The sequence below is a fragment of the Triticum aestivum genome, chromosome 1B (genome assembly GCF_018294505.1).
Source record: "Triticum aestivum cultivar Chinese Spring chromosome 1B, IWGSC CS RefSeq v2.1, whole genome shotgun sequence".
NCBI classification, from domain to species: Eukaryota; Viridiplantae; Streptophyta; class Magnoliopsida; order Poales; family Poaceae; genus Triticum; species Triticum aestivum.
The window spans coordinates 453,873,465-453,945,553 of NC_057795.1; positions in this window are offsets into that span (position 1 = coordinate 453,873,465).

Sequence of the window (72,089 nt, forward strand, 5' to 3'; positions counted from 1 at the left end):
GTTCTCCACGGTTCCCTCGATGCTCACCTCGTTTCAACGGTGGCGGTAGGGTTTATGGTAAGCTTCGCACTAACCTAGTCTTCCACCTGCTCATGCTTACAATCAGTGTGACAGCTAATGAAAAATCATGCTTACAATCAGTCTCCGAGTACTACGCCAATCACCCTAAAATAGCTCTGGACCTTTGGGTCAAAGTTGTGACACAGTGTACAAATAAAGAGAAATAGATTGGTGCTTCTTTCAGAAAAGAGTACTCCCTAGAAAATGGCCAATATAAGCTACTAGTATTTGGTTAGAGGATTTGCTGCCGAGAAAGATCCGTCCACAGAGAGCGCCACACATCCCACTGGTGGTGGTGGATGCCAATGCATGCATGCAACATGGTTGGTGTCGGTAATTTTTTACTTGGCACACCTCGTACTCTGCATATATGCCGGTTCCATATGTACGTTTGTGCAGTTCCACCAAAATGCAGCTGAATAACCCTGTTTGCACAGATAATGAAAAAGCGTGATTACATTATAGTGGTACTAGTTGATGAAACACACAACATAAATAGAATAAAATATTGGAATAGTATCATAGTATGCCATGCTGCGAGGGCGAGATGGGCCCTGCGACGCCTCATACGGTACGCCTCATACTGGACATCGTCCCAAGTCTCCCAAATACACCTTCTGCTAGTGATGAACATCATTGTACAACAGTAGTACAAGGAGGTGCCTTGAGACATTCAAATCTCCATTTTTGTACATATCAACTAAAATTAAGCACCCCAGTTTGCAGAAACACTTAAACATTAACAATGGGACTAGTTGATGAAACATACTTTAACAAAGAGAAGCACTTTCTTTATCTACATTGGAAATGAAATGATAGAGATGACACTCACTCTATTTTAACTGTATTATTACTTCATTTTATCAGTGACACTAGGGTCGAGCAGGTGGCAAACGAGGTGTACCGTGCATGGCAAGGATGGAGGCCGGGGGTGCTTAGACTGGGATGCTGAAGCTGGCTCTTTCAGTCACCAACATGGATGATTCAATTCATGGGACCTTTTGGTGCAGTTCACCTAAAATGAAGCAATGTCCCGTGAGCTAGCAGCTTCTTCTTCAAAAAAATTTAAGAAAAGGGCTCCAGCCCTAGTTCCATTTCCATCAGAAAACGAAACCCACAGAGCTTCTTCTTCATTAGTTGCAATAAAATTGAGCAACATCAAGATTGGTTGTGAAGCTCCTGGAATGCTCAACTATAATTTGGATATCATTTGTGCAGTTCAACTAAGATCGAGCGTGAAATGTATATCTCTGTTTGCACAAAAAAGGTGGAAAGGAGGGTGACCAACAAGTGATGAAACATGCATCAAATGAAAAGAAGCATGTTCCTTATCTGAATGGCAATCCTTCAAGGACAGTAGCAATTTCTAAAGTAGTGGCATTGCTAGATATTAGTGTGGGAATTAGGATTAACTATGATAATCGTTAAATACGACATTACTTTGGGCACGGGAGAGTAGGCGGACCAGGACAGTTGCATTTCTAACGAAAAGAACCAACTTATATTAATGGGAAATTTTAGCAGGACATGTAAAGAAGTGCCATTGATTCATATTACTGGAGGCATTAAATTGAAAACAACATTGGTTTAACGTGTCCTTACTTTTAACAGTGCGACTACTACATTTTACCAGTGGCATTACATAAGAGTGGCTCGGGGCAACAAACATCAGAACATGATATCTGGGTTGGTCCCATTTTTGTTCGGTATAGCCACCTTATACTGTGTGAGGCTAGCAAATCTAGTGCTGGACTTACTCTGTTGACTTGTCCCCCAGTCCCCACTTTCTTTCCTTTTTCAACCAATAGATCAGGTTTATATTGAGTTTGTACTGCATTTCCCTTTATTTCCCTATTAGACCTAGAGACCAGTTGGATAGCCAGTCTCTGCTACTTTTCGCCCCCATTATTTCCTCTTTAGACCAAGTCCTAGATTCAGGTAACAAATCCTCCCCCACCCCCACCCCCTTTCTTCCTTGTTTGAACCAAGTAGTACAAGATTTGAGTGCATGAACTAGTTTTACCTCTTAAACATAAAAAAATTAGGTGGTTTTCGAACAGCCGATCGATCCTATCTACGAGGGGGCCTGAGAAATAGTAAAAGTTACAAATGCAGCGACGTCAAGAGCTCGGAAAGTAGAGCAAGGCCGGTTTCGAAGGAAGTTATACCTGATGGTCGCCGGGATGTCGCTAGGTGGGTGGCGGGAGGCCGGATCTGCCCACACTACGGCAGCAAGGAATAAGGGGTCGGAGGGCCTCCCTCGCCAGCGGTGCTTGGGAGAGAACGGCAAAGCAGGCTGATCGGGACGCGCCCAGCAGTGGGTAAGAGCTGTCGCCGAGGACGACTGCATGAACGTTGCACCTTCTCACCTTCCCCGGCGAAGAGGATTCGGTTGGATCTGTGACCAGCGGTGAGCAAAGAAAGAGAGAGAGAGAGAGTGGCCACCGCTGTCGTGGTTAGATCTGGAGAGGCCGAGACAGTGTGAAGAGATCAACACTAGCAAGGAAGCACGGAGGCTCCTGCCTATATAGTGGAGTAGTACTTAGTTTTATTTTGTCTACCAGAGCCGGCTTGACCTCGTCAATGACTGTCGAGAAGTCTTCATGCACGTGGCTCGGAGGCGCAGTTGTCGTCATTTTGATCTAATCGCCGGATTATAACATATAACACAAAAAAATGCCACATGACAAGAAATCATAACCTCACTGCCCAAAGGAGACAACATGAATCCCAACGGACAAACTAGACGAGGAACAAAGCTCAAATTAAAAATAAACTCGTAGAAAAGGGGTCCGTCGATAGATGTCCTAATTAACATAGCCGGCTTGACCTAGATGGCAGCCCAGTAGTCACTGTTCCTGCATGTGCCCCCAATGACTAGCCCGACTCAGAGTTGTCGCTGTTTAACCCTCGCAGTGATCCGAAGCACATGACACATAATTTTGCGAGATGACAAGAAACCTTTTTTTAGATTTCTCACCACAACTACAGCCATGTACAACACAGCTTGCACGATATGTAGACGATAGCCAATCCAGGCGTGTCTACTGGAGTCTGGTCACATGCATGGACGAATTGATCTTCCGTGTCTTGCAGGGATCGTCCAGGCACCAACCTAGTACAACAGTTCTCTAGTACTATCGCTCGTCTCCCTCTTCTATTAAGTCACCCGACTTGCGGGGCCGGGGAGTGTGCCTATGGTCGGTTCTCAATTGCCATCCCACGTGTGTGTGCGAATGCAATATGACGCGCGTTCCATTCGGAGAGCAGCGTGCCAGACCGACCGACCGCCTGGGGTGCGACACGAACGCGAGGGCGTGCTGTATACTCCGTACATGTGTACCGCTATTTTCTAGACGCTTTGCTCCATGGCACGGGCGCAATCCATGGATACAAAATTAGTATTTGTATACTATTTAAAAGTCGAGGGCGGGTCTTTTCCTGCCCGGTAGGCGGCAGGACAGTTCCGCCTAGTCGATTCGACAGAGATGCAAGAAGACGAGGGAGTAGGCTGCTGCAAACGTAGGGCTATGTGATTTGACATCGAGTTACTGTTGGACGGGTGGGGCCCCGTGATTTGACTTGCCATTATCATTTTAACTGCGACGCTACGACTGGCGTGAGTCTCCCGATTCCTGACCACCTCCATACAGGTGCCTCTCCCAATGCTCCACCATGTAGTAGAGGCTGGCTCTTGCATGAGAGCCCACTTCTCCACTTTTTCCTTGCCTCTCTTTCCTCCACATATGCAAAAATGCCATGTAAAGTGCACTATTGTACTTACTTGCTCCTACAGGTGCTTAAGCTTGCCACATAGGCATAAAGTCTGATGTGGCAAGTTAATCAAGAAGAGAGAGACTAGTTTGGTGACCCAAGGAAGAAATGGTGCTAAGCGCGTGTACCTAGGTGAAAAGACAATTTTGAGTCTATATCTAATCAAATTAAGCAAACTTAGCAACACCATTTCATTGGAAGAGGTCACTCCTTGGCAAATGCAATAAATACTAGTACTCCATGTGTCCCATTATATAAGAACGTTTTTGACACTACACTAGCTAGTGTCAAAAACGTTCTTATATTATGGGACGGAGGGAGTACAAAGAAAGAGATAGAGAGGAGTAAAAAAATAAATACACTTATAGCCGACCTTATAGCCAACCTTGTTGTAGTATGAGTGACTAAGTGATGACTATATATGACATGCCAACATCAGATAGCCTAACGCACCGTGTTAAATCTCCAAGGGCGCGACCACGCGAGCGACGCGACGGTCGTGGTAGGCGCGACCATGATACGGGCTGCTGGCAGCCCTTGGATCTGAGATCAAACGGTCGCATCCTAAGTTGCTGAAAATTTGCAGAACAACCCTCCAGGATAGGATATTCACCCATAGGTCTAGAATCACGCCATGCAACCGTTCGATCTCCGATCCAAGGGCTCTCGGAAGCCCGTATCATGGGAGAATGGAAAGCCACTACCCTGTCGTTCGCACGCTGGCAGTTCGCACCTACTCGTCCCCGCACATCCTTTAATATTACGGCGGTTCGCTCCTAGTCGTCCCTTCCATTAACATTAGTACATTGCGGTAGTTCCACTACTCCTAACCCTCCTCCCAAATCCATGGCGTCCCAAATCTCCCCGATCGGCGGTGAGTACAAGGTTAGAACCATCACCGGTGATGAGTTCGACGTCATCTACACCCGTTCTTCCGCGACGGTGAAAGGATGCCTTTCTCGCTTCAGACGCATGTTCGAAGACTCAGATGATGAGTGGGTCACTGGGCTAGATGTTGAGTACACCACAGTCGTGGGACGAGAGAATGATCTAAAGGACGAAGAGAGGAAGAAGCCCGCCGTGATCCAGGTTTGCGTGCATGACTTATGCTTGGTCTACCACATATGCCATGCCGACGTTGAGTGCCAGGATTTTAAGGACTTCCTTGAGAGCAACCTAGTCAAATTCGTTACTGTAGACTTTGGTAATGACAAAGAAGTCCTGTGTCGGATAGGCCTCGTTGTAGGCAACACCCTCGACCTCCAAAAGAATCGGCTGGTGTCCTCTCGCCAGCCTTCAATGCTGACCCTGGCAGGAGCCATGGTTCATCCTTCGTATGGTAAAATGGAGAAACCTCCATACATGTTTCATCATCATGCATGGCAGCGGAATGTACTAGATATAGACCACATCTAGTATGCTGCAATGGATGGCTACCTTTGTTTCAATATCTACAAGGGTTGGATGAAGAGCAACAGCCAAGTTGGCGGTTCAAGCAAAGAAGTATCGGCCAAGAGGAAGAGGGACAAGGACGAAGTCGAGGACGTGGACGAGGACTCCGAGTAAGGTGGCAGTGTCGTTGCTCATGGTGGTTCTAATGCAGTGTCTACCGAAATAGTTGCAAAGTTTAATTTCAGGTGTGCATAACTTAATTTGAGGGGTGTGTTGTGCTGAGCCCCCAGCAGAACTATGTTATGTTTCTTCTTGTTACTTTAACTCTTTAGTAAGTACATACTAGTATTTCTTACATTTCATCTTTTAGTTGGTATAGTACTACCACTCATTTCTTCACATTATATACGTACAATATATATGGCCAACATCATATAGCCAGCAGTTTAGTTGTCAAAGAATTTCAGGGTGCTTAGTTTTGTCAAAGAATTCCAGGGTGCTTAGTTTTATTTGAGGGGTGGGTTGTGCTGGACACCATTATTGTGACTAGCCTTTTTAATAGTACTATATGCATAATTTGGCGACGAACGCTCTCTATATGTACCACCTTTTTTTTTCAAGTTTTGCTCCATGGCGCAATCCATCGATACTACTGTTGTACAAAAGTATACATTTTTTAAAGGCTAGAGGGCGGGGTAGTCTAGCTTGGTCGGTTTCACGAGAGGTGAGGGCCTTTGTGATTTTACGAATCATTACTGCTGGAAGGCGGGGCCTAGTGATTTGACTGCTCGTATAAATGAGCCGATGACCTGATCAAGGAGGAGCAAAGAACCGTGCGGTATACTTAAGTTTTCCACTGGAGTAGTACTGCGACGGAGGAGCACGAAACACAGGAGCCCAGTGCCATATGGCGATAAAAAATGATCTAATTTGCTAGTCATCTCATTGTTAGCATTGTTCTATTCATTCCCTCAAAAAACAAAAACCATTGTTCTATTCATGCCTCGCAGAGAACATGACACGTGCGGCGAAACACCCGAAGCAAAAGATGAAACACAGCAGCAAAATAAGAAGGAAGATTATCACCCCAAATGATCTAATTCGCCGCAGAGTCATAACTGCTTCTTCATCGCCTCCACGACCTCCATCTCCTTGCGTGTCTCCTCCGCCATCTTCTTCATTCTGTCCATGACGCGGGATTTCTCGACGCGAGCCTTCATCATCTGTTCCACGGCCGCATTATGTACCTTGATAGCAGCTGGGTGCTCGATGCAGAGCTTCCCCAACTCCTCCTTTTGTTCCATGACGAGGGCTTGCAGCATCTTCATCGAGGAACTACTATTCTCATGCAACTTCTTCCAGCCGTCGTTCTTCTCCTTCAACAGGTCGATATCGTGGTAGAGCTTCACCTTGTCCTCCTGAAGTCGTAGGATTTCGCCGGTCGCCTTCTTCTCCGAGGCAATGCTCTTCTTCAGCAGCATCACCAAGCCGGCGGTCAACTCCCCCTGCTGACTGAGCTCAGCGGGCATGTCGTTGAGGCCCTCCTTCAGCAACTCCGTCAAGCCTTGGATGACCTCCTTCTGCTTATTGAGGTGCTTATTGAGCTGATCGGGCATGCCGTTGAGGGATAATGACTCCAGCTCTGCCGGCTCGGCATGTTCGCCTCCGCCGCTAGGGCGCTCCTGGGAGCCATCGCCTGCCCGTGAGAGATCTTTCGAGGTCTCTGCGTGGCGGCGAGCCCTCTTTTTTTTCTGCAGCCTTGGTTGTCGCTCCCTTGTTACAAGTAGTTCTCGACCTAGAGCTCTGCTCACCGGCCATGGCAACGACGGACAAAGAAGAAGCACTTATGAGGAGGAAAGGTAGAGTAATTTTCGGTTAGGTAGTTCCCTTTTTTATAACCTAAGTACTAGCACTAGTAGTACCAATACCTGCATAGTGGGAACACGTTCAGGTTTGGTACATACTAGTAGGTGTGAGCAGGCTTTCGAATATGATGGGAACAAGGTAAAGATTAATTGATGGTTTTGGTTTCGAGGCCCGAAACGGCTCTCGATGAGTTTAGCGGAACATAAATTTCAAGTACTACACTGCTCAAATACGTAAATATTATGTTACTGTCAAAAATTGGCACAAAACACGAAGGAGACCAACGGAAGTACTACTAGCAACCCACGATTTAACTACTCGCATGCGCGCAGCGGAGTAATAATGTCTTTCTTCTGCCCTCACGTCCACTCAATTTGCATGCGTTGTATTAATTCACCATCAATGAAGTGAACGACTTTACACGCGTCAAATTATCACATGGGGTGGATCTTGGTACAAAATTGCATCCGCCCGTGTAGCCGCGCGTGCGTGCGAGGGAATGAGTGCGTGCGTGGCGTACGTGCACATCTTCGCTTCATGCATGTACCGCCAGTATGGCTCAGGGAGGACGAGTACATTCTTCTAGAACTAGCAGCACGTCACTGTGATCAATCCACACAAGGAGGTCGCGACAACGCCTCCACATGTGCCACGTGGCTTCATGAACTGTAAGAGAGACATTGTATAGCATGCCATTGGTATTCTATTTACGTGTTTTGCACATACTCGAAGTACTAGTAAGGTACACGTGCATTGCACGCATCAGATTTTGCAACCAAATTATGAATAAATACCACACTATAGCATGTAAGCTCTGAGTCATATATGCGTGATGTAGCCCTTCGTTTAATTCTTATAATTCATCTCATTCAAAATCAATTAGTTTTTATAAAAAAAGCTAAGAATGCGTGAATAGGAAAACATGGGATTATAGTGGAATGTCGTCTTGAATCCTATAGGATTGTACGAGTGTTTGATTGTGCATAGAAAAAATGCTGAATTCTTTCAAAGAGGTTTGAGTGGATGGGATGTTTCCTATGAAATCTAGTGCAAATGAATCATATGGAAAAATTCCTATGGTTTACAATCCTACGAATCAAACAACCAAGATAGGAAAAATTCCTAATGATTAGAATCCTCCAAAATTCCTTTGAGAATCCTTTGAATCAAAGAAGCCCTTAATCTTTTTTATGATTCATGGAATTGTGCATTGTAAAGCATAAAGTAAAAACAAATAATGGCAATTCAACTAGGAAAAAAGTTTGGGCAGTTATGATACGGAAGATTCTAGAACAAAAGAGAACCACTGTTGTTTTGAGGTTTGTGCATTATGCTTAAGTTCAACCATGGAGTATGCTAGATTGTACATGTGGCAAAATCCGGTGGGGGGCTAGAAGATGGTGCGAGGGGCCAAGTGGAGGGAGACTATGAAGGAATGCACAAGTGCGATATCGATATTTAGACAGAGGGGGCGAACACGTGTGCTGTTGCACGCAGTGGCGGAGCCATGAAAAATAAATGAGCTAGGGGGCCAAGCATTCCTAATCCTTTACGAGGAGGGTCAATTCATGAAATTAAACCTTTTTAGCAGCAATTGTCCCATGATCACATTCATATTAGCCTCGATATATAGTGATGTTAGGGGGGCAGGGCCCTTACTGCCCCTTGTCTTCGCCATTGTGCACGCGTCTGAGAGATGAAGCGGAAGGCATGGATGATGAGAGGGAGACGTTGGATATATAATTAATGTGGGTGTATTAGCTATTTATGTTAATCCTATATATAGAGGTATAGATTGATCAATGTGGACGTGGGAAAGAGGGTGAGACCTCACTGGATATATGGATTGATCGGGTTGTGTGGAAAACTATGAAAGACCTAGCTATATACACACATACATAGAGGAACATCGATCATTGCGCATGCACGTGTGAGAGATAAAGAATGCCCAGTATGATGGAGAGGGGGATGTGTGTGGGTGTGTGCCTTCATGGGAGACCGACCTGAAGAAAAAGATTGCATGCGTGCGATAGATAATGCCGACTGGTAGTGTGTGTGCATGCATGCACGAGAGAAAGTTAGTGGTACAATTATAAAGAGAAGACTATTGTGTGGGTGTAAAAGAATAGGTAAGATCATAATCAATGTAAAGTTGAATTCAAATATTTGAATAAGAGATCCTGATGTTTGAAACCCATGCATGCATGAATATAACGGAGATCTGTGCGGTGTGGTTTGGAAACAAGCATGTTGTAATGTATACACGTTGAACAAGGTCAGACTGATTTGAATTTGAGATACCAATGGCAGACATCATTTGCCCACGCCGCATCCGTGCATGGACACTCTATTCTAATTGGATATGATGGGCGGCTTTCGCATCACATATCTATATCTATACCCCTATATATATATATTATATTATATATATTTTTATATTGTGTGCGGGTAACTTCAACTTTGATAGATGGTCATTGGATGAGGCGAATCCGATGGTCCAAAGATTGCAAATTTGAGCACTATTGGCTGTTGGATATCATCTAGATTCCACCAGATTTCGCCACATGTATAATCTAGAAGACTCCATGGTTGAACTTAAGCATAATGCACAAACATCAAAACACAAGCACTTCTTATTTCTTCTAGAATCTTCCGTATCAAAATTGCCCAAATGTTTTTCTACATGATTTGCCATTATTTGTTTTTACTTTATGTCTTACAACGCACAATTCCATGAATCTTAAAATAGATTAGCTTTCTTATAAAAACTAGATGATTTTGAATGAAATGAACTATAAGAATTAAACGAACATCTACATCATGCATATATGATTCAAAGCTTGCATGCTATAATGTGGTATTTATTCATAATTTGGTTGCCAAATCTCATACGTGCAATGCACGTGTACCTTACTCTAGTCTAAATGGTGTTTGTGTGTGTGTTGTGCGTGTTGAGGTGCAAATTGTCTTTTTTTTTGGGTACACGTTAAGCTTGTTCTTCCGAAATTTCAAGCCGCGCCTTGTTATGCCGAAAATTGAAGCTAGCGTCTCTGTCTATTGTGTTGCGAAACTCCCGCCTCTTCAACCCGTGCCTTGTTAGCCCGAAATATTTAAGATATATCTTTGTCTGGTTGTGCTCCGACAACTCTCTCCATCTCAACCCGCGCCTTGCTACTCCGAAATTACAACGCGCACGAAAACTCCCTCCTCCTGTGAAATCCCGACACGTGAAATGCCCGTGGTACACCTGAACCGAAAGAACCGCCTCAAATCGGTGGGGGGTACTTTCGTAACTTACCCCACATTTCAGACAAGCGCATCTCTAAGCCATGGTTCCCCACTGCCATCCCATCCGCCCACCCATTCATACACCGAGGCCGCGAAAACCCGCGACGAAACCCCACACCCTGCTCTGTCCGCCACCCACCCGGAGCCTCTTCCCCGACGACATCGTCCACAGCAACACCTCGACGTCCCTCATCCACCATACCAGATGAGGATCCGCCATCGATCTCATTGTCCCGCCGGTTCAGCCACCCCATCCTCCACCTCCAAGGAGCTGCCCCGACGTTCCCCTCGTCTTTTGCGCCACCTCCATTCCCACACCGCCGTCTTCACCTGCACCATCGGAAGAGCATCATCATCACCGTTTCCTCGGATGAAGCTGCGGCCTAATCGTCGCCACCAAAGAGGTTGTACACTAATCGGCGCATTTTCTTCTTGATTCGATCTCATGGTGATGCTGGCGCTCGGTCCCGAGCCGACACGGCGCGGCTCCATCCACGGTGGCGTCGCCGGCCACTTCCTCCATGGCGTCGCTCCCTCGGCAGCGACGTCCAAATCAGTAGGAGCTGCTGCTGCTTTAGCTCTCACTCGCACTGCCGCTCTGCTCTTGCTCTCGGTCCCCAACCTGGTCTGCTCTTTCTATTGCTCTTGCTTGCACTGCTGCTCTCGCTCTTGCTCTTGCTTGCGATGCTGCTCCGATTTGGCTACACTTCAGTCGACTGAATCGACTTTTGGGTCAGTCGATTTTCAAGGGGTGGGCTCGCTGGAGAGGTACCCCACTATCTATCTTAGGGTTCAGGATGGGGGCGGTGGTCACCGGCGGTGGCGGGGCGTTGGCGGGGCGGTAGCGTGGGGATCGCCGGAGAAAAAGCTCGGCACAGGGGGGCCTAGAGGGATGGCCGAGGCAGCGGTGAACCGGCGGTGGGGAGTGTTTTCGGGGTGGGCGGGGCGGTGCACCGCCGGCCGCGGGCAGCGGGGGGCTGCTGTTTGGCCGGTGGTGGCTGGCGGCTCAAGGGGGTGGAGGTTGAAGATGAACCGCAGGCCCTTGATTTCGTATCCAACGGCTGCAAATTCGACTGACCAGAGATGAAAAAGACTGTCAACCGACGTGTAGCCTCACCTTGCTAGTGCGTTCAGTTTCGACAACAAAATTCAGTTTCAATAGTTAGGTTCAGTTTCGACAGTTAAGTTCAGTTTTGACAGTTAAGTTCAGTTTCGACAGTTAAGTTCAGAGATGAGCAGCTGATGTATTTTACATCTAGCACTTTGTGGTTATGTATTTTACGTCATGTATTGGAGATGCTATTAGAATTCCACTCAGCTTAACGTTGTTCGTTGTCTCTCTTGTCCTACTTCAGCCTCGACGTCGTACAACTCACCGGAGCTGCTCCAACGACGAAACCCTCCATCACAGCGGAGCAGTACCTCGGGCTCCATCTCTAGACGCCTAAGATCTTCTTCCCCTCCTCCGACAGCAAAGTCAGCCGGAGCATCCTCACCGGCCAACCCAATCACACTGAGATCGACATGGCTTCGCCAAAGAGGTTGTACACTTGTTGCATCTCTTTTTGACTCTGCATGTTGTATATATTGTCCACTGAGTACTCATAGTAACGGGAAATACGATTATTTTATCCTACTATATGACAAGCAGTGAGGTATTGGGAAACTTAGCTATCCGTGATGGACTCTCTTGAACGCCATCATTATTTATCTCTGTGCGTTTGAGCTGTGCATTTGTCGATGGGCTTGGGAGTTGAGCTAGTATGGCAGTGGCCTGGGTCCAGCACAAAAACATTTTTTTAGTGTAGGATTTTCCTTGCTCAAGCCTGCCTACTAGAATCGCCAGTGCTTGAAAGGAAAACTGAATGAAAAACATAGGAATTGGAAAGTTTCCTATGGTACTACTTTTCATGAATTTGGTGCAAAGGAATGGAGCAAAGGAAAACTGTAGGATTTGTTACTTTAGTGTCTCCTTAAAAGAAAAACCGTAGGAATTCTAATTTCCACTTCTCCTCCTTTTCATATTCCTATTCATCAAGCACAAGACTAAGAGATAGTAGCATAATAGCATTATAACCGTACATTTTCTTGTGGTTTGACTTAATCTCACCATGCTTTTTTGCATCCTGTGATCTTCCAATTGTTGTGAATCAAACACCCAGATTGGCAGAAATCCTGTGTTTTTAAATTCTCTATTTTGCACGTGCATTCCTATCCTATTCCTGTCTATTTTCTATCCCTGCATTGTTAGAATCCTCAAATTCAAACAAGCCCTTACTCAATTACTTCTGCTATAGATATGTGTCAAAGAAAACCTTGTGTGGTTTGTCCTGCTCCTGCGGCGCTGTGTTCCACCCCAGCTTAGCTGCTCCAACAATGGAAGGGTTCACCACAGCAGGGATCCGCTCTCCAGACTGTCTTTCGCCGCCTCAGATCTTCTTCCCCGCCGCCGACAGCCAGGACAACTGCATTACCATCATCAACTGAGTAGATGACCTTGAGGACTACACGGGTCCGCAAGAGAGGTCGCACTCTTTCGTGTCTGCTTACATTATGCGTCGCTTAATATGATGACATGCTACATTATCATCGTGTTCACCTATTAGACTCCAAGTCAGGTCCAAACTAATGCTGAAACTTGAGTATTTAAATGGTTGTGGGGTACATATTGGGGAAGCAATCAGTACTAAATGTCTACTATTTGGTTAATCTCCGATGTCTACTATGAGTTTCATGTTGGGTGCAAACAAACATTAAAGGAGCCATTATCTGTATTTTTTAACCAAAGCTCTTATCTGCCTGCTATCATTGGTTTTGGGTCTATCCACGGTTTGCTACCATCACTCTGGATTTGTGCATGCACTCCTTACATAATCTCACTATGTTTTATTCCTATGCATGCCAGTTATTGTACACAATGGAACTGATCATGTAGAGCAAAAGGGACGAGCCTTGTGTGGCAATAACATTTCATGCAGACGTCGTTCCATGGTGGGTGCAAAGGCAGCCCCCCTCCACCCATTTCGGATCATAATCAAGAGGAAGATAACTGTTCTGAGGGGGATTCAGAAGGAGAAGACCACTCCTATTTACCCCATGAGGTCTTTGCTCTAACTTGGCATGCTGATGTTGGTAATATCATGCATATGGTGCCTTGCATTGCTTACTGTATACATTAAAGATGTCATCTGCTTAGTTTAGACATGCTTTGTGTCAATACCATCTGTTTAGTTTCTTTATCGTATATGTGAATCATGCAATGCCATCTTGTCTAGCCAGGCATCATATATGTGAATTTTGCAATGCCACCCTGGTTAGCCAGTCATCTTTTATGTGAATTGTATCATGCCATCAATTTTTTATTATGTGTTAAATTTGTCAACAATTTTAGTACATTCAATTACTCTTCTTGTGCATCAGCCATTCGACACGGTCATGGAAAAATCTGGAGTGGAAACAAGGTCTTCAGATCAGACAATGCTATCTGACGAAGTGCATGTCTTGCTGGTTACCGATAGCTCCTCGGAGGAGGATTCAGAGATAGATGACCAGTCATATTTCCCCCCTGAGGTGCATGCCCTAACTTGGCAGGGTTATGTTACTCATATCGTGCGTATGGTATCTTGCATTGCTATGTCATTTGCTTAGTTTAGACATCTTTTTGTGAATGCCACCTGTTTAGTGTCTAATTACCATATATGTGAATTATGCAATGCCATCTTGTTGCAAGACATTATATATGTGAATGATGCAATGCTATCTTGTTGCAAGGCATTATGTATGTGAATTATGCAATGCCATGCTGTTTAGGCAAGCGTCATATATGTGAATTATATCATGTCGTCTTTTTTTTATTTCTCATTGCTTTTGTCGACAATGTTTGTATATTCAACTGCTCTTCTTGTGCATCAGCCATTTGAATTGGTGATGGAGAAATCTGGAGTGAAAACAACGTCTTCAGAGCAGACAACGCTACCTGCTGAAGCAGATATCTTGCTGGTTACAGATAGCCCTTCAGAGGAGGATTCAGAGGCAGATGACCAGTCCTATTATCCCCCTGAGGTGTATGCTCAAACTTGGCAGGGTTATATTACTCATATAATGCATATGTTGTATTGCAATGCTTAGTTTTTACATCATATACACAATATTGAATGCCATCTCCTTAGTTGACACATCATATATGCAATTGCTCTCTGCTCACTTCCTTAGTACATAAATCATATATTTGAATTATGTCATGCCATGATGTTTACATAGACAGCATGTATCTGAATTATGGCATGCCAACCCATTTTCTAAAGACATAATATAGTTATATCATCTCATCCTGTTTACATAGTCATCATATTTTAAATTATATCATTCTATCCGTGAATTATATAATGCCATCATGTTTCACTCGACAACATGTTTGTGATTTATGGCATGCCAACCACTTTAATAGACACATCGTATAGTTATATCATGTCATCCTATTTATATAGTCATCATATTTTGAAGTATGTCATTCTATCATGTTTAGTTAGCCATCATACATGTGAAATTGTGTCATGCTATCCTATTTAATTAGCCATCATATATGTGAAATTATTTCCTGCTATTCTGTTTGCTTAGACAACATAAATGTGAATTATTTCAGGCCCTGTTTTCTTCCCTACTATCCATTGCACCTGTCTATCTTACAATGTCTGTACATTCAATTACTTTTCTTGTTTATCAGCCATTTCAATTGGAGGGAGTGATGGCAGTATCTGTGGGAGTAAAAACACGATCTTCAGAAAAGATCGTGCTACTTGTCGATGCAGATAGAACCACGGTTGTACTTGCCCAAGAATCAGCCCCACCACACATAACCCACACTCATGCAGATTGTACCCCTACCCAGTTGGACAGAGAACCAGCTACACCCCTTCTAACTCCAACCCCAGCAGATAGACACCCAGTTCTCGTTGACACAACACCGTATCCACCATATAGCACCCAAACACGAGCAATTAGTAAGGCAACTGCAGTGCCCAAATCACGAGGACCACCACTCCGAACCCGAAGTCAACTCTTAAATAAAAAGAAGAATAGTTCTCAGGTCAGGTTCCGTAGATATGGTTCATACTACTTTGCTCTTGCATCACTGTATTTACTGATACCAACAAATTTCAAATTTGAAGGATGCAATTGAAACTCCAATGGCGCAACAGGTATGTTTTAAACTTGTTTCTTCAACGTGTTTGGTTGTTTGCTGTTGTAACTTGCTCTATGTTGATTTCAGTTTCAATTAAATAAACAGTTATGTTTTCATGCCATGCACATTACAAGTGTTGTTATTGCTGTGTAGTTTCCCACACTTATATTATGTCTATGCTACTTTGTCTTAAATAGATATGATTCGAACTGTATCTATCTTGATTTGGCAACATAAACTAGAATGATATAGACCATATAGTGAACATACTACATAGATATATGTTTGTTTCATGCTGTTATCCTATCCACCTTACTACTGAACTGGTTTAACAAAATGAGTTTCATATACTACATTGTAAACCTGAGATGTGTTTGTTTGTTTCTCTTTTAGAACATGGATAAAATATTGGAGAAGAGTACCCTGTTATGCAATGGTAAAGGAAGTAATGCAGATAAGGTTCAAGATAGTGAGACATCCCTGTTGGTCTCCAAGAAAGTTGATAAAAACTATATTCAGGACACTGAGACAACCCCAAAGTCATGTCTTGATGTAGTGTTCGAGTTACTAGCTACCACTGCTGGCACCAGCTCTTCGAACTCGTTGCCTGAATCAGTTCGGCTTCTTGAGTCTCGACTTCAAGTTGAAAGACATTAATCAGATGTTATGCGACAGGAAGCCGAAGAACTGAGGAAGTCCCTGCAGAATTCAAATGCATACTTTCTGGTGCAATAGCAAGCGTTGGAGGATTTAAGCGCCAAACAAGAGAAAGCTAATAAGCTTGCTAAGCATCTTGCCAGCATTATAGGTTCCCAGGATATTGTTTCTTGAGCTCTTCTAAAGTGGTTTCAGTTCTAGACTTGTTTTGCTGCGGCGTTTATATGCTGCTGTGTTCGCTATATTTGCACTGGTGGCGAACTTTGATGCCCAGTGGATGTAATATGTGTAATAGCCGTGATAGCCTAGTGTAAGTTGCTTGCTTATTTATTTCCATGTTGTCTTGTTTATTTGTTTGCTTGTAGTCAGTGCAGTTCTTTTTCTGCGGTTTGCTAGTGGCTGCAATAACCTATTTTTTAAAACTAGGCCACAATAACCATGTGCTAATATTTACTGTAGTGACACTGGACCTACGGGCCGTAGAAACAGTGGGCCTTCTACGGGCCGTATAAACAGTGGGCCTTATATGGGCCGTATAAACAGTGGGCCTTCTACGGGCCACAGAAACAACGGGCCTTCTACGGGTCATATCATCAATGGGCCTTATACGGGCAGTATGATGGATTGGCCAAACATGGGCAATAATAGGCCGCATAATGGCCGTAAACGGTCTAGAGTTGGAATCGTTCGTTCATGGGCCGACCATAACGGGCCATCGTTAATAGGCCGTATTTCATGACGCTATGAAAACGGCCCCACGTGTTAACAGACCACAAACGGGCCGACTGTAACCACGGGCTGAATTTGGCCCATAAGCAGAAAATGACAGTAACGGGCCGTAAGTAAACGAATGCTGGAAATGAGCCCAAGAATAAATGGGCTCTGAGAAGGCCGAAAGATAACATGGGTTGGAAACGGCCCAACGGAATAACGGGCCCTTAATGGGTATAAAGTGATACACTATTCATTACGGGCCAGTTTTATCACAGGCCGTTAATGGGGTAAATTAATACACTGTTCATTACGGGCCAGTTTCACCACGGGCCGTTAATAGGCCAATTGTTACATAGGGCCTCATATGGGCCGAAAGACGTCATGGGCCATACATGGGCCAGAAGTGAAAACGGGCTGGAATCATATTGGGTGGCCCAGATGACACTATTGGGACTAATTCGGATAGGCCGTAACGGGCCTTGGGTTAGTGGGTTGTAAATGGGCTATATGCGAACAGGCCGTTAACAGGCTTTACATGGGCCGGCCCGCCACCTTTTGACCAAGTCAAACGGGCCAGCGTTTTCACAGGAATGGGCCTCTGTTGGGTCGTGCCACTTGTCAACGTATCATAGGCGCCTTCTGTCCAATGAGTGGATGACATCTGTCCCAACAGTGAGCCAACACGTGTTTCCTCCAGCCAATGATGATTTTGCACGTGGAAAATCCCCATTGGTCGGGGCTGTGAATGGGTCATCGGATCCAAAACCCCACCCGATAGCTTAACGGCGTTCCGTTACGGTGGATGCCACGTGTCGGTCACCCTTGACGAAAGCACTTCTGTGACGCGCGATTTATCGTCATGGAAGTGGACACTTCCGTGATGATAATTTTGGTAATGTCATGGAACACTTCTACGACAACATAGGTATGGCTATCTTGATTCTGTCATAAATTTGTCATGGATGTACATGCATGACAAAAAACGCGACCTACTTTGACAAACACGTATCATCATGGAAGTGTATTTTTTTTGTAGTGTAGTAACATTGCCATTTGTCAACCTTCTAACACTGCGATTTGTCAAAATATGCAGCTAAGAATCACTAGTACTATCTAATTTTTGCAACTAAAATTCAGTAATTAAGCTTAGATTTCATTCATAGATTAAGCAGTCATGCTTAATTTACACAAACAGTTCAACTCGACGGCTGAACCGACCAAAATTTTCCCCAATTGTTGCCAACCACGTACTGAAATAGCTAGTTATACTTTATATACTAGCTAATTTGAAGTACGTTGTATAGTTCCACCAAATCTATAATCAGATGAACTTACCAAAATAGCCCCTAAATACTACTACTACTACGGAGGGGCTTTGTAGAACTTCCGGCAACCTCTCCTCTGCCGAGCACGCTCTGTAAGAGGCAGAGGAGGAGGAGCCTACCAACGAGCTGGCTGCTGCACCTTCAGCGACGCTCACCTCGAATGACCTCTACCGCTCCAGACGACCCCTCTCAAAGCGGTGGTTCTCCTTGTAGATCTCCTGATTCCTCGCCTCTGAGGCAGCATCTGCCGCGGCCACGACGGCGGAAGGATCTTTGCATGCTCAACAAGGCGCTCCTCCTCCCGTTGGAACTCGATGTAGCATGCAAGGTTGCTGACACGCGTGCCGGCATCCACCTTTGCCTCCGCCTTCGGTGGGGGTGGCGGAGCGGTGATGACTGTTGGTGTCAAAACCGGCGGATCTTGGGTAGGGGGTCCCGATCTGTGCGTCTTAGGCGGATGGTAATAGGAAGCAAGGGGCACAATGTTTACCCAAGTTCGGGCCCCCTCGATGGAGGTAAAACCCTACTTCCTGCTTGATTAATATTGAAGATATGTGGAATACAAGAGTAGATCTACCACGAGATCGTAGAGGCTAAACCCTAAGAGCTAGCCTATGATGGTATGATTGTAATTGTGATCGGCCTTCTAAGGACCATCCTCTCCGGTTTATATAGACACCGGAGATCTAGGGTTTACATGGAGTCGGTTACAAGGAAGGAAACATAATATCCGGATCGCCAAGCTTGTCTTCCACGCAAAGGAGACTCCCATCCGGACACGAGTCGAAGTCTTGAGTCTTGTATCTTGACGCTTCTATAGTCCGGACGATGTATATAGTCCGGCTGTCCGGATACCCCCTTATCCAGGACTCCCTCAGTAGCCCCTGAACCAGGCTTCAATGACGATGAGTCCGGCACGCAGTCTTGTCTTCGGCATTGCAAGGCGGGTTCCTTCTTACGAATACTCCAAGGCTATTATCAAACACGTAGACTGTGTTCAGATCTGCAAAATGATCTTCACATACCACCGTAGAGAGAATGATACTTCAGCTGAAAACTTTTAGACGACGTGACATGCCATTAGAGCCAGGTCATTATTTCAACCGTTTTTTCACAACCAGCCACAGTGCGCATTGCGAGGCGGTTTCCTTGACACGTCTTGTCAAAGCAGAGATCATGTCCCCTTATCGCAGGATTCTCACCAATACGGGTATGGGTAATCCTGTCGTGCCATCAATCGTGGTGCTTGGGAAGTAAGCGATTATCAATAGGCTAGTGGGGAGGCGCACCGCTTTCGTCGCCTCTATAAAGGGATAAGAGTTCCTCATTTTTACCCACGCCTTCTTCCTCCCTCGCATACTCTTGTCCCCTCGAGCTCCAGCGCCCTAGTCCAGGTCTTCTCCGCATAGTTAGTCATGTCCGGAGCAGGAGGCAAGTGGGTGGCTTCCACCGTGACGGAGAAGAAGATCGCGAATCTCCGGGCGGCCGGATACCTGGCCACAGATATAGCGCACCGGATACCAGACGAGGGGCAGGTCATTCCAACTCCAGGACCCCACGAGAGGGTCGTGTTCCTTGCCCACTTCGTCCGTGAACTGGGGTTTCCACTCCACCCCTTCATCCGCGGGCTCATGTTCTACTACGGGCTAGACTTCCATGATCTAGCTCCGAACTTCGTCCTCAACATCTCGGCGTTCATCGTCGTGTGCAAGGCTTTCCTCCGCATTAAGCCTCATTTCGGCTTGTTCCTCCAAACCTTCTGCGTGAAGCCGAAGATTGTGAGCGGCCAGCAAGCGGAGTGTGAAGGAGCCATGGTGGGAAAAATGCCTAATGTCACCTGGCCTGACGGCTCCTTTGCGGAAACAGTGAAGGGGTGGCAATCAGGGTGGTTCTACATCACCGAGCCATGCGATGCCAACTGCGCGGCGACCCCCGAGTTCCGATCTGGAACCCCTATGAGGCTCACCTCCTGGGAACAGAAGGGCCTCTTATGGGGCGAATCTGCAGAGCTGACTGGACTCATCAACTGCGTCAAGGGCATGAAGGACAAGAACATCAAGCTCGTCAACGTGATCCAAGTCATGCTCATTCGCCTGATTCTGCCGTGCCAAAGGCGGGCATTCAATCTGTGGGAATTCGTCCCGGCCGAACATCGGACGCTCCAGAGGCTCTATGGCATGAAGCACAAGAACGCATGGAAGGCGTTGTTCAAGGCCACCAAAGTACCTCCTCTCATAACCGAGGACCGTGGGCTCCACGCCACACGGCACCCTATCCAGGTGAGTTCTGAAGCCGCCACCGTGTTCGGTCCTTCAGAATGTATTCATGGAGAATTCCTAAGCGATTGTGTATATTTGTTTAGGAGTATGTGGAGACAGTGGAGCGGATTGACAGTCCGGCTCCATTGCCGGAAAGCCCAGCTACCGATCTCCTGATGAAGATGTTTGTCCCGACACCCTACAAGGGGCCGGAGAAGAAGGACGAAAAGAAGGCCCCAGGGACCCGAAAGAGTCTCCGGCGTAAGGCTGTGCCAGAAGCCTCGTCCGAAGAGAACGAGAAAAACTCCTCCCCCAAAGGGGAAGAAAGAGAAGAAGAAGAAGAGGCCGCCCTATCCGGACAGGATGGGGGGCCTGAGGCGGCGAACCAGGGGACCAAGAGAGGGCCCCGATGCAAGGTTGTCATTCCCTTGTCACCTGACGACGATGAGGCAGATTCCTCCCGCGGAGGCAGCGAGGAACAAGAAGAAACACCACCTCCCCGTATCGGGGGAGGGAAGAAGAGGAAGGCCGCCCCGGTGGGGGAGTCTGGGACGTCCAAGAAGGGAAAGGTGTCCCTTCCGGACTACTCGCCACCGCCGCCGATAGCGAGGATGGGTGGCTGCCCAGGCAGAAACCCCTAGTGCGATCGTAAGTGTCCGCACTCCATCGTAATTTCGCTTCATAGTTTTGTTATAACGCCGAACTTGCATGCAGTCTGGCCAGGGCCCATCCCGAAGTGTCGTCTTCGGACGGGTCCCTGAGTGAGTCAGCAATGAACTCACTCCTGACGGCCACTTCTCCTCGGTCTGGAGACAACACGGAGGTGCTGTCCCAAAGGCTCCTAGAAATGGGGGAGGTGGCTCTGGAGGCGCCTGAAGGCGGCATCCCAGACGTCGGACTTGTGGGGTTCAAGATCCCCGCGGATCGTGTTGGTGAGAGCCGAAGTAAGCCTGACTCTCAGCCGAACATTGTTCAGGAGCCCTCAGTGGCTCCAGACTTAGGCGGGCAACCCCTCGTTATGGAGGGAGGGCCGTCTGTATCAAGGACTTCCGTTGCGCCCCATGCACCGGATTGTTTGCTGGAAGCGCTTCGCGGCACTTCCCTAGATGAAGAGCATCGTACTCTTATGAGTGCGGTGATTCAGAAGGTTTCGTCCGCCAAGAGCGGACAAACCGAAGCCTGCACCAGCCTCCTGACAGGCTTTGAGGTAAGTAAGAATGTGTGAAATCACCACCCGATAGGTAGTAGCCCCTAATACTCTGTTTGGTGTTTGGAAAGAAAAACCAAACGAAGGGTCAATTCTAATCCGCGGGAGTTTAACAATATGTTTGAATGTAAATAAACAGGTTGTGCTGCTAGCCGCTGCTGCTCGCACGGCCGAAATCGCCGGCCTAATGCAGGACTTAGAGCGGGCACAGGGAGAGCTCGGCCTCATGAGGAGGCAGCTCGAAGAGAGCAAAGGTGAATGATTCCCCTCTGTCATATAATGAATAGTATACAAAATTTGATTATGCTAACGACGAAATGTCGTGATATGGTAACAGAAGCCACCACCGAAGTGGCGTCTCTCAAGAAGGCGCTGTCCGAGGCCAAACACAAAGCGGCCTTGGAACTCAAGGAGCGCAAGAAGCAAGAGGCCTGAGTGGGCGAGGTACAAGAAGAGCTCCAGGAGCTCGGCAAGAAGCTCGAGTCTGCGGAGCATGAGCTGGAAGCAAAAGAGGCCGAGCTTGCAAAGGCCCTTACAAATATAAAAGACGCCAAGGCCGAAGCCGAGAGGGCATAGCAGGAGATCCAGGAGGCCAAAAAGATAGCGGCGGGTAAGAAATTTTTTATGCAAAGCAAACATGTGGAGGAGGCATTTCTTTTACTTACCCGAGTCCGGAGCTCTCCAGGGGCATTCGCAGATCTGCCACGCAGCATATCAGATGCCGTGGAGTTCTACCATGCCCAAGAGGGGAGCTCAACGGAGAAGTTGTTCTGGTCCCAGTATGCTGGGGCCGAACATGCAACGCCTCTGAGTGACCAACTGAAGCAGTTGGTCGAACTCCACAAGGCAGCTGAAGTGGCTATGAAAGATCTCATAGTCCGGATATGGCCTGGCAAGCTTCTTCCCACCACCTACTTCGGCCTGATCAAGTGGATGGTAGATTCTTGTTCGCGACTAGAAGTCATCAAGCGATTCATTTGCATTGAGGGTGCCCGCCGAGCCCTTGCCCACGCCAAGGTGCATTGGGGCAAGCTGGATGCGGAGAAGCTGGTGAAGGACGGGCCGCCGGAGGGCAAGGCGCATCGCGTCCTCGATAAGTATTATGATGGCGTTATGAAGGGTGCTTGCCTCGTGGCCGATGAATGTACTAAAGACATAATTTTTGAATGAATTCACTTCTGTCATGTTTGTAATTGAAAGAAGAAGTTACTTGCACTATGTAGCGCTTTTGTTATTTAAAATATTACCTTCTGTGCGGCTGTTTATCAAATTCTGAAAGTAGCCCAGTCGTCGGCTTCCGCCCCCGTGTAACTAGTACTGGGGTGTTCGTGGAAAACCCGGACACTCTTTATCCAAATGTTTGGTCCCATAAGGAGGTGTCTAGCACAGCGAACCAGGCAATCAAAATATGCGGCTTTATAACTTTCACTTAGCCATAGAAGTCTACCATTTTAAATTTTGGCGAAGCCCCTAGAATCCGGAAGGCCGAATTGGGGCGCTATACACGCCTATTTCGGACAAAGCCGAATTAACGCCTAAAGCGGAAATATCTTTAAGGATTTTAAGTCCTCTCGAGCAGCGACCAGTCTCTCGCCACATCATGTCGGACAGTTTTGTGCTTTCTCTACTGAGGTGCTCGTCCGGAAGAACCAGAGCACAATCGCAGTAGTTCTCCCTGCGGTACCTTAGCCGAATTAACGGAACGTAAGGCACCAAAACAAGGGAGCCGGGCTATCCCATCCGTAACCCAAGACATGATTCGGAGCTGATGCATATAATGCTATAAGTTTGGGGTGCCGCACTATTGAAAGTGTTCGAACTTGACTTGCCGTATTATGGGGTACCATAAGAAGCCCCTGGCAAACTAAGCGTACCAAAGTGTACGGATGGAAAATTAAATAGACATTTACAAAAAATGCTCAAATTAAAATAAGTAAGCTGACACTATATGTGGTCTCCCATTGATAAATAATACGTTTGAGCATATGTTTACAATGTATGCATTAAGCGGAGACAAATAGGATTATTTGACATATCCTATCCAGGGGCAGGCTACGTACAGATAGATAAAGCAGGAACAATAATCATAAATAGATTCCACCTGGGTGTTTCCTGCTGTGCCCAAAGCCTGTTGCCTCCTGGGATTCCTCTCCTATGTAAGTCCGACAATCCGGCTATTCTGGAGAAGCTGCACTAGAGCAATGTCCTTAAGGGTGAATGGAAAAGTTAAGAAGTGATACCGTACTATTGACTGAGCCCCTGATACGCCTCCGCCTGTGCCCATGGTATTTTGAGTTCTTAATTGTGTACACATGGCACAAATGCTGCTTTGATGGGATTTGAGCGGAGGCCGGACTGCTAGTCCTGCTCTTGTCTTGCCTGCTGATCTTGCTGCGGGGTGTTCCACCCTCGCTTGACGGAGTTTGGAGTTGTCGTCGCTGGATTGGTGATTTGCCAGAGGAGGCCGCATTGTACTTCAGTCGCAAGGGCTGCAGTGTGTTCTTCTGTACGGAGAGAGCGGTCCATATTTCCGTTAACTGTTATGACCCCGCGCGGGCCTGGCATCTTGAGCTTGATGTATGCATAGTTTGGTACCGCATTGAATCTAGCAAATGCGGTTCGCCCAAGCAGTGCGTGGTAACCACTGCGGAAAGGGACAATATCGAATATTAGCTCTTCGCTTCGGAAGTTATCCGGAGAACCGAAGACCACTTCCAATGTTATAGAGCCCGTGCAACGGGCCTCTACTCCAGGAATTACACCTTTAAAGGTGGTTTTGGTGGGCTTAATCCTTGAAGGATCGATGCCCATCTTCCGCACTGTATCCTGGTAAAGCAGGTTCAGGTTGCTGCCGCCGTCCATGAGGACTCTCATGAGGTGGAATCCGTCGATGATTGGGTATATAACCAATGCGGCTGAGCAGCCCGTGACGGATGCTAGTAGGATGATCCCTACGATCAAAGGTGATCGGACAAGCTGACCATGGGTTGAATTTGGGGACGACTGGCTCCATCGCGTATACGTCCCGTAGTGCTCGCTTCTGTTCCCGCTTGGGGATGTGGGTGCCGAGCCAAGCCGGGTCGCTGATACTCGTGCCTGGGAAGGAGTGATCGGCCGGGCCTTCGGCGCCGTCCCAGACCGTCTATGAAACTCCAGTGAAGAACATGCACGTTGCGGAGGCACCCGCGGTCGGCCTCGACCAACTCGCGGGCGAGGAGCTCAAAGAACGCATCGGGCGGATGCGCGAGCTCCACCATGCCGCCAACACCCAGCAGGATTGCCTCAACCAGCTCGCCAAGCCGGGGGGATCCGGCTCCGCCCGCCTTGGCGGACCCGGCGAACTTCTGCACACGGCTTCCTCGCCACCTGGCGAGGCGCACTCCGGCCAAGCCCGGACCCGATGCAACCCGGCCGCCACCGCCGACGATGCTCTAGGCAACAAGCCCGCCCCAGAGACCTAGCACAGACCCGGCCAGCATGACCGGCGTTCGGCTCCAACCGACCCGGCCCCTCGGGGCCTGGCCGCCAGTCGACTCGACCCGCGCGCCATCGACGACGCCGACGCGCGCCACCGCCTCGATCAGCTCGCTCGCTCCCTGGAGGTGGAGGAGAGCGGCGCTGTCGGGGCGTGCTTCGGCCCACGCATCCGGGAGGAGCCCTTTCCCAAGGGGTTCATGCTCCCCCGCGACACCCCCAAGTACAATGAGACCGTGAAGCCAGAAGACTGGCTCGCCGACTACACCACGGCCATTGGCATCACTGGTGCCAATCGTCATCTCGCCGTGAGCTACGCACCGCTCATGCTCCAGGGGTCGGCCTGCACATGGTTGAACAGCCTGCCGATGGCAGCATCAACGCGTGGGTCGACTTAGAGGAAGCCTTTGTCCGCAACTTCACAGGGACATACAAGCGACCCGGTCGGCCTAGCCAGCTCGCCAAGTGCGTCCAGGGGCCGACGGAGACCGGCCACGAGTATCTCGCACGCTGGACCGAGCTCCGGAACAGCTGCGAGGGCGTCCATGGAGTCCAGGTGATCCAATACTTCGTCAGCGGGTGCCGAGACAGCACCCTCCTCAAGCACAAGCTCCTACGCTCTGAACCGACCACCATGGCCGTGCTCATGGTGACAGCGGACAAGTAGGCCAACGCTGACTCCGCCATGAAGATCCAGGTGGCGCTGGATGAAGCCGGCAAAGCAAAGCCGGTTCCTCCCCCGAAGCCGGTTGGCGAAAGCAGTCGGCAACAGCATCACCAGAACAACAAGCGCAAGGCCAAACAACCGGCGCAACGTCACGACAACCGGCTCGTCGCGGCCGCCGAGCCCGCGGTGGACCCGGCAACGAAGCACCGACATACCGGCAAGATGGCATGGCAACCCGCCATGAGTTTCGAAGAGATGCTCGACGCCCCCTGCAAGCATCACAGCGGCGCAAGACCCTCCACGCACACGCTTCGGCAGTGCGCCATCACCAAGCGCATCATGAGGGGAGACGTTCCGCCTCCTCCAGCTCCAGGTGCAAGACAGCCACCTCCGCCTCCATCGCCGCCTCCCGCTGGCGGCACAATGTGGAATGACACCTACCCAGACCAGAACGCGGCCTACATCGTATTCACCAGCCTCAGCGATGACAAGCGCAGCGAGCGCCTCCTTCGGCAGGAGGTGAACACCGTCGTCCGGCCAAGCCGGATTTCATGCACTGGTCGGATCGCCCGATCACCTGGACCCGGGCCGGGACGCCTCTGGCCAGGTCCCCAAATGGGCGATCCGGCTAGCCGGCCACACCATCCTCTACAAGCCCCGCACCACGATCAAGTCTCAGGCCCTAGCCGATTTCCTCGTCGACTGGACCGAGACCCAATATTGTCGCCGCCTCCTGACTCGACGCATTGGTGCATGCACTTCGACGGGTCCAAGATGCGACTCGGCTTGGGGGGCGGTATCGTACTATCATCTCCGAAGGCCGACCAGCTCCGCTACGCGCTCCAGATCCACTTTGCTACCTCCAACAACGTCGCCGGATATGAAGCCCTTGTGCATGGCCTCCGGCTTGCCAAGGAACTCGGCATCTGGCGCATCCTGTGCTACGACGACTAGGACCTGGTGGTGCAGCAGTGCTCCAGCGAGTGGGATGCCCGCGACTCCAACATGGCAAGCTACCGCTTCCTCGTCCATAAGTTGTCCGGATCCTTTAAGGGATGTGAGTTCCTCCATGTCCCACGCACGGAGAACGAGGCAGCCGACACGCTCGCCAAGATCGCCTCGTCTCGTCAAGCCATCCCGTCCGGCATCTCCCTCGAGCACCTGCGCATGCCGTCCGTCAAGCCATCGCCGGACTCCGAGTCCATCCACATCCCAGACGACTAGGCCGTACCGCAAGCTGGCCCGGGGGCTGCTGAACTCGGCCCGGGGGCTACTGAACCCAGCCCGGGCGCTGCTCAGCTCAACCCGGCCACCATCACTCCGGACCCAGCCGTCGCTGTCCCCAACCCGGGGGCTGCTCAGCCAGGCCCAGGGGCCGCCGACTCGGAACCCACGCAGGTGGCCGTCTTCACCGTGGTCGCAGCACCATCTTGGGCCCTGCCGATATCAGAATTTCTAGAGAATGGGGTTCTCCCCATGGACGAGATCGAAGCTCGGCAAGTTCAGCGCCGGGCGTCCGCCTACAACATCATCAACAACGAGCTTGTCAAGCGCAGCTCTACCGGCATGTTCCAGCGCTGCGTCGAGCAGGATCGCGGCATCGACATCCTGCTCGACATTCACCAGGGCTAGTGCGGGCACCACGCCACATCGCGATCCCTAGTGGCCAAGGTGTTCTGCCACGGTTTCTACAGGCCCACTGCCCTCGAACACGCTGAGTCACTCGTCCTCAAGTGCGAGGGGTGCCAACGCTTCAGCAAACATAGCCACCAGCCGGCGTCAGCACTCTGCACCATACTGATCGCCTGGCCCTTTGCGGTCTGGGGACTCGACATGGTGGGACCCTTCAAAATCGCTCGAGGCGGCATGACGCACTTACTGGTGGCAGTGGACAAATTCACCAAATGGATCGAGGCAAGACCTATCAAGAAACTGGATGGGCCAACGGCCGTCCGGTTCATCAAGGACATAGCGGTGCGCTACGGCATGCCGAACAGCATCATCACTGACATCAGCACCAACTTCGCCAAGGGCGCGCTCGAGCAATATTGCTCTGTCTCCAGCATCTACCTCGACCTGGCCTTTGTGGCACATCTGCAGGCAGGTCGAGCGGGCCAACGGACTCATCCTGTCCGGCATCAAGCCAGGACTCGTCGAGCCACTCATCCGCTCACCCGGCAGTTGGCTTGATGAGTTGCCAGTAGTTCTCTGGAGTTTACGCACCACGCCGAACCGGTCGACCGGGTTCACCCCGTTCTTCCTCGTTTATGGAGCCGAAGCTGTCATCCCGACCGATGTCGAGTTCGACTGACCGCGCATCGTGATGTACACCCAAGCCGAAGCCAGAGAGGCACGCGAAGACAGCATTAACCTGCTCGAAGAAGCGCGCCTTCTGGCACTTAGCCGTTCGGCTATCTACCAGCAAGGCCCGAGGCACTACCATAGCAAGAAGATCAAGCCCCTCACATTCCGCAAGGGCGACCTCGTCCTCCGACTCGTCCAAGAGCAGGCAGGCCAGCACAAGGTGTCCCCTCCATGGGAGGGCCCATTCATCATGAGCAGGGCCTTGCGCGATCGCAACGCCTACTACCTCACCGACGCGCGCAAGTCAAAGAAGCACAAGAAGGACACCGCCGGTGAAGAAACGACCCGGCCGTGGAATGTGGAACTCCTCCACCCGTTTTACAGTTAGTCGCACGAGTGTATGTATCGTCGCCTTTTGTAAACGCATGAAACTATGGGGTTCCCGAACGAGACTTAGGGGCTGCCTTTTGCCGACCAATTTATTGCGTCCCTATTTTTCTGCATCACTTTACCACTGAACCCGGCCACCGGCTCGACTCGCTCGACCCAGGGGCTCGGGGCAGGCCGGCTCGGTCGCCACCCCGCCGCCTTACTTGGTGATTCCTGATAAAGTTGGGACACCGCGGTCCCCTACTTTGCCCTAAAACCGCAGATCCAGCTTTGGCTGTCGGCGGGCAAGCACAACGGGCCAAAGCTCCTCTACGATTCATACACTATGTCAAAGTCCACCTGGTCGATCAACCCGGCCCGTCACTCATCAAATAAGTAGCCGCACGACCAGCTGCTCACCAACCGGCCAAGCCGGATTGCCACCAACCGGCCGAGTGGGTGTTTCGCTCGCGCTCAACACTTCTAAGGACCCAAGTCTTGCGCGCCCCACTTGAAGAATCGAACTCCTTGTCACGGACCGGAGCCTCGGCCGTCTAACTCGCGGGGGGGGGGGAGGTTTGAGAGAGGAAAAGCATATGAAATCGGTTCGAAAAAGCGGAAGGCAAAGAGCAAAAAAGCACTCACGACATTTACACACAAATATTTAAAGTAAAGGCCCATGGCCCGAGTTCATTACACCCTAAAACCCCCAGTGGGTGGGTGGACCTGCTACTTAACAATTTTTTACACAAAGTGTCTCAGGCATCTCCAGCGCCGCGTCGCGATGTTGATGGCTCTCCCCTGGTAGCCTCCGGGTCCGGCGAGGCACCAGTGTCCTCTTCGGCATCCGCATCGCTGTAGACGCCCATCTCCTCCGAGCTCTCCTCCGGATCGCGAAGAAGCAAGCCGTAGTCGTCGCCATCCACGACCCTGCCATCTTTCGTCCACTCCAGATGGAACTCGTCGTGGAAGGCGAACTCGGTGATGTAGCTGGCCCGGGAGGCGATCCGGCCGGCTTGCTCCTGCAACAGCTGCTCCGAACCGGCACGCTAGCCCATCAGCGCGTCCACCTGAAGATCCGGATGCCAAGACAGCATGAACCGGAGTGCCATCTCAGCACCAGCATGGGCGGCGGAAACACGCCACTCGCCAAGGCGGTCCGGGCCCATATCCAACCAACGTGCCAGGCATGAGAAGTTGAACGGATGGACGGAGTCCTGCCACAGGGCCGTCGTCATCGCGGTGCCGGCCCAGGACAACCGCTCCATCTGTGTCCCCAGGACTCGCAGGCGGGCCTCAGCAGCAGCGATGATCTCCAGGAAGATCCAGGCCGTCAGCGGATCCGTCCCAGACCCAGCAACGCTGGTCGGGTCGCGCTGATAGTGGAAGGCTTCCTTCCGCCAGCCGCTGCGTCTCTGGGAAGGCCCTTGTCGCAAAGGAAGAAGCAAGTTAGAAGAACAACAACAAGGAAGAAAGGCTGGGTCCCGACCCGGCAAACTACAAGAAGCAGCACTTACTAGAAAAGGATTCTTCCAGGTGCTGCACCTCGAGCAACGTACCATGCCGCTCCCGCTCCATGACGTGGTCGTGCTCCCCGAGCGCCTTCTCCAGATCGGCCGCCCTAGCAAGGGCCGCCTTCAGCTCGGCGTCCTTGTCTTCAGCCGCCTTCTCGGCCGCCTCGCGGCGACGAGTCTCGTCCTAACGGGCCTCCTCAGCCGCGGTGGCCTGCTCCCGCAGGCGATCCACATCGGCCTGGAGCCGGCCCTTGTCGTTGGCCAGCTGGCCGTGCTGCTGGTTCGCCTCGACCAGGGCCTGCTGTCAGTGTCAAAACCGGTGGATCTCGGGTAGGGGGTCCCGAACTATGCGTCTAAGGCTAATGTTAACAGGAAACTGGGGACACAATGTTTACCCAGGTTCGGGCCCTCTCGATGGAGGTAATACCCTACATCCAGCTTGATTGATCTTGATGATATGAGTATTACAAGAGTTGATCTACCACGAGATCAGAGAGGCTAAACCCTAGAAGCTAGCCTATGGTATGATTGTTATTGTTGATCAGTCCTACGGACTAAACCCTCCGGTTTATATAGACACCAGAGGGGGCTAGGGTTACTTAGAGTCGGTTTACAGAGGAGGAAATCTATATCTGAATCGCCAACCTTGCCTTCCACGCCAAGGAGAGTCCCATCCGGACACGGTACAAAGTCTTATGTCTTATATCTTCATAGTCCAACAGTCTAGCCAAAGTATACAGCCCGGTTGTCCGGATACCCCCTTATCAAGGACTCACTCAGTAGCCCCTGAACCAGGCTTCAATGACGATGAGTCCAGCACGCAGATTGTCTTCGGCATTGCAAGGCGGGTTCTTCTCCAAATCCAGTGCACCCGTCGTAGCGAATAGTGTCCGGCCTCCCAGTAAGGTTTGTACTCCTCGGCTTCTGTGCCTCCATAATGGCCATCTCCACGTGTCGATCAAAGACGATGGGCCAGGGCGTTTTTGCATTTGCCACCCTAATCCCGTAGTTGAGCCGTCTATTTGAAGAGACGGGGATCTTCAGATCCAAATCACACCATCTTCCCCCAAGCAAGCATTTCTTAGAGCGCGCACAAAAGAGGCCATCCCATCATGACCAGTCACCGCAACCCTGCTCGCCGTTCTCCTAGCCCGAAGCCAGGGGATTGGAAGAAGTGTTCCATCCCTCACAGCCGCCTGATAGAGCTGCAGACCAAAGGGTTCCTTCCGCCCGCATATATGGTTCCCGTACGATCCGGACTAGCCACCTATAATGGCGGGGAGCAAGCGGAGAGATTCCCTAACCCATCTCAGGGGGAGCGGGTATGCTTTGTCCCATTTCTGCTAAGAGGTGTCGGGTTTCCAATCCACCCATTCCTCCACGGGCTCCTGCAGTTCTATGGTCTCCAGTTGCATAATCTTACACCCGCCTCCATACTGCACATTGCGGGCTACGTTGCCCTCTGCGAGCTATTTCTGGGCTGCGAAGCTCATTTTGAGCTATGGAAGAGGCTGTTCTGCCTCGTCCCCCGCAACCAGGAGGGATCCATATATTAAGTGGGCGGAGCCAAAATATGGCGCATCGCCCGGACCGGATACCTGTCTGGTACTCCAAAGAAGGCGTCCGAAGACTGGCCCTCGGAGTGGTTTATGTCGATGATGTTCCCCTTCTGGACCCAGTCCAGACGGGCCTTCCTAAGTTCACCAATACTCCGCTAAAGAAACGCCAAAGCTGGCGCCCCCGGAGCCCCCAGGAGGAAGAAAACAGGGAAGTCTTCTATGTGATGAGCCGGATACAAACCCTGGCCAAATCAGGATTGACAATAATTGAAGTCATGTCAATATGCATTATAAGGCGAGTGCAGCCACTTCAATATAGGGGAAAACCCATGTGGCACTTCAATGGAGAAGACGATGCCTCCCACTACGGTCGCAAAGGTCCGGACTCCGCCACATCCTTGGCGAGGATACTATCCGAATTATACAAGGGAGAAGAAGAGGAGTTCCTCTGCATTAAACCATGCGACGGATTTTCCATGTACAACCCCCGAAGTCGGGTAAGTTGTTATTTGTTACTCGACTCTATTCATTCTTACCTGCTTGACCATAATTATTTGCCTTACTGTTTTAAAAACAGGAACTGAGGAAGGCCGTAAAAGAGTTCAACAGCCCTTCTCCGCAGCCAGAGGATCTCGGCCGGGCTCTCGACCCCGGACTTGAAGAAGATCCGGACATATCCGTGGTATTCGTCCATGGGACCTTTTTCCAGGCAAGCAGTAGCGGCTCTTTAGTGGCCATCATCATGGATTATCCCGGACTGCTACCTCTGTCACATGTAAGTAATGTTGGGGTTCCAACCTTCCGAAAGTATTCCTTCATTTTGCTATACCTTATGATCACATGCCGTATTTTTATAGAAACGGCGGTCTGGACGCCGTGCGGGACCCGCGGGGGCCTCTCAGCAGGAGGCGCCTAGACAAGGCAGGCTTAAAAGGAAGGCGGTCAGGAGCGGCACGCAGGTGCAGAGGTATTCATTAAACTTGCCCCGTGGTTTATTTGGTCTATTTGTCGAGGCGTGACGGCTTTAATTATGTCTTGTCAGGAAGCGCCGGGCTGTGCCAGGGGACCCTACCGGCCACGCCTCCAGCAGCCAGATTCCTGGACCAGATTCATAGGCGGAGGCTAATGTGGGGACAGTGCCAAACTGTCCTCCTGCGAAGGATATGGATATGCTTTCCGCCACAAATTCAAAAGTGGAAACTGCAATGAATCACCGGCGCCGATGTGTTGTACTCCGCGGTAGTATTTTCCCCGAAGAGGCGTTCAATGCCTTTAATTCCGGACACGCCTATATCTGCGCTGCTCAAGATAGACTTGCCAGAGCAACGGACCAGTATGTGAAGGATCTACGGGTAAGAGGATTTAATAAGTATGTGTAGTAGTAGCGCCTGAGACTTGAAACAGTTGACACGATTGATTTAAGGATCATTAAATGCATAAGTTCTTGTAGAGAAGAATACCCAGTTTTCTCAAGAGCTGGAGGAGTGTAAGGCCCGGATGAAGGCCAATGTAGCCGAACAAGCAGAATCCAAAAAGTCTTCCTCTGATAATAATTTCTTTCTACCAGTTTGCGTGTTCGCCATGGTTTATAAATCTGATGAAATATTCGACAGATAATCCCGGAGGAAATCTGGAGCCTGTGGGAGATAATGAGCTGCATCTGCAAAGTCAGCTGAAGGCGGGTGAACGCATGCTGACGCAGTCTATCCAGGAGAGGAATAATCTGCAAGATGCTAATCTCCAACTGAGCGTCGAATTGAAAGATGTTCGAGCTTAGCTCGCGGACTCCGTGAAGGAGAACCGGAGGCTTCGACGCAGCATTTATAATAAGTGCTTGCACGAACTGTGGTATAGTTCGGCGGGGAGGCGTATTGATAGAGTTATGTCTACACGTATGTTGACGGGATGCCCTGAAGAGGAGATGCCCGGGTCTACAAGCGATATGCTGCAAGAGCTTTCACAACTGCACGAACGAGCTTGGCAGGTGATGCAGGGTATTGCCCAGGCTTTGTGGCCGTCTGTGTCCTTGCCAGGAGGCATGGGAACTTGTAGAGATGCTCAAAGGAGCACGGCGGCGCTTCCGACTATGGAAGATATCAGCTTGCCGGCAAGGTACGAGAGAAGCTTGGGCCATGGTGAAGACGCGATACGCCAAGGCTGACCCGAACCATATGGCCGAAGTCGGACCGGCTGGGCCAGATGGACAAGAGATACCCGTTAGTTTGGTATATGATCAAGTAGCATTAGCTGCAAAGTATTCCCTGCAGGATTGTAAGCTAGACAGCCTGTTGGATGGTATAGAGGAGGAGTACAGCCAGTCTATATGATTATGTAATTTTGAATGGGCTCATGTACTCCCTAGCCGGGTTGAAAATCATTTGTCATGGCGGACCTTCTCGCTTCAGCCCCCGGATTCGACAGTCCGGGGTGTATCCGAATACCCACACAGTAATAAAAAACTGGGGTATGCGTGGAAACCAGGCGTGGGGGTCATAAGTGCTTGAACAGACAAGTATCCAACAAGTTATGTTATATTTCATGGATAGTGAGAAACATCATCCAGAGAGAATAGTTCCGTTAGGGGTTCCTTTCTCTGAGTACGCATGCATCGATGTGCATGTCCGAACTGCGGACAAAAACGCAGGAAACAAAGCATCTGGGTATTTTCGTTGTTAGGAACAAGAACATCTTTTGTTCATCGATCGAATATCCCTTCAGAACGCTAGCTTTCGGCTTCACCCAGTCTAAGGTACACATCCGGCTCAACCGGCAGTTACAATCGTAGAGGTGCTCCCCTTATGCCCTAGCTGAATTAACGGGAACGTACGGCATAAATACAAGAGCCAGGCAACCCAGCATGGCCAAACTTAAGTCATATCGATGCATATAATGGTGAAGAAAAGGCACATATGGAAAGAAAAATGCATATGTGGCTGGCAAGAAGCCATTAAAGTGGTTATATTTAGCTTCCAAATAGGAAGCCCCCAGGTATAGTGTGCACGCATAATGCGGCCGGAGTGCCTAGGGCATCTGTACAGTTATAAGGCTGTAAAAAAAGGGGGAAAAGGAAGGAGGAAAAAGAACATAATCGAAGAGGCGGAGATTAGGAGACGAACACTGGGTTCGGTGCTAGGCATAGAATCTCCAGAGTCTGGCCGCATTCCATGGGTTCGGCTCGAGTCTGTTATCAGTGGCATTGCGCAGACGGTACGCTCCTCTGGTGAGAACTTTATCAATGATGAAGGGTCCTTCCCACTTGGGTTTGAGCTTGTCCTTCTTCTTCTCAGGTAGGCATAGAACGAGTTCGCCAATGTGATAAGTCTTGGCCCGTACTTCTCTGCTTTGATACCTTGGAGCCTGTTGCTGATAGAATGCGGAACGGGCTTTAGCGACATCACACAACTCCTTCAAAGCATCTAAGTTGTCCTGCCGGTCTAGCCCGGCTTCCTTCTCTTCGTACATGCGCACACGAGGTGAGTCATGAATTATATTGCAGGGCAGTACTGCTTCTGCGCCGTACACCATAAAAAATGGTGTGTATCCGGTGGTGCGATTCGGCGTGGTCCGCAGCCCCCAGAGAATGGAGTCGAGTTCCTCGACCCAATGCGTGTCTGATTCCATCAAGGATCGCACTAGTGTGGGTTCGATGCCGCTCATAATAAGACCATTTGCACGTTCGACCTGACCGTTTGTTTGGGGGTGATAGACCGAGGCGTAGTCAAGCTTAATGCCCATTTTTTCACAGCAGGCTTTCACCTCCTCGGTTGTAAAATTTGAGCCGTTGTCAGTGATGATACTGTGGGGGACGCCGTAACGGTGTACAACCTCCGATATGAAGTCTATCATCGGTCCGGATTCGACCGTTTTAACTGGTTTGGCTTCTATCCATTTGGTGAACTTATCCACCATGACCAATAAGTATTTTTTTCTTATGGCTTCCCCCTTTAAGGGGTCCCACCATATCCAGCCCCCAGACCACGAAGGGCCAAGTTATGGGGATCGTTTGGAGAGTGGTAGGGGGCATATGGCTCTGATTGGCAAATAGTTGACAACCAACGCAATGTTGGACAAGGTCCTGTGTGTCCGCCCGGGCTGTCGGCCAGTAGAATCCTGTCCGAAAAGCCTTGCTCACGAGAGCTCGGGCTGCCGCGTGGTGCCCGCCTAGTCTGGAATGGTATTCGGCTAAGAGTTGCCACCCTTCCACTTCGGAGATGCATCGTTGGAGCACTCCGGTGGGGCTCTTCTTGTAGAGTTCTCCTTCATGGACTTTGTAGGCTTTAGAGTGTCGCACAATACAGCGTGCCTCATTTTGGTCCTCGGGGAGCTCTTGCCTATTAAGGTAGGCCAAGAAGGGCTCGGTCCACGGGGCGATGACAGCCATTATCTCGTGGGTAAAAGATGTTATTTTGGTGGCAGAGCCTCTGATTACATCTAAAGGTTCAGGATCTGGGGTTGTGTTCGGAGCCGGACTAATAGTGCCGGACTCCCCTTCCCATGCCACAGATGGCTTGAACAACCTTTCTAAGAAGATGTTGGGTGGGACGGGGTCGCGTCGAGCGCCGATGCGGGCGAGTATATCGGCCGCTTGGTTGTTTTCTCTCACCACATGGTGGAATTCGAGCCCCTCGAACCGTGCTGATATTTTGAGGACGGCATTGCGATAGGCCGCCATTTTTGGATCCTTGGCGCCAAAGTCTCTGTTTACCTGAGATATTGTGAGGTTCGAGTCCCCGCACACTTCGAGGCATTGAATGCCCATGGAGACCGCCATCCTAAGACCGTGCAACAGAGCCTCGTATTCGGCTGCATTGTTAGAGTCTGTGTACAATATTTGGAGGACGTACTGCACCGTATCTGCGGTGAGGGATGTCAGGACGACACCCGCTCCCAATCTAGCCAGCATTTTGGAGCCGTCGAAATGCATGATCCAATTTGAGTACGCACCGTACTCCTTAGGGAGTTCGGCGTCTGTCCATTCGGCGACGAAGTCGGCCAGTACTTGTGACTTAATGGCCCGTCATGGTTTGTATGTTATGTCAAAGGAAGGAGCTCAATAGCCCATTTAGCAATTCAGCCTGCTGTGTCGCGGTTATTTATTATGTCATTGAGTGGAACTTCGGAGGCCACCGTGATCGAACACTCTTGAAATTAGTGTCATAGTTTTCGGGATGCCATGAAGACCGCATAATCTATCTTCTGATAGTGCGGGTACCAAGATTAGCATGGAGTGAGGACAATGGACACGTAATATACCGGCTTTTGGAGCAGGAACTTGTGTCCTTCTGTTTCTCATTCGACAATGAGCACTGCGCTCACAACTTGGTTTATTGCGGCTATGTATAATAGCATAGGTTTGCCAATGTTTGGCACGGTCAGGACTGGGTTGGTGGCCAAGAGGGTCTTTATTTCTTCTAGTCCGGCCATGGCCGTATCCTTCCACTTGAAGTGTTCGATGCGTCGAAGAAGGCGATACAGGGGTAGTGCCTTTTCTCATAAGCGGGAGATAAAGCGGCTTAAGGCAGCCATACATCCAGTTAATTTCTGGATCTGCTTGAGGTCTGTTGGTATAGCCAACTGTGACAGAGCTCAGATTTTCGCCGGATTGGCTTCAATTCCTCTATTGGTAACGATGAAGCCGAGCAATTTTCCGGAGGGTACTCCGAAGACACACTTCTCCGGGTTGAGCTTGATGTCGTATGTTCGGAGATTATCGAACGTGAGCCTCAAGTCATCTATTAAAGTTTCAACATGTCTTGTTTTGATTACCACGTCGTCTACGTAGGCCTCTACTGTATTGCCGATTTGTTTTTCCAGGCATGTCTGAATCATGCGTTGATAGGTTGCGCCGACGTTTTTGAGCCCGAAGGGCATGGTGTTGAAACAAAAGGGGTCGTACGGAGTGATGATGGCTGTTGCAGCCTGGTCGGACTCCGCCATCTTTATTTGATGGTATCCGGAGTATGCATCGAGGAAGCACAATGAATCGTGTCCTGCGCTGGCATCGATTATCTGATCAATGCGGGGGAGGGGAAAAGGATCCTTAGGGCAAGCTTTATTGAGGTCTTTGAAATCGACACACAAGCGCCAGATTTGTCCTTTTTTGGTACCATTACCAAGTTTGCTAGCCAATCCGGATGTTTGATGTCTCTGATGAATCCGACCTCAAGTAGCTTGGCTAGCTCTTCTCCCATGGCTTGCCGCTTAGGCTCTGAGAAGCGTCTAAGAGTCTGCTTGACTGGCTTGTATCCTTTTAGTATATTGAGGCTGTGTTCGGCCAGTCTGCGTGGGATGCCCGGCATATCTGAAGGGTGCCAGGCGAAAATATCCCAATTTTCACGTAGGAAGTCTCGCAGTGCGGTGTCTATTGTGGGGTTCAGCTGTGTCCCTATGGAAGCTGTCTTCGAAGCTTCCGTTGGGTGGACCTGGAATTTGACTATCTCATCCGCTGGCTTGAAGGAGGTGGATTTAGGTCGCTTGTCGAGTATCACGTCGTCTCTATCCACTGTTGCTCGCAGTGCTGTCAGTTCTTCAGCCGCGAGGGCTTCTGATAATGCCTCCAGGGCGAGGGCGGCAGTTTTATTTTCGGCGTGGAGTGCGACGTCCGGATCACTAGCTAGAGTGATGATTTCATTGGGCCCGGGCATTTTGAGCTTCATTTACCCGTAATGGGGTATAGCTTGAAAACTCATGAATGCGTCCCGCCCCAAGAGGGCGTGGTATCCGTTGTTGAACGGGGCTACTTGGAATGTAATTTCCTCAGACCTGTAATTCTCCGGCATGCCGAATACCACATCCAGTGTGATTTTTCCTGCACATTGTGCCTCTCGACTAGGGGTAATTCCCCTGAAGGTCGTGCTGCTTCGTTCAATGCGGCTCTTGTCGATTTCCATCTTGTTAAGGGTTTCCTCATAGATGAGGTTTAGTCCGCTTCCGCCGTCCATGAGCACTTTAGTAAGCCTGAAGCCATCCACAATTGGGCTAAGGACCAAAGCGGCTGGTGCTCGGACTGTCCGGAATTGGGGTTCATCACTGGCATTGTAGGTTATAGCCGTGTCGTTCCATGGGTTTATTGTTGCCACATGGCAAACTTCTGCGAGGCTATGCTGAGCTCGCTTGCGCCTATTTTTTGAGGCGAAAGTCTCGAAGACTGTAAATACCGTATTGTTGTCTCCGGCGGGATGTTTTATGAGGAGATCCTCGTCGCTTTTTGCTACCTGCCAGAGTATCCAACATGCTCTAAGGCTATGTGTTGGCATAGTATCCGGTGTGCTATGAATCTTGCACAGCCCGTTTAGCCATTCTTCCAATATGGTTCCACACCTTGCGGCGGGCTTTATTTTTTTGGTACTTGAATCGGGTGACTTACGAGAGTTTACCCTTTTAGTTCGGACAGGGAATTTAGCTAGAGCCGGATTGTCCCAAAAACTTGTTTCGGTTTTCCAGGCGGTTTCCATCGCGTAGTACTTTTGCACTATGGCCGCTAAGTCAGTGAAGTGCACTATTTCACGACGACTTATAGCGTTGAGAATCCCTTTGTCTGTGCAATGTTTGCAAAAGAGGGAGATTGTGTCTGCCTCTCGATAGTCCTTGACCTTGTTTATCACAAGGAGGAATCTGGCCCAATAATGATGTACTGTTTCTTGGGGCTCTTGTCTGATATGGGAAAGATTCGATAAATCTGGGTGGATGGGCATATATGAATCCGAATCCTAGCCCGGTCTGGGACCCGGGGGCAAAGAAGCTTCCGAACTTAACGGCTCGGGTTCTGGGATGTTGCCCGATTTCTTCGGCCTGCCCCCCGATCCTGAGTCCGGGACCGGGGTCATGTCCTCCCGCGAGCGGGTGTCCGGCTTGGAGACCTCGGAAATCCGGACATAGTTCATCCTCAAAGTGGAGGGAGAATTAGGGTGATGCTCTTCCACTACCGCTATCTCGTGGGTGACCAGTGGAGAGCGAATCTCCCTTTGGTCAGGTTTAAGCCCGATCCGGTCATAGTCCATAGCAACGCCCAGGGCGGCGATGCAATCCAAAAGCTCATTGAGGGAGAAGAGCTGCATTGGGTCCATCTGTTTGGTAAATTCCGAATCAACGTGGAGGCTATTTTTAATGACCTAAGAAGTCATCATCGGCGCAACCGCCGATCGGGCGGCCATAACAAAGCCGCCCAGCCGGAGAGTTTGGCCTAAAGCCAGGGCTCCCCCGGAGGTGATGTTGTCTTTGACAACGAGACGAGCCATCAGGCCTTATCGCGACGACACAGTGGAACTCTCAGTGAAAGCACCAATGTCGGTGTCAAAACTGGCGGATCTCGGGTAGGGGGTCCCGAACTATGCGTCTAAGGCTAATGGTAACAGGAGACAGGGAACAAGATGTTTACCCAGGTTCGGGCCCTCTCGATGGAGGTAATACCCTACTTCCTGCTTGATTGATCTTGATGATATCAGTATTACAAGAGTTGATCTACCATGAGATCAAAGAGGCTAAACCCTAGAAGCTAGCCTATGGTATGATTGTTGTTGCTGATCAGTCCTACGGACTGAACCCTCCGGTTTATATAGACACCATAGGGGGCTAGGGTTACACAGAGTCGGTTTACAGAGGAGGAGATCTACATCCGAATCGCCAACCTTGCCTTCCACGCCAAGGAGAGTCCCATCCGGACACGGGACAAAGTCTTATGTCTTGTATCTTCATAGTCCAACAGTCCGGCCAAAGTATACAGTTCAGCTGTCTGGATACCCTCTTATCCAGGACTCCCTCACCTACTGCGTCTCCACCACCTTGGCGGCCTCCACCTTAAGGAGCTCCACCTCGGTCTCGAGACGCCTCTTGTGACCCGCCAGCTACTTATGCAGCCGGTTGGCCTCATCAAGAGATCGTCGGGCCGCGGCCACCTCCGCCCTCGCCTGCACTGCCTCGACGCCAAGACGGCCGGTATCAGCAACAAGCCGGTCGTAATGATGACTGGCCCGGAGCAGCTGGGTCCGTCAAGATAGCACCTCGGCTGCAAGGAAGAAGAATTCAGCAGAAGAAAAAAGACAAGACTTAAGATTTGGCCCAACTGTTACAGAGTTGGCCCGAATCTCGGGGGCTACACCCAGTGGGTGCGCTAGCGCGCCCCCACTAGAAAAGAGCACAAGCGTACCTGCAGCGACGCGAAGCTCCTCCTCCTTGGCAGCAAGTTGCTCCTTGAGCTCCCGATGCTTCCCTAGAAGCCGGTTGTAGGAGGAAACCTGGAAGGCGTCAAGATGCTGAAAAAAGATAGAAGTCAGAACAAGGCCAACGCTCTTAAGATTCGACCTAACTACTACGTAGTTGGCCCGAACCTCGGGGGCTACACCCAGTGGGTGCGCTGGCGCGCTCCCACAAAGAAGAAATTGCAAGGAAACAAAAGAAAGAAGACTTACCAGAACGACGCGCTCCAGGTCGCGTGTCCGCTCCACCTCGGCCTGGGCGAAGGCCTCAAGTTGCTCCGTCCGGCCTCGCAGGTGGCGGCTGACGGCGTCCAACGCCGCCTCCCCCTGGGTCTGAGGCCCGAAGACGGCCACGCCCCTGCTCCGCACGGGCTGCGGCACGGTAGCTCGGCGCCCTCCCTGCCGGGGCTCCAAGGCGTGCCCCTGCTGGCCGCTTGCGACGCGGCCAGCACCTCCTCCGACGCCCCTCTTGGCATCGTCGGCAACCCGGACGCCGAGACGCCCTGCGTCACCACCTCAGGCACCGTCACCGGCGGTACCTCCTCCATAGCCGGCGGCGCCTCTGGCGCCGCCGCCCGCAGCGCCTCCTCAAAGACGACGCTGCTGAGGGAGTCCTGGAGAAGGGGGTATACGGACAGCCGGACTATATTCATCGTCCGGACTATAGAAGCGTCAAGATACAAGACTCAAGACTTCGGCTCGTGTCCGGATGGGACTCTCCTTTGCGTGGAAGACAAGCTTGGCGATCCAGATATTATGTTTCTTTCCTTGTAACCGACTCCATGTAAACCCTAGCTCTCCGGTGTCTATATAAACCAGAGAGCATGGTCCTTAGAAGGCCGAGCACAATTACAATCATACCATCATAGGCTCGCTCTTAGGGTTTAGCCTCTACGATCTCGTGGTAGGTCTACTCTTGAACTACCCATATCTTCAATATTAATCAAGCAGGAAGTAGGGTTTTACCTCCATCGAGGGGGCCCGAACCTGGGTAAACATTGTGTCCCTTGCTTCCTGTTACCATCAGCCTAAGACACACAGATCAGGACTCCCTACCCGAGATCCGCCAGTTTTGACACCGACATTGGTGCTTTCATTGAGAGTTCCTCTGTGTCGTTGCTTCGAGGCTTGATGGCGTCTTCAATCATCGACGACACGGTCCAGGGTGAGACTTTTCTCCCTGGACAGATCTTCGTGTTCGGCGGCTTCGCACTGCGGGCCAATTCACTTGGCCAGTTGGAGCAGATCGACAGTTTCGCCCCTGGCCAACAGATCAGGTTCAGAAACTTGAACTACATGATAGATGTCCGAGGAGACTTGCTCTTCGACGGATTCAAGCCTACGCCAGGAGCGCCGGACAGCCACGATGGGCACGGCCTAGACCTGCTGTCGGACAGTGTCCGGGACATCATCCCCTAGGCAGCCCCGGATCTAAATCCAGGGCAGGTTGCGTTGCCTATGGATGGAGGGCTGGACCCCACCCCGCAAGCCGCACACTTATCGGCGGTGGAGCCGAACACGGGTCTCACCTCTATGGAGGCCTGTAACCCTGGGCCCCCAGACTCATATCCAGCTGTTGGTCCTGGAACGCTCACTCTCGAGCCAGCCGAGCCAGGCTGGGCTCCGGTAATGGAGTTTACCACTGCGGACATCTTTCAGCACTCGCCCTTTGGCGACATGCTAAACTCATTGAAGTCTCTCTCTTTGTTAGGAGGCTCTGGTCCGAACTATGTCCAGCTTGAGTGGGAAGCAGGCGACGAAGGAATTCGCTGCCCACCCACCACCCACTTTGTCGCCACTATGGATGATTTAACCGACGTGCTCGACTTTGACTTCGAAGACATCGATGGTATGGACGACGATGCAGGAGACATACAGGAGACACCGCTCACAGGGCGGTGGCCAGCCACCTCTTCGTATGATATATATATGGTGGACACTCCGAAAGAAACCAACGGTGATGAGGCAACGGAGGATAACCCCTCCAAGAAGAAAGCAAAGCATGGGCGTTGCCAGCGCCGCTCCAAGCCCCGCCAAGACAATACCGGCACCGGAGACGATAATAATCCGGACGGTGCCGATGATGAATACAACCCTGAACAGCCCGCCTTCGAGCAGCCGAACAGGAAGACGGGCATGACAGCCCAGATGAACAGGCGACGGACGGGTATCCGGAGGAAGACAACTACATGCCCCTCTCCGAAGACGAGATTAGCCTAGGCGACGACAAGTTCAGCGTACCCGAAGACCCCGCGGAGCAGGAGCGCTTCAAGTGCCGGCTTATTGCCACTGCGAGAAGTCTGAAGAAGAAGTAGCAACAGCTCCAAGCTGATCAAGATCTGCTCACAGACAGATGGACAGAAGTCCTGGCAGTCGAGGAATACAGACTCGAGCGCCCCACGGCTGACCGACCGCCTCGAGGTCGGGACAAAATGGCATATCAGCCGAAATACCAGCCTGTACCCCCGTGCCGGTTCACTACGGCCTGGGGCAAAACTTAGGGTCTGCGCGATAAACTGGATAACGCTGCAGGACAACCAAGATTGATCTACGGATCACGGGGGCGCTCCGAAGCACATGACGATGACCGTCATACCGGATGCACTAACAGCAAATCAGGTCGGGCCGAATACAACCAGTCGGACGCAGCCGGACTGCGCCATGACATAGCCCAACATAGAGGCGTCGCACACCCCCTATGCTTCACTGAATAAGTGATGGATCATGAATTCCCAGAAGGGTTTAAACCCGTAAACATCGAATCATACGATGGCACCACAGACCCCGTGGTATGGATCGAAGATTTCCTTCTCCACATTCACATGGCCCGCGGAGATGATCTACATGCCATCAAGTATCTTCCCCTTAAGCTCAAAGGACCTGCCCGGCACTGGTTAAATAGCCTGCCCGCAAATTCCATTGGCAGTTGGGAAAATCTGGAAGACGCATTTCTTGACAACTTCCAGGGCACATATGTGCGACCTCCGGATGCCGATGACTTGAGACACATTACTCAACAGCCCGGAGAATCAGCCAGGAAATTCTGGACTCGGTTCCTAACTAAAAAGAACCAAATAGTCGACTGTCCGGACGCCGAAGCCCTGGCGGCTTTCAAGCATAATATCCGTGACGAGTGGCTCATCAGACACCTCGGCCAGGAGAAACCCAAGTCCATGGCAGCTTTTACGACACTAATGACTCGCTTTTGCATGGGCGAGGACAGCTGGTTGGCTCGTAGTAGCATCACACCACTTTCTGGAACTTCAGATGTCCGAGACAATAATGGCAAGCCACGGTGCAGCAGACACAAGCGACGGAACAACGGTGACAACACCGACGATACATCGGTCAATGCCGGATTCAGCGGATCCAAATCCGGTCAGCGGAAGAAGCCATTCAAGCGTAACAATCAAGGACCGTCTAGTATGGACCGTATACTGGAGCGCTCGTGCCAAATTCATGGCACCCCGGACAAGCCAGCCAACCACACCAATAGAGACTGCTGGGTATTTAAATAGGCCGGCAAAATAAACACCGAAAACAAGGACAAGGGGCTGCACAGCGACGATGACAATGAGCCCCGGTGTTCGAACATGGGGGGGGCAGAAAAAATCCCCCCCCAAGTGAAAACGGTCAACATGATCTACGCCACCCACATCCCCAAGCAGGAACCGAAGCGAGCACTACGGGACGTATATGAGATGGAGCCAGTCAACCCCAAATTCAACCCATGGTCAGCTTGTCCGATCACCTTTGATCGTAGGGATCATCCTACCAGCATCCGTCACGGCGGCTCAGCCGCATTGGTTTTAGACCCAATTATAGACGGATTTCACCTCACAAGAGTCCTTATGGATGGAGTTAGCAGCCTGAACCTACTTTATCAGGACACCGTGTGCAAAATGGGCATCGATCCTTCAAGGATCAAGCCCACCAAAACCACCTTTAAAGGTGTCATTCCTAGAGTAGAGGCCCGTTGCACGGGCTCTATAACATTGGAAGTGGTCTTCGGATCTCCGGATAACTTCCGAAGCGAAGAGCTAATCTTCGATATCGTCCCTTTCCGCAGTGGTTACCATGCCCTGCTCGGACGAACCGCATTTGCTAGATTCAATGCGGTGCCCACTATGCATACCTCAAGCTGAAGATGCCAGGCCCGCGTGGGGTCATAACAATCAACGGAAATATGGACCGCTCTCTCCGTACAGAAGAACATACTGCAGCCCTTGTGGCAGAAGTACAATGCGGCCTCCTCCGACACACCACCAATCCGGCGACAACAACTTCAAGCTCCGTCAAGCGAGGGCGGAACACCCCGCGGCAAGATCAGCAGGCACGACAAGAGCAGGACTAGCAGTCCGGCCTCCGCTCAAATCCCATCAAAGCAGCACTCGTGCAATGCATACACAATTACGCACTCAAAATACCATGGGCACAGGCAGAGGCGTATCAGGGGCTCAGTCCACAGTATGGTATCACTTAGTAACCTTTCCGTTCACCCTTAAGGACATTGCTTTAGTGCAGCTTCTCCAGAATAGCCGTACTGTGGGACTTACATAGGAGAGGAAACCCAAGAGGCAACAGGCTTAGGGCATAGCAGGAAACACCCTGGTGGAATCTATTTATGATTGTTGTTCCTGCTTTATCTATCTATACGTAGCCTGCCCCTGGATAGGATATGTCAAATAATCCTATTTGTCTCCGCTTAATGCATACATTGTAAACATACGCCTAAACGTATTATTTATCAATGGGAGACCACATATAGCGTCAGCTTACTTATTTTTATTTAAGCATTTTTTATAAATGTCTATTTAATTTTGCATCCGTGCACTTTGGTACGCGTAGTTTGCCAGGGGCTTCTTATGGTACCCCACAATACGGCAAGTCAAGTCCTAACACTTTCAACAGTGCAGCTCCCCGAACTTATAGCATTATATGCATCAGCTCCGAATCATGTCTTGGGTTACGGTTGGGATAGCCCGGCTCCCTTGCTTTGGTGCCTTACGTTCCGTTAATTAGGCTAAGGTACCGCAGGGAGAACTACTGTGATTGCGCCCTGGTTCTTCTGGACGAGCACCTCAGTAGAGAAAGCACAAAGCTGTCTGACATGATGTGGCGAGAGACTGGTCGCTGTTTGAGAGGTCTTAAAATCCTTAAGGATTTTACCGCTTTAGGCATTAATTCGGCTTTGTCCAATATAGGCGTGTATAGCGCGCCAATTCGGCCATCCGGATTCTAGGGGCTTCACCGAAATTGAAAATGGTAGGCTTCTATGGCTAAGTGAAAGTTATAAAGCCGCATAGTCTGATTACCTGGTTCTCTGCGCTGGACACCTCCTCAAGGGACCAAACATTTGGATAAAGAGTGTCCGGGTTTTCCACGAACACCCCAGTACTAGTTACACGGGGGCGGAAGCCGACGACTGGCCTACTTTCAGAATTTGATAAACAGCCGCACAGAAGGTAATATTTTAAATAACAAAAGCGCTACATAGCGCAACTAACTTTGTCTTTAAATTACAAACATGAAAGAAGTGAATTCATTAAAAAATTATGTCTTTGGTACATTCATCGGCCACGAGGTAAGCACCCTTCATAACGCCATCATAATACTTCTCCGGGACGCAATGCGGCTTGCCCTCCGGCGGCCCGTCCTTCACCAGCTTCTCCGCATCCAGCTTGCCCCAATGCACCTTGGCGCGGGCAAGAGCCCGGCGGGCACCCTCAATGCAAATGGATCGCTTGATGACTTCCAGTCGCGGACAGGAATCCACCATCCGCTTGAGCAGGCCGAAGTAGCTGGTGGGCAGAAGCTCTCCAGGCCATATCCGGACTATGAGATCTTTCATAGCCACTTCGACCGCCTTGTGGAGTTCGACCAACTGCTTCAGTTGGTCACTCAGAGGCGCTGCATGTTCGGCCCCAACATACTGGGACCAGAACAACTTCTCTGTTGATCCCCTCCTGGGCACGATAGAACTCCGCGGCATCTGATATGCTGCGTGGCAGGTCAGCGAATGCCCCTGGAGAGCTCTGGTTCGAGTAAGTAAAAGAAACGCCTCCTCCACATGTTTTCTTTGCATAAAAAAATTCTTACCCGCCGCTATTTTCTTGGCCTCCTGGATCTCTTGCTGAGCCCTCTCGGCCTAGGCCTTGGCGTCTTTTGTATTTGTAAGGGCCTTCGCAAGCTCGGCCTCATTTGCTTTAAGCTCCCGCTCCGCAGACTCGAGCTTCTTGCCGAGCTCCTGGAGCTCTTCTTGTACCTTGCCCACTCGGGCCTCTTGCTTTTTGCGCTCCTTGAGTTCCAAGGCCGCTTTGTGTTCGGCCTCGGACAGTGCCCTCTTGAGAGATGCCACTTCGGTGGTAGCCTCTGTTACCACATCACGATGTCTCGTCGTTAGCATAATCAAATTTTATTTACTATTCATTATATGAGAGAGGGGAATCATTCACCTTTGCTCTCCTCGAGATGCCTCCTCGTGAGGCCGAGCTCTCCCTGCGCCTGCTCTAGGTTCTGCGTTAGGCCGGCAATTTCGGCCGTGCGAGCAGCAGCGGCTAGCAGCACAACCTGTTTATCTCAATTCAAACTTATTGTCAGACTCCTGCGGATTATAATTGACCCTCCGTTTGGTTTTTCTTTCCGAACACCAAACAGAGTATCGGGGGCTACTACCTATCGGGTGGCAACTTCACATATTTTTACTGCTTACCTCAAAGCCTGTTAGGAGGCTGGTGCAGGCTTCGGTTAGTCCGCTCTTGGCGGACGAAATCTTCTGAATCACCGCACTCATGAGAGTACGGTGCTCTTCATCTAGGGAAGCGCCTCAAAGCACTTCCAGCAAACAATCCGGCGCCTGTGACGCAACGGAAGTCCTTGATACAGCCGGCCCTCCCTCCATAACGCGGGGCTGCCAGCCTATGTCCGGAACCATTGAAGGCTCTGGAACAGTGTTCGGCTGAGAGCCCGGCTGGCCATGGCTCTCATCGACACGATCCGTGGGGACCTTGAACCCCGCGAGTCCGATGCCTGGGATGCCGCCTTGAGGCGCCTCCAAGGCCACCTCCACCATCGTCGGGAGCCTTCGGGACAACACCTTCATGTCGTCTGCAGGACGAGGAGACGTGGCCGTCGGGAGTGAGTTTATTGCTGACTCACTCAAGGACCCGTCCAAAGACGACACTCCCGGATGGGCCCTGGCCGGACTACATACAAGTTTGGCACTATAAACAAAATTAAGAAGCGAAAATTATGATTGAGTGCGGATACTTACGATCGCACAAGGGGCTTTTTCCTGGGCAGCCACCCTTCCTCGCTATCGGCGGCGGTGGCGGAGTAGTCCGGAAGGGATGCCTTTCCATTCTTGGACGTCCCAGTCTCCCCCACCGGGGCGGCCTTCCTCTTCTTCCCTCCCCCGACACGGGGAGGTGGTGTTTCTCCTTGTTCCTCCCCGCCTCCGTGGGAGGAATCTGCCTCATCGTCATCAGACGACAAGGGTATGAAAGCCTTATGCCAAGGGCCTCTCCTGGCCCCCTGGTTCACCATCTCAGGCCCCCATCCTTTCCGGACGGGGCAACCTCTTCTTCTTCTTCTTCTTCTTCCCCTTCGGGGGAGGAGTGCGCCTCGTCATCTTCGGACGAGGCTTGCGCAACATTACTTCGGAGACCCTTTCGGGTCTCCGGGGCCTACTTATCGGCCTTCCTCTCCGGCCCCTTATAGGGCAACAGGACCAGCATCTTCGTTAGAAGATCATTGGCTGGGCATTCCAGCAACGGAGCCGGACTGTCGATCCGCTCCGCTGTCTCCACATACTCCTAAAACAAATATATGCAATCACTTAGGAATTCCCCATGAGTACATTGGGAAGAACCGGACCCGGTGGCGGCCTGAGAACTCACCTGGGTAGGTTGCCGTGGAGCATGGAGCCCGCAGTCCTCGGTTATGAGAGGAGGTACCTCGGTGGCCTTGAACAACGCCTTCCACGCGTTCTTGTGCTTCATGCCATAGAGCCTCTGGAGCGTTCGGTGTTCAGCCGGGACGAATTCCCACAGATTGAATGCCCGCCTTTGGCACGGCAGAATCAGGCGAATGAGCATCACTTGGATCACATTGATGAGATTGATGTTCTTGTCCTTCATGCCCTTGACGCAGTTGATGAGTCTGGTCAGCTCTGCAGATTCTCCCCATAACAGGCCCTTCTGTTCCCAGGAGGTGAGCGGCATAGGGGTTCCAGATCGGAACTCGGGGGCCGGCACCCAGTTGGCGTCACGTGGCTCGGTGATGTAGAACCACCCCGATTGCCACCCCTTCACGGTTTCTGCAAAGGAGCCATCAGGCCAGGTGACATTAGGCGTTTTGCCCACCATGGCTCCTCCGCACTCCGCTTGCTGGCCGCTCACAATCTTCGGCTTCATGCAGAAGATTTGGAGCCACAACCCGAAATGAGGCTTGATGCGGAGGAAAGCCTCGCACACAACGATGAACGCCGAGATGTTGAGGATGAAGTTCGGAGCTAGATCATGAAAGTCTAGCCCGTAGTAGAACATAAGCCCGCGGACGAAGGGGTGGAGTGGAAACCCCAGTCCACGGATGAAGTGAGCAAGGAACACGACCCTCTCGTGGGGTCCTGGAGTTGGAATGACCTGCCCTTCGTCTGGTAGCCGGTGCGCTATGTGTGCGGCCAAGGATCTGACCGCCCGGAGATTCACGATCTTCTTCTCCATCGAGGTGGAAGCCACCCACTTGCCTTCTGCTCCGGACATGACTAACTGTGCGGAGAAGACCTGGACTAGGGCGCTGGACCTCGAGGTGGCAAGAGTATGCAAGGGTGGAAGAAGGCATGGGTAAAAATGAGGAACTCTTATCCCATTATAGAGGCAACGAAAGTGGTGCGCCTCCCCACTAGCCTGTTGAGAATCGCTCACTTCCCAAGAGCCACGATTGATGGCATGGGGGGATTACCCATACCCGTATTGATGAGAATCCCGTGATAAGGGGACATGATCTCTGCTTTGACAAGACATGTCAAGGAAACCGCCTCGCAATGCGCACTGTGGCTGGTTGCGAAAAAATAGTTCAAATAATGACCTGACTCTAATGGCATGTCACGTCGTCTAAAAGTTGTCAACTGAAGCATCATTCTCTCTACGGTGGTATGCGAAGATCATTTTGCATATTCGGACACGACCTACGTGTTCGATGATAACCTTGGAGTATTCGGAGGAGGAACCCGCCTCCCAATGTCGAAAACAAGACTGCACGCCGGACTCATCGTCATTGAAGCCTGGTTCAGGGCCTACTGAGGGAGTCCTGGATAAGGGGGTATCCGGTCAATCGGACTATATTCATCGTCCGGACTATAGAAGCATCAAGATACAAGACTCAAGACTTCACCTCGTGTCCGGATGGGACTCTCCTTTGTGTGGAAGACAAGCTTGGCGATCCGGATATTATGTTTCCTTCCTTGTAACCGACTCCATGTAAACCCTAGCTCTCCGGTGTCTATATAAACTGGAGAGCGTGGTCCTTAGAAGGCTGATCACAATTACAATCATACCATCATAGGCTAGCTCTTAGGGTTTAGCCTCTACGATCTCGTGGTAGATCTACTCTTGTACTACCCATATCTTCAATATTAATCAAGCAGGAAGTAGGGTTTTACCTCCATCGAGAGGGCCCGAACCTGGGTAAGCATTGTGTCCCTTGCTTCCTGTTACCATCAGCCTAAGACGCACAGATCGGGACCCCCTACCCGAGATCCACCGGTTTTGACACTGACAGCCGCCTCCACCACCATCGGCCCCTGTGCGCTCGACCACGTCGGCCCGTGATGGGGTATCGCCCCCCACCTCCACGACCTCCCGGTCAAGGATCACCACCTTAGCCCGGCCTCCACGGGCGCACTCCCTCACTGACGACGGCTCAAAGACCGTCGCCGCCACCACCGTGCCCTCCGGCATCTCGCGCCCGGCCGGCTCGGCGCCGGCTCGCGCCCATGCCGCCGCCGCGTTGGTCCAAGCCTGGACTGACTCCGCCTCCAGCTCTGCCTCGGCCCGGTTCCTGTCCCGCCAGGCCAAGGCTTCGGCGTCATTCGGATCCAGGCTGAGGTCTGAGTCGTCCCGTCCCTCCTCCTCTGCCAGGCCGGCGAGGTCGGACCGGCTCCTACGGAACGTGGCCCCTTCAGCGCCCGCGGCCTCCGCCGCCACCCTCGCCAACGCGATTGGCGACATGAAGAAGAAGGCAGAATAAGCAAAGAAGAGACAAGACTGGCTCAAGAAATCCAGGCGCAAGCAGGAAATGAAGCTTACCCCATCAAGACCGGGACCGGGGTCGGCCTCCCGCGCTTCTTCTTGGCCGGCCTCCCAGGCTCGCCGGGTCCGCCGTGCGCTTCGGGGCCCGGGTTCACGGCGCGACACTATCTTTCCCATGCGGGTGGCCCGGCGCCGCCCCATGCAAGGACCCGGCTCCGCCCGCATCGCCGCTGTCGGTGTCAAAACCGGCGGATCTCTGGTAGGGGGTCCCGAACTGTGTGTCTAAGGCTAATGGTAACAGGAGGCTGGGGACATGATGTTTACCCAGGTTCGGGCCCTCTCGATGGAGGTAATACCCTACTTCCTGCTTGATTGATCTTGATGATATGAGTATTACAAGAGTTGATCTACCACGAGATCAGAGAGGCTAAACCCTAGAAGCTAGCCTATGGTATGATTGTTGCTGTTGTGTCCTGTGGACTAAACCCTCCGGTTTATATAGACACCGGAGGGGGCTAGGGTTACACAAAGTCGGTTACAGAGAAGGAGATCTATAATCCGGATCACCAAGCTTGCCTTCCACGCCAAGGAGAGTCCCATCCGGACACGGGACAAAGTCTTTAATCTTGTATCTTCACAGTCCAACAGTCCACCCAAAGTATATAGTTCGGCTGTCCGGATACCCCCTTATCCAGGACTCCCTCCGTAGCCCCCGAACCAGGCTTCAATGATGATGAGTCTGGCGTGCAGATTGTCTTCGGCATTGCAAGGCAGGTTCTTCTCCAAATCCGGTGCACCTGTCGTAGTGAATAGTGTCCGGCCTCCCAGTAAGGTTGTACTCCTCGGATTGTATGCTTCAGTAATGGCCACCTCCATGTGTCGATCGAAGGCGAGGGGCCGGGCATTTTTACATTTGCCACCCTAATCCCGTAGGCAAGCCGCCTATTTGAGGAGACGGGAATCTTCAGATCCAAATATCACCACCTTCTCCCAAGCAAGCATTCCGTAGAGCGCGTCCAAAAGAGGCCATCCCATCATGACCGGTCGCCGCAGCCCTGCTCGTCACTCCCCTAGCTCGAAACCAGGGGATCAGGAAAAGTGTTCCATCCCTCACAGCCGCCTAATAGAGCTGCAGACCAAAGGGTTCCTTCTGCCCGCATACATGGTCCCCGTCCGATCCGGACTAGCCACTTATAATGGCGGGGAGAAAGCGGAGAGATTTCCTAACCCATCTCGGGGGGAGCAAGTATGCCTCGTCCCATATCTGCTAAGAGGCGTCGGGTTTCCAATCCACCTGTTCCTCCGCGGGCTCCTGGAGTTCTATGGTCTCCAGTTGCATAATCTTACCCCCGCCTCCATACTGCACATCGCGGGTTATGTTGCCCTCTGCAAGCTGTTCCTGGGTTCTGAAGCTCATTTCGAGTTATTGAAGAGGTTATTTTGCCTCGTCCCCCGCAACCAGGAGGGATCCATATATCAAGTGGGTGGAGCCGAAATATGGCGCATCGCCCAGACCGGATACCTGCGTGGTACTCCAAAGAAGGCGTCCGAAGACTGGCCCTCGGAGTGGTTTTATGTTGATGACGTTCCCCTTCCGGACCCAGTCTGGACGGGCCTTCCTGAGTTTACCAATACTCCGCTGAAGAAACGCCAAAGCCGGTGCCCTCGGAGTCCCCCAGGAGGAAGATAATAGGGAAGTCTTCTATTTGATGAGCCGGATACAAACCCTGGCCAAATCAAGATTGCCAATAATCGAAGTTATGTCAATATGCATAAATAGGCGAGTGCAGCCACTTCAATATAGGGGAAAACCCATGTGGCACTTCAATGGAGAAGATGATGCCTCCCGTTGTGGTCGCAAAGGTCCGGACTTCGCCACATCTTTGGCGAGGATACTGTCCGAATTGTACAAAGGAGAAGAAGAGGAGTTCCTCCGCATTAAACCGCGGGATGGATTTTCCATGTATAACCCCTGAAGCTGGGTAAGTTGTCATCTTTTACTCGACACTATCCGTTCTTACCTTCGTTATCACAATTATTTACCTTGCCGTTTCAAAACAGGAACTAAGGAAGGTCGTCAAAGAGTTCAACAGCCCCTCTCCGCAGCCAGAGGATCCCGACCGGGCTGTCGACCCTGGACTTGAAGAAGATCCGGACATATCAGTGGAATTCATCGATGGGACATTCTACCAGGAAAGCAGTGGCGGCTCTTTAGTGGCCATCCTCGCGGATTATCCCGGACTGCTTCCCATGTCGCATGTAACTAATGTCGGGGTTCCAACCTTCCGAAATAATTCCTTCATTTTGCCGTACCTTATGCTCACATGACGTACTTTTATAGAAACGGCAGTCGGGACGCTGTGCGGAACCCGTGGGAGCCTCTTAGCAAGAGGCGCCTAGACAAGGTAGGCTTAAAAGGAAGGAAGTTAGGAGCGAGACACAGGCGTAGAGGTATTCATTAAACTTACCCCGTGGTTTATTTGGTCTTTTTGTCAAGGCGTGAGGGCTTTAATTATGTCCTATCAGGAAACGCTGGACTATGTCCGGGGACCCTACCGGCAACGCCTCCAGCAGCCGAATTCTTGGACCGGATTCATGGGCGGAGGCTGATGCGGGGACGGTGCCAGACTTTCCTCCTACGGAGGATACAGATATGCTTTCCGCTGCAAATTCTGAAGTGGAGAGCGCCATGAATCACCGGCGCCGACGGGCCATACTCCAAGGTGGTATTTTTTCCGAAGAGACGTTCAATGCCTTCAATTCCGGACACGCATATATCCGCGCTGCTCAAGATGGACTTGCCAGAGCAATGGACCAGTATGTTAAGGATATACGGGTAAGAGAATTTAATATGTATGTGTAGTAGTAGCCCCTGAGACTTGAAACAGTTGGCACAACCGATTTAAGGATCATTAAATGCATAGGTTCTTGTAGAGAAGAATGTCCAGTTGTCTCAAGAGCTGGAGGAATGTAAGGTCCAAATGAAGGCCAACGCAGCCGAACAAGAGGAATGCAAAAAGACTTTGTCTGGTAATAATTTCCTTCTACTAGTTTGTTTGTTCGGCATGGTTTATAAATCTGATGAAAGATTCGGCAGACAATCCTGGAGGAAATCCGAAGACTGTGGGAGATAATGAGTTGCATCTGCGAAGTCAGCTGAAGGCGGGCAAACGCATGCTGACGTAGTCTATTCAGGAGAAGAATAAGCTGCAAGATGCTAATCTCCGACTGAGCGTTGAATTAAAAGATGTTCGGGCTCAGCTCGCGGACTCCGTGAAGGATAACCGGAGGCTTCGACGCGGCATTTATAGTAAGTGCTTGAGCGAACTGTAGTATAGTTCGGCGAGGAGGCGTATTGACAGAGTTATGTCTACAGGTATGTTGACGGGCCGCCCTGAAGAGGAGATGCCCGGTTCCGCAGGCGATATGCTGCAAGAGCTTTCACAACTGCACGAACGAGCCCGGCAGGTGATGCAGGGTATTGCCCAAGCTTTGTGGTCGTCCGCTTCCCTGCCAGGAGGCATGAGAGAACTTGTAGAGATGCTCAAAGGAGCACGGCAGCGCTTCCGATTATGGAAGATATCCGCTTGCCGGCAAGGTGCGAGAGAAGCTTGGGCCATGGTGAATACGCGATATGCCAAGGCTGACCCGAACCATATGGCCGAAGTCGGACCGGCTGGGTCAAATGGACAAGACATACCTGTTAATCTGGTATATGATCAAGTAGCGTTAGCTGCAAAGTATTTCGAATAGGATCGTAAGCTAGAGAGCCTGTTGGATGGTATAGAGGAAGAGTACAGCCAGACTATATGACTATGCAATTTGAATGGGCTCATGTACTCCCTAGCCGGATTGAAAATCATTTGTCATGGCGGACCTTTTTGCTTCAGCCCCCGGATCCGACAATCCGAGGTGTATCCGAATACCCGCACAATTATGAAAAACCGGGGTATGCATGGAAACCAGGCGTAGGGGTCATAAGTGCTTGAACAGACAAGTACCCAACTAGTTATGTTATATTACATGGATAGTAAGAAACATCTTCTAGAGAGAATAGTTCCGTTAGGGGTTCCTTTCTCTGGGTGCGCATGCATCGATGTGCATGTCCGAACTGCAAACAGAAGCACAGGAAACAAAACATCTGGGTATTTTCGTTGTTATGAACGAGAACATCTTTTGTTCACCGACCGAATATTCCCTTAAGAAGCTAGCTTTCGGCTTCACCCAATCTGAGGTACACATCTGGCTCAACCAGCAGTAACAATCGCAGAGGTGCTCCCCTTATGCCCTAGCCGAATTAACGGCAACGTAGGGCATAAATACAAGAGCCAGGCAACCCAGCATGGCCAAAACTTAAGTCATATCGATGCATATAATGGTGAAGAAAAGGCACATATGGAAAGAAAAATGCATATGCGGCTGGCAAGAAGCCATTAAAGTAGTTATATTTAGCTTCTGAATAGGAAGCCCCCAGGTATAGTGTGCACGCGTAATGCGGCCGGAGTGCTCAGGGCATCTGTACAGTTTTGAGGTTGTTTATAAAAAAAAGGAAAAAAGGCGAGAAAGGAGGAAAGAGAACATAATTGAAGAGGCGGAGTGCGTAGAATCTCCGGAGTCTGGCCGCGTTCCATGGGTTCAGCTCGAGTCTGTTATCAGATGCACTGTGCAGATGGTACGCTCCTCCGGTGAGAACTTTATCAATGATGAAGGGACCCTCCCACTTGGGTTTGAGCTTGTCCTTCTTCTTCTTGGGGAGGCGCAGAACGGGTTCGCCAATGTTATAAGTTTTGGCCCGTACTTCTCTGCTTTGATACCTTCGAGCATGTTGCTGATAGAATGCGAAACGGGCCTTAGCGACATCACGCTCCTCCTCCAAAGCATCTAAGTTGTCCTACCGATCTAGCTCGGCTTCCTTCTCTTCATACATGCGCACACGAGGTGAGTCATGGATTATATCGCAGGGCAGCACTGCTTCTGCGCCGTACACCATAAAAAATGGTGTGTATCCGGTGGTACGATTCGGCGTTGTCCGCAGCCCCCAGAGAACGGAGTCGAGTTCCTCGACCCAATGCGTGTCCGATTCCTTCAAGGATCACACTAGTCTGGGTTTAATGCCGCTCATGATAAGACCATTTGCATGTTCGACTTGACCATTTGTTTGGGGGTGATAGACAGAGGCGTAGTCGAGCTTAATGCCCATTTTTCCGCACCAGGTTTTCACCTCCTTGGCTATAAAATTCGAGCCATTGTTAGTGATGATACTGTGGGGGACACCGTAATAGTGTACAACCTCCGATATGAAGTCTATCACTGGTCCGGATTCGTCTGTTTTAACTGGCTTGGCTTCTATCCATTTGGTGAACTTGTCCACCATGACCAATAAGTATTTTTTCTTATGGCTTCCCCCTTTAAGGGGTCCCACCATATCCTGCCCCCAGACCGCGAAGGGCCAAGTTATGGGGATTGTTTGGAGAGCGGTAGGGGGCATATGGCTCTGATTGGCAAATAGTTGACAACCAACGCAATGTTGGACAAGGTCCTGTGCGTCCGCCCGGGCTGTCGGCCAGTAAAATCTTGTCCGAAAGGCCTTGCTTACGAAAGCTCGGGCTGCCGCATGGTGCCCGCCTAGTCCGGAATGGATCTCGGCTAAGAGCTGCCGCCCTTCCTCTTCGGAGATGCATCGTTGGAGCACTCTGGTGGCACTCTTCTTGTAGAGCTCTCCTTCATGGACTTTGTAGGCCTTAGAGCGCCACACAATACAACGTGCCTCATTTTGATCCTCTAGGAGCGCTTGCCTATTTAGTTAGGCTAAGAAGGGCTCGGTCCACGGGGCGATGACAGCCATTACTTCATGGGCCGAAGGTGTTATTTCGGTGGAAGAGCCTCCAATTACGTCAGAAGGTTCAGAATCTGGGGTTGTGTTCGGAGCCGGACTGATAGTGTCGGACTCCCCTACCCATGCCACGGACGGCTTGAACAGCCTTTCTAGGAAGATATTAGGTGGGACGGGGTCGCGTTTAGCGCCGATGCGGGCGGGGATATCGGGCACTTGGTTATTTCTTCTGACCACATGGTGGAATTCGAGCCCTTCGAACCAAGCTGACATTTTGAGGACGGCATTGCCCCACTACAAGAAATATGTCAACTAGTGACCTTTTGTTAGTGACCCTGGAAGAATTGGTCATAAATTTATGACCATTTTAGACCAATTGGTCAAAAGCTGTTCAAGGGGCTCCAAACCCTAACCCATAACAACCATTCTGGTTAGAAAGGTCGTAATTTCATTAGAGGAAATGGTCATAAAGCAGACAGCCCTGGTTCATGCCTCATTTCTAACAATTTACAACCAATATGAATGGTTGTTATACTTGAGTTTTAATGCAGTTGTATGATTAGGCGTCCACCTCAGCAGTCTCGCCTATGTGGATTGCTTATTTGTCATTTTCGCTTACATGTGTATATTCAACAAGAGCTCATTTACAGGAGGGACCCACTTGACAGGCCCTAAATTTGTTAGTAAAAAAGATGCGCGAGGCAGGACTCGAACCCACGACCTCGCGTTGTATAACTTGTTCGCTACCACTGGGCGAGAGAGGGATTGTTGTCCATATAGCGGAATGGCTCTGTATATTATATTATAGTGCCAAATCTAAGTCATTGAAAAGTGGGACCTATTCCGACCAGGTGGCGGCGGGCTGCGGGCAGAGCCAACACTTAGCCAAAAATTTCTAGGTCTTCCGACCAGGTGGCAGCGGGCTGCGGGCAGGGGCGTGGCCGGTGGACGAGGGCGGGGCTGGCAGTTAAAAGCGACCAGCAGGGGCGGGGGCGACCGACGGTGGTGGGGGTGGGGGCAGGAACAACCTCGCTGCAGGTGACCTCGCACACGGCCTCGCCGCAGGTGACCTCGCCCATGGCCTCGCCGCAGGTGACCTCGCCCACGGTCTCGCCGCAGGTGACCTCGCCCACGGCCTTGCCGCTCGCCTTGTCCCCGGCGGGGGCAGCACCAGCGTTTGCAGCAGCGGAAGCAACCGACGGGTGTGGAGGTGGGGCTGGCTGCCGAAGCGACCAGCAGGGGCGTGGGCCACCTGCGGTGGGGGGGGGGGAGCGGGCGCAGGAACGACGCCCACGCAAGGAGAGGCTCACCAAGCATGGGGGGCTCGCCGCCGCCGCAAGCACACCTCCCGGTATGCACCCCTCTCTTCTTCCCCCCTCTCCTCTCTCACTATCTACACCTCGTCGCCAAGCATAGATGAATTTTGTTGATGAATTTTGTCAGATGTTCTTCAGCATAGATGAATTTTGTTGATGCACTGTTAGGAATTAGGAGATAGCTTGCTTGTTTGTCAGACATTGAATAAATGAATTTTCTTGATGTACTATTGGGAGTTCTTTAGCTTGTTTGTTAAGAATTGTTTAGGCCTTGTTCGGTTAAGATTTCGGGGGAATTTCAGCTAGATGGGATTTAATCCCTGCCAATATCTGTTAACCCCTCTCATTTATCAAGGCCAGAAAAAAGGCCTTGGTCTTCAATTGTTTGTCTACAGATTGTTAGGATAATTGTAATTGTAATTGATAGAAACAACATAGTATTTGTTAGGAGCTAGCTAGCTAGTTTGGTTTAATTTGAATTAGCCTTCTCTACAACATAAATTCATGCCAATTTCAGTGTTGGTTTGATTTATAGTTTGGTTTGTTCCAATGTTGTGGTTAGGCAATTAGCATATAAATTTTTCTGGAATTTTAGCTTCCATTACTTCCATCCATTTTCATTAATTAATGCTGATGCACTTAGATTGATTTGCTAAGTTGCAACAATTTGTTGTCTTTGGCAGATGGACAGAAGCTGGATTAGAAAAGGAGTTAGAAAGTTTTCGAAAGAACATATGAAAGGAGTTGATGATTTCATGGCATTTGTTCAGGATAATTTTGCCAAAGATGCTCACATTCTTTGCCCATGCTGCGAATGCCTCAACCGTCCAAGAATGGCTCAAGGAGGAGTGGAAGATCATCTGCTTCTTAATGGGATGTCCAGCACATATGATATATGGATATATCATGGAGAACCTTTGGACAGTCAACCTCAACATTTTGAAGATGATACAGAGGCCCCTCATATGATGGGTGGTGGTGATGCTGGCATTGATTTCATGGTAAAGGTTTTGCGAGATAATGCTATTTTGGAGGAATAGGATGGGCATGAAGATGATAGGATTCCCGACCTATTGAAGGATTTGTACGATGCTGAAGATCATGCTGATGGACAGAAGTCGTTGTTTGCTGAGGTGTTAGAGGAGGCAAAGCGCGCAGCTCATGAAGGGGGTAAATTTTCAAGATTTACCTTCACTGTGAAGTTACTCCACATCAAGTCTTTCTACCGGATTAGCAATGCCGCATTCAACGCAATACTCTGTCTTTTGAGCTTGCAATTCCCTGATAGTTGTGCTCCCAGATCTTATGATGAAGCATTGAGCATAATCCGCATGCTGGGGTTAGGTTATGTGTCAATACATGTGTGCCCAAATAACTGTGTCTTGTTTCGGAAGGATTTAGCAAAGCATGACAACTGTCCAAAATGCAATGCATCTAGGTGGAAAGATGTTTTTTTACCATAAAACAGTAAGGCAAAAGCCTTACTATAGATCTTTTTCATTATAATAAAGGATCACAAAGTCTTTACAATGGTTGCTGGGGAGACAACCAGGGAGATTATTTGAGTTAAAAAATACATGCAAAAAATAAATAAATTAGATGTTATCAATCCATGAAGACATTCCCTCCTTTAAACTTGGCTTGGCCCTTAGCATTGTCAATTTGAAAGTCTTGATAATTTCATATCTGCAATCATTGATAGAGCAAGGGATCCCTTCCAATATCAGATCATTTCTTTGATTCCATATACTCCAACATCCAATAATTAGAATTCCATGAAATGGTGGAGTTTATATCTTTGCTGGGCTTCAATAGCCATATCATGGATATTCAAATCAGAGTTCCACTCAAGACCAATGTTCCACCAAAATCCCTGGCTGAAAGGGCAAGAGAAGAGAAGATGAATCCTGTCCTCATAGTCTTCAGCATCACATAATACACACTGTGTGGAATCAAGATGCATATTTTTCCTGGTCAGAAGGTCACATGTGTTTATTCTATCATGAAGAAGAAGCCAGCAAAAGAATTTATGCTTTGGAAGGCAGCATGACTTCCATATCCATTTGAAAGTGATGGCAGCATCTTCATTTCTCATTAAGAAGTTATAGATCTGTTTGGTCATATTTAAACTACTACCCCAATTGAAATTCCATATATCCTTGTCATTGTTGGATCTGATATTATGTAATTTACCAGAAAGAAGATGAAATTGCTGATGGGCAGTGATGGAAAGAGGAAGCTGGAACAGGTTGTATAGGTTCCCAAAATCTTTGGCTATTTTGACTGAGATATTCTGTTGGTTGCAAAAGGAATGGAGTTCAGGGAATTTGAAATGCATAATCTCTCCATTCCAACTATCATCCCATAATTTGCAAGTGTTTCCAGATCTGATTTCACAAGTAGTCATCTCTTTAAATAGATCAAACATTTTCATACAATCCTTCCACCAGAATGATCCTTTGTTGGGATTTGTGTGTGGAGCTTCATTGTTTTGATAATGAGCCTCCCAAATTAACTTGACCCAAGGAACATCCATTCTATTGTAAAATTTATAGAGATGCTTGATAAGAAGGGCTTTATTCTGCATTCTCAGGTTCAAAACCTCAAGACCATCTTGACTTTTTGGTTTGCAAATCATCTCCCAGCTGGCCAGGCATTTACCTCTTCTATTAATTTCCTTTCCATACCAGAGAAAGTTCCTGCTAGATTTGTCCACATGATCCAATATGGTGTAGTGAACTTTAAGAGAGCACATAGAGAAAATAGGCATGGAAGCAACAATAGAATTAACATAAGTAAGTCTGCCAGAGTAGTTCATGAATCTAGTCACTCCAGAAAGTCTTTTATCAATTTTGGATATGACAGGAATAAGGTCCATAACAGAGGGCTTGGTGGTGCCCATGGGTAAGCCAAGGTATGTGAATGGGAGGTTTTCCACCTTGCAACCAAATGAATTTGCAAGTGCAGAAACAGATGGTTGATCAATATTTATTGGAATCATTGAGGACTTACTGAAGTTGAAAAACAGACCAGTGGATAGACTAAATATGTTGAGTAAGTATTTAAGGTGCATGATCTGATCTTCACAAGGAGGCATAATCATTAGGGTGTCATCAGCATACTGAATAATAGGGTAGTCCTGTCCATAAGCATGATTTATAGGAAGAGAGATTTCCCCATTGGCCCAAGCAGCATTGACCACAGATTGAAGTAGATCAGCAGTGATGATGTATAGTAATGGGGAATGTGGATCTCCTTGTCTAACCCCTCTCTTGCAAATAATCTTTTTCCCAGCCACTCCATTAAGCAGAACAGAAGTAGAAGCAGACTGAAGAATGTTATTAACCCAATTGATCCATCTAGGTCCAAAACCTTTAGCCTTTAACATAGCAATAATTGTCGTATATTCAATCTTGTCAAAAGCTTTTTCAAAATCAAGCTTTAATATGATGCTAGATTTTTTTGATTGGTGACATAAATGGAGGTATTCAAAAGCATATCCTAGACAATCTTGAATATTTCTGCCTTTTATAAAACCATACTGGTTTTGGTGGATAATAGAAGTGATGATCTTTTGAGCTCTATTGGCCAAAAGCTTGGTAATAATTTTGAGTGGAAGACTAACCAAAGAATTAGGCCTGAAGTCATTCATATTCTCAGGATTTGCAATCTTTGGAATGAGTGTAATAAAAGCAGTGTTTATACTTTGAATATCATAGTTCCCTTCAAAGAAATCCCAAATCATGGTATAAAAGTCTTGTTTAATAATATCCCAACATTTGATTAAAAAGGTACCATTAAAACCATCTGGTCCAGGAGCTCTGTTAGTGGGGAATTCCTTAATAACCTGATCAATTTCTTCCATAGTGAATTGAGCTTCAAGAGAAGATAGGTCTTGTGGTTGGATCAGTTCCTCAAGATCTAAAAGCATGGGAGGATCAATGGATGAGCCCAATCTTTCTTTGTAGGAACTCCAAATAATTGTAGCTTTATGATCATGATTTTGGTAAGTGATTCCATCCTCACCAACAATATAAGTAATATAATTCTTCCTGTAACTTTGGGTGGCCATTGCATGAAAAAAAATAGTGTTTTCATCATCAAGTCTCACACTTCTCATTTTAAATCTTGACTTCCAATAAATCCTTTTAACCTCCAGTAACTTAAGGATGTGTTTTTTCAGGATGATCTTAAAGTTAGCTTCCATAATACTCAGAGCTCTTTGATCTTCAATACCATCCATCATAGATAATACATAGTTACAAGCAGAGATATTAGTATTGAGCTTGGACAAGTTTTTGCTCCATTTCTTAAGACCTAATCTGAGGCACTTAAATCTGGCAGATAAATCATTTGCAAAATTTGGTAATGATTGGTTTCTGTTCCAACATTGAATAACAGTTTCATAAAATCCATCAAATTCCATCCAGTAATTTTCAAACCTGAATATAGAGGCTTTTGGAATATCACTGCCAACTTGAATATGAATAGGGATATGGTCATATGAAACTCTAGCCAGTGGGTATGCCATAGTATTAGGGAGATTAATAGACCAATTTGCTGAGGTAAAAATCCAATCCAGTTTCTCCAGAAGAGGTGAGTCTTGCATATTACTCCATGTAAAGTTCCTACCTTTGAGTGGAATCTCCAGTAAATCAAGCTATTGCAGAATACTGTTAAATCTCAACATATTGTTTGCATCTCCACCAGGTCTATTTCTGTCCTGTGGGCTTCTGATAAGATTAAAATCACCAGCAAGTATCCAATGGTCCATTTGTGAGGCATCAATATTATCTAACCAATCAAAGAAATATGTTATGTTTTCATTCTAGTAGGGCCCATAAATATTGCTGACATAAAAAATGTTGCCAGATAAATTGCATAATAATTTGACTGTAATCTAAAAGGAGGATTGACTAACAACTGAACCACTGAAGAGACTGCCATTCCATATTGTTATTAATCCACCAGATAGTCCCACAGAGGGGTTATATGCAAACTGATTAAATCTCCCATGAGAGAAATTTCTGAGATAATATTGATCAAAAGCTTCTTTTTTTTGTTTCTTGAAGGCATATAATACCACAATTACTCTCATCAATTTTGTCTCTTAAATCATCCCATCTGGTTTGGGAGTTTATGCCTCTTATATTCCAATTTAATATATTCCATTTTCTATTCATTGGAAAAAATGGTGGTATTAAGACTGAATAAAAATGACATAATCATTTTATGATTATCAGATCTCATCAAGATGTAAGAAGCAGATAGGTCATTCCAGATAGGAGAAATAGTTTTCACAAGGACATAAAACTGAATATAATCATCCAATCCATTCAGACTACTTGGACAGCAAAATAATTGTATCATAGGATCCCAGCCACAAATGTAAATACTGGATTTTAACTCCTTACAGACCAAGTTCATAAATAGTGCAGAAGTAGCATTATTGAAAGAAACTAATAATAGAGCTGGCCTAAGGCCATATAAGACCTTGTTAAGGCAAGGCCCAAAGCAGATAAGATGAGACTTAATCATGGGAGGCAGGGGCCATCAGCTTCTCTCCTGACACCTCCTCAGGAGGGATCAGACACTGCTTGACAGTAATAGCTTGGATTGTCTCAAGAGGCAGCTCTGGTGGAGGTCCAGCTTCAGGGTTGCAGATGACATGTTCAAATTCAGAAGAGAAATTCTTTTTGCACTAATCCCACTCCTTGGCCTTGACAGCAGCAGCTTCATTTTTAAATCCAACACTAAGACCCGCCAGTCTGTGACTGCGGCGAAGGTCATTAACATCCAAAGGAGCATTGTTCTGCTTGCGCTTGTGTTGAGCGGCCGGGACAGATATTGCAGGAGGAGGCAAGACAGCAGGTGCATGCGGCTCATCCTCAGCGGTTGAGTTTTGGTTGCTGGCCATGAAGTCCAACATAGCAGGAGAAAGATCATCTTCAACAGCATTAGAGAGGCTTAACACAGGAGGTTTAGACAGTTCTTCAATGATGACAGATGGAGGTGGAAAGATGCTGATGGGAAGAAGTCAATACCGGAGAAGGTACTGAGGCACTTTCCCTTGATACCAAGGCTGCAGCGGATGTTCTTCTCGAAGAAATCATCGCGTGAGGTACAGTGGCACAAGCTGAAGCGGCAACTTGTGGACAATGAGCTCAGCCATCCAGCGAACGGAGAGGCATGGAAAGAGTTTGACCATATACATATAGATTTTGCTGCAGATCCAAGGAACCTAAAACTTGGCATTGCCACAGATGGGTTTAATCTGTTTGGGAACATGAGCACGTCTTATAGCATGTGGCCAGTTTTTGTGGTGCCGTACAACCTGCCACCATGGGCATGCATGGATCAGTCCAACTTCATGATGTCATTGCTAATCCCGGGTCCAGAGTCTCCAGGAAAGGATTTTGATGTCTTTATGGAGCCCCTCGTAGAAGAACTGCTCCAGCTCTGGACTGGTGTACCTACATACGATGCCTTGAGTCCGGAAGAAAAGTTCAATCTACATGCTGCAATCATAGGGTCCATCCATGATTTCCCGGCTCTGCACACTCTGTCTGGGAGGATCACAGCAGGTTATCAGGATTGTGTCCATTGTGACAAAGACCCTTGCTCAAAGAGAATAAGGAGCAAGATCTGCTATATTAGGCACCGCCGCTTTCTTCCCCGAAACCATCGCTAGCGAAGAAGCAAAGATTTTAATGGTGAGAATGAAACCCGTGACAAGCCAGCTGAATTCACTAAAGAAGAGCTGGAGCAGCAACTTGAAAAGGTGAAAGATGTGAGACCAGGAAAGCTGGCGAAGAAAAGAAAGCGTGAGGAAGGGCAATGTTGTGACCGGAGGTCTTGTTTGTGGGACCTGCCATACTGGGCTGATCTGAAATTAAGGCATAATCTCGATGTAATGCACATTGAGAAAAACATATGCGAGAATCTGCTAGGGACGTTTCTGAACATTGAAGGGAAGACAAAGGACACGGTTAGTTCTAGGCTTGATTTGGAGGACATGGGCATAAGAGAAGATTTGCATCTATAGCACAATGAAGATGAAGATTCATTTGAAATGCCACGAGCATGGTATACAATGAGTAAAGAACAAAAGCTTGCATTTTGTGAATTCCTAAGAGCGGTGAAATTTCCAGATGGTTATGTTGCTAACCTAGCAAAGTGTGTTACTTCTGATGGATTCAAGCTTTCAGTACTGAAAACTCATGATTGTCACATCCTCCTCAAAGGATTTTACCGGCGGGCCTCCGAGGAATCATGGACAAGGATATATATGAAGCGGTTGCTGAGCTGGGAAATTTCTTTAGAGAACTATGCTGCAAAACACTCAAGTTAACTATCCTGGAAAGACTTGAAAAAGAAATCCCAATTATTCTTTGCAAGCTCGAGAAGATTTTCCCTCCAGCTTTCTTCACCGTGATGGTCCATTTGGTGGTGCACTTACCAAAAGAGGCAATGCTTAGAGGCCCTGTGCCATATGGTTGGATGTACCCAATCGAAAGAAGGCTGCTTACTTGTAAGCGTTATGTGCGAAACACGGCAAGACCTGAAGGTTCTATTGCTGAAGCATATGTCGTTGACTAGTGCTTGACTTTTTGCTCTAGATACTTTGGCGGTGTGGAAACAAGATGGAGACGGCCGGGCAGAAATAGAGAGCGGTCTGATTCGCAAAGTGGTGATGTCTCTGTTTTCAACCATGGTGTGAACTTTCTTGGAGCCTCACAATACTTGGAGGCTAGTGATGAGTATGACAAGATGGTTTGGTTTGTGCCAAGCAATTGCGTCGAGGTTCTACCATATATTGAGTACGTTATATCTTGTGCACTCATTATATATATATATATATATATATTTGCTTGGGTTGGCACCAGCCTAATGTTTTAATTCACATGTTTTGTTGGCATTGCAAGAAATGCAAGGAAGAGTTAAATCAGGAACAAAGCAATATCCATGTTGATAAAAGGGTTGCCAAGGGGTTTGCCAAGTGGTTTAAGAATCATGTGAGATCTTTAGCCACATGTTTTATGTTTTCTGTGTTATTCACCAATTGTTAAATACCATTGTTTGCTAAATGGTTTATTTGTGCAGATTGGAACGATGCATGAGGAGAAGAAGGTCAGTGATGATCTATTTGCTTTGGCATGCTTACCGGATAAGCGAGTGAGAGTGTATTCAGCATGCATTGCTGACGGTGTCCGGTACCACACCATTGACCGCTAGGAAAAAAGGAAGACACCGAATAGTGGAATCGTCATTGAGGGGTCACATGATCGTGAGATCATTGACTTCTATGGTCAGTTGAGAAGCATCGTAGAGTTGCAGTACAACTCTAGTGGTGGCATCCATCGCCTCGGTTGTCTTATTTCGCTGTGACTGGTTTGAGCTTGGTAGCAAGAAGAAGAGAGACTCTTTTGTCAAATATGATGGCCACTTCAAAAGCATCAACACTGCAAGGTGCTGGTATAAGAGTGATCCCTTTATTCTAATAACACAAGCAACAATGGTGTTTTATCTGCCAGACACTCTTTTGCACGGAAAATGGCGAGTTGTGCAAAACTTTGAGCACAGACACTTGTGGAGTCTGACTGAAACAGAAGTGAAAAAGGGCCCCGGTGATGGTGGACTAACATACCAAGATGATCACTCTACGGAAGTTCCGTTGCAAGCTGATGATGACTCTATGGAAGTTCCGGTGCAAAGCAGAGTGCGAAGGGACTGGGAACGTGTGATCGTTGGTGCTGCAACAGTTGAAGGCATCAAGAAAATAAGAAAGGTGGTAGCGGATGAACATGAGAGCGAGGATGAGGAAAACTGGACTGATCATACTATGTTGCAGTATTGTAGTGATGATGAGGAAAACAGGAGTGGGCATAGAGTTCCTTGTTTTCGTATCGACGATGATGAGTAGTGAATGGACTAGCAAAGGTAAATACTATTACTTCATGTTCTTTGTTTTGGTATCTATGTGACCTGATGTGATCAATCTTCTCTCCAGGTAGAAAAATGCTTGAAGATTCTAGGAGCAAAATGATGTGATCCTGATGGTTGTAGAAAAATGATGATCCTGATGGCTGTAGCAATAGTGATGTAGTTATCCTGATTCACAGTGCTTTAAGATTCCAGCAGCAAAATGTAGTTTTTGTAATATGGAGCAAAATGTAGTTTTTGTAGCTGTTATGCTTGCTATTTTGAACTGAATTGAGATGTTATGTTTCATGAAGTTTTTTTGAACTGAATTGAGATGTTGTGTTCTGATGGCATGGAGCTGATGGCAAAATGAAGTTTTATACTGATGGAGATTCAAATTTTGGTGATCTATAAGTTGTGTTCTGATGGCATGGAGTTGTTGTGCTCAGAATGTTGTAATGCAAAAGATTGCAAAATTTTGGTGATCATACAAAAGATTTTTTGAACTATTTAGTTCAAGTTTTGGTGATCATTTAGTTCAAGTTTTGGTCAGAACTATTTAGTTCAAAATGAATGTTGTCTAGTAGTTTTTTTTTGAACTGAAGATGCTATTTTAACTGAATTTTGGTCAGAACTGAATGTTTAACTGAATTTTGCTTCAACTGAATGGTTAACTGAATTTTCCTTTAGTGAGCAAAAAAATATGCGCCTGGGGGGACTCGAACCCACGACCATGTGCTTGTTTCACTATGTTACTACCACTGGGCTAGGAAGAGATTACTGGTCTTCCACTCTATGCCAACCCTTTTAAATATATCAAACTAGTCAAGTATCAAGCACACACCTCACTGACAAGTGGGCCACTCGACCCACTCACTGACAAGTGGGCCATTTTGCTATTGTACCCAAGCTACCAAAAATATGCGCGCGGCCAAAAAATTTGCGCGTGCGGGGGCTCGAACCCACGACCTGATGCTTATTTCACATGTTTCGACCACTGGCTAGGAAGAGGTTGTTGTTTCACATGTTTTGCCCACCCTTTTCAATATATCAAACCAGTCACGTAGCAAACACAGAACTCGCTGATAAGTGGACCCGCTCCCTCTCTTTTCCCCACTTCTCCTCACCACTCGACCCGCTCCTCCTCTCCATCGATGGCGCCGCCCACCGATGCCGGCTCCTTCCTCTCCCACCGCCGGCCTCCCCACCGCCGCTGGCTCCTTCCTCTCCCACCGCTACCGACTCCTTCCTCTCCCACCACCGCCGACTCCTTCCTCTCTCTCCCAAGGTATGAATCCTTCGTCTCTCTCTCCTTCCTGGTTGGATTAGTTTTCTGCTACTGGTTAGATTAGGGTTCTTGCCGTCGCCTAGATTGGATTAGATTAGATAGGGATTGGATTAGATTAGGGTTTGATTTGGTTAGGGTTTGATTGGGACTGCATTAGATTATATTAGGGTTGGATTAGATTAGGGTTTGATTAGTGGGAATTGATTCGGTTAAGGATTATGCTGTCAAGTATGCTTTGTGCCTTTTGATAAGAGTGGGAAGTATGCTGTCAAGGATTATTCAGTTAAGGATTATTCAGTTAAGGGTTCTTGTCAAGTATTCAGTTAAGGAATTAGATAAGTACAGATGTATGAGACACTTGGTATGACTTGTAGAATGTTTTGTGCCATTTGATATGCAGCAAGTATGAGCATTATCAGGCAGTGAGACACTAGTGTGTTCTAATTTGTTTTTCTTTTTGTAATGTTTTACCCGAGTGGCTAAGCACTGCTATGTAGGTGTACAAATACAATGTGATCATGCTAAGCACTGCTATGTTGGTGCTTATGTTCTGATGTGTACAAATACAATTCTATCTAGGTGTTTGCACTGCTAAGATTTTCTTGGTCTCTTGTTTTTTCTGTTTTGATGTTATATTCATAGAAGTTTGCATATGTGTGCATCATGTAATGTGATCATGCTAGCTCAAAAGGTTGAGAAAGGCCAGTGTCAGAAATGATCATAATCTCTTGATGATGCATGAAGTATTTCCTGCTATAATTTTCTTCAGTCACACTGTTGTTTTGCTGTGCTTGATAAACCTAAGACTTCTTTCTATTGTAATATTGAAATTGTTGTTTTGCTGTACACTATTGGTCCGTTTATAATAGATATGGTTCTGGTCAATTTATATTGCTGTGTTTTGGTCAATTTATAGTAGATTTTAGTGTTGTTGATGTTGGTGGTCACCTGATGATGTTGCTGTTGCTGTGTTAGTTTACTATGCTATTGATGTTGATGTGCTTGTTTATAGTAGGAGCAAATTGAGGACATTGCCATTTATAGTAGTATTGCAAATTGAGGCCCTAGCAAACACATGTAGTAATTATTCTACTGTTTTGAAGTGCTTGTTTCCTATTTCTGTCCAGTCCTGTTGTTTAATTTACAATGCTTCTTTTCAGAGAAGTGAGATGGTTGGCTTGGAAGGTTTCGAGTTCTTAGAGATCGTAATTGAGAAATCTTGCAGTAGGCAGGTATGTTTATCATCACTCATTTCTTTATCATCACTCTATTGTCTAGTGCTTGATTGCCACAATTAACCACTGCTTGACCCTCGCTGCAGAGGCTGCCTTACAAGTTTGCGAAGATGCTCGCCGGCCGTGAGCCCCACAAAGTGAAGCTGCGGGAGGCCGGCAGCGGGCTTCACAGACTGTGGGACATGTCGGTGGTGTTCGATGGTGAAGGCCACATGTACCTAGGGCCCGGCTGGGAGCATTTCGCCCGCGCCCATGAGCTACAGCTCGGGTACTTCCTTGTCTTCCGCTATGACGGCGATGCCATGTTCACCGTGAAGATGTTCGACAACACCATGTGCCGCATGTACTACCAGCACGACGACGATGCCAGTAAGCTCTTTGCCTCTCTTCTTCCTGTCCTTTTGTCTTCCTCTACCAGCACGACGACAACACCATGTTCACACTTTGTTGCATTTGGCCAGGCAGTGGGAGCAGCAGCGGGGATGACAAGGAGCAGAGCGAGGATGACGAGGAGCAGAGTGGGCAAGAAGAGGAGCAGAGTGGGGATGACGACCTTGCTATGGTGGTGGCTGACGACGACCTTGCTATGGTGGTGGCTGACGACGACCTTGCTATGGTGATGGCTGACAATGACCCTGCTATGGTGGCGGCTGACGTGACCCTGCTATGGTGGTGGCTGATGACGACCTCGCGATTGTGGTGCCTAACGCTGACCTCATGATGGTGGTGCCTGACGATGACCTCGCGATGGTAGTGGCGCTGGCGATTCCACACCTGGGCGACAGGACCATGGCAATTGTGGTAGAGGAGTACATCCGCGTTGGAATTCGCCACTCTGAGCGCATCAGGTTGATGAAGGAGAAGAAGGAGGAGTGAAGATGTTAAGAAAATGAAGTGGCAATGTTAAGCATGTTGGGTTTAAGCTTGTTAGTGTAATCTGAACATGTCAATGTTAAGTATGTCAGGTTTAATTTTGTGCATGCTCATGGATGATGTATGACAGTGTCATCTAAACATGTCAATTTCTTAAAAATGAATATTTAGTTTGGTAATTGATGGGAATTGGAATTTTTTATGCATGCTCATGGATGAAAGATAAAATTATGGGGTTTTGTGCATGCTCATGTAAGTTTCATTTTTTGAATGCTAAAAACATGACTCAAACCCTACCCACGACGACCGCCGTGAAGAAATCCGACGGTTTTTGAAAACATCATAAAAAATTCAAAAACTATTTTTCATTTTTTGAATGCAAAAGACATGTGTTTTTTCGTGAAGCGGCTACAAGGTAGGCATTTCATCACAGAATCGACAACAGATTTGCACGCCTCAAACCCTAGCCACGGACGACCACCGCGATGAAATCGGCGGTTTTTGAAAACACCGTAAAAAATTCAAAAAAAATCAAAAAAATGGGAGACCTCTGCGTCACATCATCAAATGTGGCCTACCAACTAGCAAAAATACTAAACTTGCAATACGGATGTTTTCTTGAAAAAGTGTTCTCAAAAATGACCTACCATGAACGAAGATTCATGGCTTTCAAGCCAAACTAGCAATGATATGGCCGCATCCGATGAATAGTTTCTGATAATATGCCCAAATTTGGCGCATGCCTCCGTCTTGTGATGGCAAACAATGTTGCCAAAGCGAGGTTCCAACTTGTTTACCAAGAAAAACTGTTTTTCATTTTTTGAATGCTAAAGGCATGCGTTTTTCGTGAAGTGGCTACAAGGAGGGTCACCCCAAACGGTGCCATTCCATGTCTATCTCAAAGTAGACCCTATTTTACGGACGGTCGCCAAAAAGCATGCATTTCCGACACTCGTAGCTACTCCCGGCAATTCAGACCACCTTCGGCCGATTCAGTTGGAACCGACTGGAATTTGAACTACAGGTCCTCCATAGCTTGCCCGTTATTTTTGCCAAAACTGCTTTTTAGCTTCACATGTAGGCATTTCATCACAAAATCGACAACAGATTAGCACGCCTCAAACCCTAGCCACGGACGGCCGCCGCGACGAAATTGGCCGGTTTTTGAAAACACCGTAAAAAATTCAAAAAAATCAAAAAAATGGGTGACCTCCGCGTCACATCATCAAATGTGGCCTACCAACTAGCAAAAATACTAAACTTGCAATACGGATGTTTTCTTGAAAAAGTGTTCTCAAAAACGACCTACCATGAACGAAGATTCATGGCTTTCAAGCCAAACTAGCAATGATATGGCCGCATCCAATGAATAATTTCTGATAATATGCCCAAATTTGGCGCATGCCTCCATCTTGTGATGGCAAACAATGTTGCCAAAGTGAGGTTCCAACTTGTTTACCAAGAAAAACCATTTTTCATTTTTTGAATGCTAAAGGCATGCGTTTTTCGTGAAGCGGCTACAAGGAGGGTCACCCCAAACGGCACCATTCCATGTCTATCTGAAAGTA